Source organism: Camellia sinensis, chromosome 9, assembly GCF_055761805.1.
Source record: "Camellia sinensis isolate YWXY chromosome 9, ASM5576180v1, whole genome shotgun sequence".
NCBI classification, from domain to species: domain Eukaryota; kingdom Viridiplantae; phylum Streptophyta; class Magnoliopsida; order Ericales; family Theaceae; genus Camellia; species Camellia sinensis.
Genome location: NC_138969.1, coordinates 28,637,455 through 28,709,543, shown reverse-complemented (window position 1 = coordinate 28,709,543; position 72,089 = coordinate 28,637,455). Strand labels below are relative to the sequence as shown.

At 41.1% G+C, this 72,089-nt stretch overlaps 1 protein-coding gene and 1 pseudogene across 5 annotated transcripts; both read left to right on the top strand.

The window, feature by feature from the left end:
• The first annotated feature begins 47,939 nt into the window (after nucleotides 1-47,939).
• On the top strand, nucleotides 47,940-51,428 carry LOC114270056 (dammarenediol II synthase-like; annotated as a pseudogene). The gene is made up of 13 exons (XR_014339492.1): nucleotides 47,940-48,101; nucleotides 48,200-48,388; nucleotides 48,489-48,608; nucleotides 48,837-48,955; nucleotides 49,073-49,194; nucleotides 49,342-49,438; nucleotides 49,560-49,621; nucleotides 49,900-49,970; nucleotides 50,042-50,185; nucleotides 50,323-50,500; nucleotides 50,893-50,973; nucleotides 51,088-51,171; nucleotides 51,307-51,428. The product of XR_014339492.1 is annotated as a dammarenediol II synthase-like (transcript).
• A 7,224-nt stretch (nucleotides 51,429-58,652) lies between these two features.
• Nucleotides 58,653-62,118, top strand: LOC145798518 (short-chain dehydrogenase TIC 32, chloroplastic-like). Of its 4 annotated transcripts, XM_082886398.1 has the most exons (6): nucleotides 58,672-59,068; nucleotides 59,215-59,368; nucleotides 59,555-59,633; nucleotides 60,771-60,855; nucleotides 61,273-61,319; nucleotides 61,709-62,118. In XM_082886398.1, the coding sequence occupies exons 2-6, from the start codon at nucleotides 59,250-59,252 to the stop codon at nucleotides 61,871-61,873; spliced, it is 495 nt and encodes a 164-aa protein (XP_082742524.1). In that variant the 5' UTR covers nucleotides 58,672-59,068; nucleotides 59,215-59,249; the 3' UTR covers nucleotides 61,874-62,118. The 4 variants fall into 4 exon arrangements, with proteins under 4 accessions (XP_082742523.1, XP_082742525.1, XP_082742522.1 ...); XM_082886397.1 differs by having other exon boundaries at nucleotides 58,653-59,368; nucleotides 61,658-61,781; XM_082886399.1 differs by having other exon boundaries at nucleotides 58,655-59,368; nucleotides 61,700-61,816.
• Nucleotides 62,119-72,089: the final 9,971 nt, after the last annotated feature.

Below are 72,089 nucleotides of genomic sequence, written 5' to 3'. Positions count from 1 at the left end.
GAAAGAGAAGCATAGGGACGTATCCCAGTGTTCCAGAGTTGTTTAAGCACCAGAACGTATTCCAAATGCTCTTAACCAAAGAGGGAGAAACATAGGGACATATCCTGGTGTTTCGAAAAGAGAGAGAGAAACATAGGGACGTATCCCGGTGTTTCGAATTGAGTGAGAAACATAGGGACGTATCTCGAAGGTTAGGGACGTATCCCAAAGATTAGGGACGTATCCCAGAGATTAGGGACATATCCCAAGGATTAGGGACGTATCCCAAAGGTTAGGGACGTATCCCAAAGGATTAGGGACGTATCCCAAGGGTTAGGGACGTATCCCAAAGGATTAGGGACGTATCCCAGTGTTTCCGAATAAAAGAGCGTGCAAAACAATGCAATGCAGGTGCACAAGACAATGTGATAAAATGCACTTTCTATGCAAGTATGGGGGCATTTTCTATGCAACATTGAAAGCATATTCTATGCAAAAACATAACGATGCGCGGCACGCATGCAACCAAAGTGTATATGAAAGTTCACATTCTATGCAATGGAAGGGCATCAAACACGTACTCTGGTGCCTCCGATTTACCTTTCGGAGGACTTGGCAACACAACCCTGCTCGAGAAAGGGACACCCTGTTTACATTGGCGAGAGATAACATCTGCTGCTGCTTTAATTGCCATTCTGACTTGAAGCAGGCTTAAGCTTGGAGTAGAGGCACACTCATTCTTCGGAGCACTGACAAGGCCTGAAGAGGTACATCCAGAGTACAATCACGGAATTTGCTGGAGGTGAAACACACTCAGATGCTTAGGTTTTCCCTCTTTTATTTTGCATTGTAGTCTGGAACCCATATAGCTTCAAATAGGTGTAGACACCCCATTTTTGACCGTCCTCAAGACTTGGACGTCACCGTTTGAACACCCGGTGATCATCCATGTTTGTGTTCGTTTGGAGTTCCCGGAGGACTCGGCTCGCGCGCCCTGCCTCAGAATCTCCGAACTTGACTGTTTAGTGTCTGGTTTTGCACCAAACACTTTTGTTTTGCCTTAGAGGGGCAGGGAATGCCTTGTGAGACATCCCCATACACCACCGGCAGTGGCTGGAGGCCACCGGCTGGTCATTTTCTGCCATCGGCACTTTTGTTTGCCGGTCGGCACACTTTATTGCCGGTCTGCATAATATGTTGCCGGTCGGCACTGTTTTTTGCCGAAATAGAATTTTTGGGCAGCCGACCACTGTTCCTCCACTTTATGGAGATATTTTGTGCCAGCTGTGATAGCTGGCACCAACTCTTCCCCCCTCCATACACGTGTATGAAGGGATTTCCCTCTAGCCAAGCTTGTTGAATAAGCTTTGCAAGAGGGAGTCCTATAAGAGAGGGGCTTTCCTCTTGGTTCTAGTTTAGAAAAACAGAAGCAAAAACCAGCCCTTAGCAATATAGATACATATTATCTCTATACCTCCCCCCCTCTCCTCCTTTGTGTGTGTTTTTTAGCTCAAAAGGTGTGTTTTACCTTACTTTTGCACCATTACACACACCATTACACCTTACTCCGAGATTGAGGGACTTGGAGGAGTTGTTTCTTGAGTTTTTGACTGGTTTTGATCCAAAGAAGGAGGTTAGACCATTTGTTCTTCAAGGGTTTTTCAAGGGTGAGCATCTTCCTTTTTATTCCCCAAACTTGCATTGGTTTTCTACCTATTTTGCTTATTGTTTTAGCTCTTGTGTATAACATGAAAAAGGCTTAAATTTTCCTGCTCTAACACTTTCATTAAGGTCATTTTGTGGTTTGAGTGCAAACTCACCCTCATAGGCCTTGTTTGGTCTATTTTGGTGCCTTTTTGATAAGGTTTTGTTCACTTCAGCACTTTGATCTTTTCATCATTAAAAACCAGTTCATTTTTGGTGTTTAAAAAAGTTAGTTTGAAGTCTTACATAGGGGAGGGACACCCCTCTCCCTTCATGGTTTGTTTACTTGCTTTTTGGGCTCAAAAGGGTAGCATGTGTGCTTGATGTCTCTTGGCTTCATTTCAGCATTTTTTAGGCATCTTAGGTCATATATAACCTCTGTTTTTTGGTCGGATTTGGGCCTCTTTGTATGCTTGTAATACTTGCTTTGTATTGCTCCATCTTGCTTAGAAATACATCTCATGGTTAGGCCATGATCCTTGTGTAAGTTGGCTTAGTTCCATGAAGTTTCTAGTGTTGTTTTTCCATGCTTAAGGTTTGTTGGTTATCCATTTAGTTATGCTTGACATGTGTGTTAAGGTTGCTTTGTATTTTGGCTTAAAAGCTTTGAGCATGATGGCCTCTAGCATGTATGTTTGTTATTACCCTCATGATTTAATATCATCTAAGGACTATTTTTTTGTCCAAGAATCATGCTTGTATGTGTGCATGCATAGCCTCTTTCATGCCTTGAGGGTGTGTCCTCTTATGCCTAAGAATGAGCCTTAGTGCATATGCTTCATGGGAGATATTTTAGCTGCCATATTAGGAGTTTTTGGGGTCCTATTTTGCATGCACAAATTCTGTTTTTGCTTTGCTTCAATCATGCCATGAGTGGCCATGTTAATGAGGGTGAAATGTCTCCTTTTGTGCCTTAACTTTGGGACCATAAGTTTGCTTGTTAACATGAGTTGATTGTCTATCATTTTGAGCACTTTTGGCCACTGTTTTGAGAAGGGTGAGGGCCTGCCCCTTTGCCACTTTAAGCCCTCTTGCATGCTTGCTCCATGTTTGTTGCATATTTGTTCCATTAAGCTTTGTAGCACATCAATCCCATGGTCAATTTGGTCCATGTTTGCATCACGTTTGTACCTTGTATGCTTAGTATTATACATTTGTCATGTTGGTTGTATAATGCTTGTTGTGCTTTACATCTTGGTGGCATGATACATTCGAGCCTTATTGAGCATTACATGCATTGCATTCACTTAGTTTGGGGTGTCAAACTAAGTGTGGGAATCAAGGACCATTCATACTTCGAGTGATGCAATGTGCCTCGATTCTCGGTCATCGGGACCTTTGACTCCAACATGATAAGGCCCCGGTTTTCATGTTGTTTGTTGCATACATCTTCATATCAAATGGCAAATTTGATCCTTTGACCCGCCATGTACCATTGATGGTTTAAGGATCGAAAGTCACGCTTCTTTGAGTTCAAAATATGATAAGAAGTATGACCATGCTCACATGTGTCTAAAAACTCCATGCCATGCACTGTCTGTTCTCTGTTTGCTGTCAAATTGTCTTCTGCAGGAAGTTTCTGCCGACCGGCAGAATTTAGTGCCGACCGGCACTATCTGGAGTGCCGATGAATCCAATAAAGTGCTGATGGTAATTGTGAAGTGCCGGTGGCAATTCTGTCTGGCCGGTGGTGCTCTGCAGGATGCAAGGAGTTTGCTCCAGTACTTTGGCAATTTTCAGAAAGGCAAGGCAGTACAAACAGAGGCGACAGGAGTATAGTACGGGTTTTCCGGGCAGGACGGGTTCGAGCATGCATCATCTGCGCGCCCCGAGGCAAAGGCTGTGGCCACCCTCTTCATTCTTTTGCTTCCTTTCTTTTCATTAATTAGGAAATTTTGTAATAATTTTATTTGTTCATTATTTTGGGACTGTAATATTAATTCGAACCCTCTGAGTGAGGGTAAACATGTAATAAGTGTGGGTGAGTGTGTGTATGTCTTCCAATCCCCATTTCTTTCTTCCCTTTTATTTACCAGCTTATGATGGTAGATTAGGGCATTTTTTAAATTAGCATACCCTATGATGTGTATGCGTGCATTCATGCATCTGTTGACATGCACCAGGCTCGGTACATCATACTAACCGCATTCGTATTTTCAAATTCCAAAATTGAATACATGAATCAGTTGGTTGCATATCGTATGCCATATTTAGGTTAACCGAGCCTAACTAAAATTGCATCTTGTATGTGTTGCATTAGGCAAAATAACATGAACTAGGACACGCACATTTGCTAACTAGTTTATTGTTTTGGCACGGAGTACAATGTAAGTGGTTATGCTTTAGCATCCAACATGCGTGTGAATGTTGCCATAATAGTATGCTTGCCATGCGGCTAAGTGTTTACATGAGATAAATTGCTTGAATGCCTGTGGGTGGAGGTCAAATTGCTTAAATTGGGATAGTGCGTTAAAGCTATATTTGTTTTAAGCCCACCGGATAGTGGCAAAACCGTCTTTTCCAAAAGCCCACTTGACGGTGGCAAAATCTGCATTTTAGCCTACTTGCGAGTAGCAAACCATTTTCAAAACAAACATGAAATGCTTTTTTATTCCAATTTGAGCGATTTGGTCTATACTTGTTTGCTGCGCGCATAACATAGTAATTCTAGGCTAACAATTGGTTTAAGAACACATAAAGTTTTCAAAAACGGATATCACGGTTAGTAGAGGCCGGTCTTCGAACCGGGCGAAAGGGGGTGCTCATAGCTGACCTTCCCCGATCGTACCCAAGCTCCCGAGCCGAGACAACTCCGGTGATGACGGACATGTGGCCTTCGGCACCGAGTCAGGGTTTCCTAAATTCTCCCATTTTAAAATATTTAGGTGGCGACTCTGTATCTGGCAAAGCAGTCCATGTTTGGCACTACTTTTTCAAAAATCTATTTCTCAAAACGATTTTCCAGATTTGGACTCTTTGGTTCAGATTTAGAACCGTGACGCAAATCGAGTCCGAACTGTAGCATGAGGCCCACGCGGGCGCCGTCTACAATAGGTCCTGGTTTTACTGTTCTCACATGACCTGGGTTGAACCCTGCGGTTTTTATGAAAGAACAAATCTTGTTTTGCACAAATGTGGAGAATGGCACAGCACTCTAAGCACAGAACGATTTGATTTTTGAAGTTTAAGAAATGAGTTCTTAACTGGGTATTGAGTGTACGACTGAACACAGCGCACTAGGACTCAACAACGGAAAACAAAAGGTAAACAACCTAAACACATCGAGATACGCTCGGAATGACTCAAAGCAAGAATCGAGACAAACAAAACAAAAGACACGACACACAGACGTGCACAGGGAGCCTGTTTCACCGGGTATTTTTTCCCACCCTTTCTCATTTGTGATCCTCACATCACTCGGCCCTCAAGCTCTATTTTTCTGAAAAAGCCCTTTTCTCACTTTTTCTCTCATTGCACATCTCTCTATTCTTCAATCTCTCATTTTTTTCAATCCCTTCCCTGGGCGATTGATGGATAAACAGGAAGTCGTGGGCCCTTGCCCCTGGTATTCTACCAGCTTTTGATTCTTGTTCACAACAATGAATTTCTTCCACAGAGGGGCTGCGCTACAATTGGGTGTGTAGCAAATTTGCAGCTGACATCGGTTGACGATGCTCTGCTGGGGATTTTGGACGTGATTAGATCTGCCCAGAGGAGCGAATGGGATATCTTGTCCCATTCCGGTTCGTGCTTTGCACTTGGCTTAATGCCTCGTTGCTTGGAGGATGTGAGAGCTTTCTGCCCTTTTACAGTCAGCTTCAGTGGTGCCCTTTTCTGGCGAATACGATGCCCTTTCGGCAAGTAGAGTGCCTTTTCTGGCAAATGTATTATCAACGGGGAAATGACAGGAAGCCTGGCTCAACTGTGCCCCTAGTTCATCATTTTGACCATTTTTTGTTTTTGCTTTCTACTAAAACAATCTTGACCAATATGAGAGTTAGATTAACATACTTGTTCGATTTTTGATTTGAAAATCATGCAAGTTAGGCTATGAGCACTAAAAATTTTCCCTTTTTGGGTCCAAGAAATGGTCCAGTTTTGGAAAAGATGGAATAATTTTCGAGGGATCAGTCAACCTCAGTAAAAATTCACCAAAATTGTTTTTGCAAACGGCCACTGTTCAACGAGGACAGAACCTACTCTTGAGATGCACGACCTCGGATCGGAGGCAATGGAAAATTGCCCCTTGTCTGAAGGACACTGCATGGCAACGGAAAGTTGCCCCTTGTTTGAACGGCACGGCAGCGCATTGAATGGCAATGGAAACTTGCCCCTTGTTTGAATGGCACCGCAGCGCACTGCAATCAATCCTCAGAGTGACGATCACAACCGGCCTCTCGGATACAGAGAAGGCAAAGACAATCAAAACCATTACATGGACACAATCGATTTTAGAGGTGTTTGTGGCTGGACTTCAGAATGAAGTTGCCTACGTATCCTAAGGATGGGAATCAAGCCTTACATAGTTCCGGTTAAGGTACACTCGGGTATTTTAACCTTCACTTTTCAGGCTCTAACTTTTGCCAAGGCGCCCGATACAGGTTTTCGACCTTGGGAGCTTCTTTTTATGATTTCTTTTGTTCATTTCTTTTTCTTTTCTTTTCTTTTCCGCATTTTTTGTATTTTTGTATTTTTTTGCTTTTTTGTATTTTTCTCTTGCTCTAACTTTTTCCTGGGTCGCCCTTCCGGGTTTTCGGCCCAGCGAGCCTCTCAAAGGGTAAAAGTGTAGCAAGTCCATGCCAAATGGTTTTCGAAGTTGAAGCCTCTCTATGTCTAGGAGAACGGCTGTTGCACTGATTTGCGGAAGAATCCATCGTGGTTGCTCCACGAGCTTCTTCTAGTGAGGTCTAATCTTTTGATTCAGCTTTGCTGCCTCTTGTTCGAGGGCTGCTTCAAAACTGGCCACACGGGCCTTCTCTGACGGTCGACCGTTGAATGTTCCGAACGGGTTCAAGGTTTGAAAATGGACGGGTTGAATCTTGAGGCTGAGAGCGATCCTAGGCTGCACAATCTCAAGAGCGATTCCACACAAGTCTTCGTAGGACCGCGCAAAACATTTGTTTTTTAAAGTTTTTTAGAAAACGACAAATCACTCGCGCCGAAGACAATGTAAAACCAATCTGGATCAAGCCAGGGTCCTTCTCAGTACTCACATTAACAAGCATGATCTCAATCATTAAGGGCTTAGCATGCCTCTCTTTCTCTCAATTGATCAAGTTTTGCAAAACCTGAGGAATTCCTTCCTCTTCGTTTTTATCACAATGTTTCGAAAAAAAGTTTTGAAAAACTTAGGTCATTACAATGACTTCAAAGGCACAGAAAAGGTAAGCGAAGAGCACTGTCATTTCATTCAAACTTCTGGCAACACTGGCACACGGCAGAAGCAAACACAAGAGTGTGAAAATCACTGTTGTTCCATTCAGATCTATTGGCGTAACTGGCTCCTCGGCCGAAACAGACTCCAAAGAAAGAAAAAAAAGACAAATACAAAACAAGCAAGTGATGTCCGAGGTAACACCCCTGAAATCACCCGACTCTAACAAAACAGGACTGACTCGACACAACAAGACAGACCCGACTGACTCAGTATGAAAAGACTGACTCAATACAAAATGACAAGACTGACCCAATACCCAAGTCAGAAACCACAAAAGCTAGCATTCGCAAAATGCTCAAAACAGTGCATGCCATACGCCACATCCGGAGTAAACTGAGTGCCGCCCGCAGGTGGTTCATCCCTCGATCACATCACATTATCCCCCACAAGTTCACCGATCAAGTGCCAATAGACTTTGCAGGACCTGGTACGGGGATGACTTTGTTGTCAATTAAATTTTGTATCTCGTGGCGGAGACGAACGCAACTGTCGGTGTCGTGACCGGTCTGTTGATGAAAAGCACAGTACTTAGTCAGGTCATGCTTTGGAGGGAGAGGATCGGGTAGAGGCCGTTGTTCCAACGGTTTCAGATGTCCTTTCTTGAGTAGGACCCCCAGGGCTTTAGACAAAGGCATAAAAAGTGGGGTGAAAACCCTCTTGCCTCGGGGTAGATAGTCTGAAGTTCGGGGGTTTGAAGTGGATGCACCAACAAAGGGGGTGACTGCTCTTGGTGTGGTGGTGGCGACCATGCCCACTTCGGAAGATCTTGCAGCTGCGTCACCGCTGGTGGTCGCATTCGAACTGCGGGTAAACGCCCTCCTGGGCTGCTCCTTCTCCTGATCAATGAGGCCCTGCTTCATAGCATCCTCGATCTGTACTCCCATCTCATGCAAATCTGAAAAGGTAGGAAAGGGGAGTACGATCATTTTCTGCATTAGTTTGGGTTAGAGGTTGCGCACAACCATCCTTATCTGGTCTTTGTCGGAAGGCCTTATAGCCATCATCGAGGCCTTTGCTCTCCACCTCGCCACAAACTCTGAAAAACCCTTATTTGGCTCTTGGCGGGTGACTTCAAGATCACGAGTTGTGACCTCAATCTGTGTGTTGTAGGAGTATTGATCACTGAAGGCCTCAGCCATCTCTTCCCAATTCTGTTTCACAGAGTTCTCCAATTTCACATACCAGGTTGCGGCTATCCCAGACAGGGTCCGGCCAAACAATGATAGCTTAGAATGTCTGAAAACAGCCGCAAGTGCACCATGGGATCCCCGGACCCATCGAAACGGTCAATATGTGGCATCTTGAATCTGTCTGGCAGCGTCGCAGCTGTATCGGTATACCCATCCTCGATGTCCAGAACGAATTTCATGCCTTGAGCCTTCTTGAACAACCTTTCAAGCTTGCTTATCTTTAGCACCGTTGGATCCGTCTCTAACTCAAAAGGGGAGTCCGGTAGGTTGATGGGTGTCTTGGATAGCTGGGGTAGAACCGGGGGCGGAGTTGGCCCGACTGGAATGTCCGTATCATCCTGGACGTGGGTTGCCTCCCCGAGTATGGGAACTCTTGGTGGGGGAGGAGCCTGGTGCGAAGTAGATACTCCAGTTTGCTGCTACAATCTGGCAATTGTCTCTGTCTGTTAGGCTATGACCACAGCCTGTTGCTTGGCGAATTCTGCTTGACGGACAGTGTCTTGCTGCATGGCTTTCATACTATCCTGGAGTTGGCGCACCATCTCTTCCAGACTCGACATACTGTTCTAATCTAACTGAGCAACCGGTATATCTGTGTCGGCAATAGGCTCGGAAATCTCAGCCCGACTGCTCAAAGATCACTGATCTGGTAGCTGTTGTACTGGTGGTCTGTGCCTGACTAGCCTTCTCTGGCCCTGATTACCCTTGAACTGAGTCTATTACCTGACAAAGTCTATCAGTACAAGTCCAATGAACCTCGGGGGATATTGGAGCCTTCTGAAGCTATAGTTCCAGGACTACCTTGCAAAAGAGAAAACAGACAGCATGTCAGCCCAATTTCATCAGAATAGGCATAGGCATAACTGAATAACTGTATTCTACTACTGATCACTGTTCCCGGAAATCACTGTCCCCAAAAACTGAGCTTGATACCCGCAGATAACTGATTCTCATAACTAACGCTGATACTGGCGCCCTCAGGTCTGATACTCAAGCTTGCAAACTGATATGTACTTTCTTGTAGAGGAACACTCTAAAAGCACATAGCAAGTAAAGAGAGCCAAAACACCCCTATGTTGGGGTAGGGTTTCCCTGTCCTATTTTGTCAGGAGCTAGAGTTTCACTATGCACGCGGCGGTTTCAAACAACCTATAATCGGGTAAGCAACTTGTCCTAGCTTGGAATGGTCACTATGGATTCCGAATATGCACTAGGTCGAATGGTCAAAAAGGGTGCCCCGAAAAAATCGGGGTTTGTGTTCCCATACTGTCAGAGCCCATAACCGGTCAGCCTTATGGCCATGCCTTGACAAGACAAGCCTCCGGCAAATCGTTCAGGAATGGTAGATGGCAAACACGGTGTCCTAGGCGCACCAATGCACATGCAATGCAAAGAAAAACATAAGTGAAATCAAAACAGGATATCACGAGTTCGAGTCAAGCTCTCTAACTTCCCCAGCAGAGTCGCCAGAAACTGTAGACGTCCGCGAGGGACCTCGCTACAGTTCGGACTCCATTCGTGTCACGGTTCTTAATCTGAACCAAAGAGTCCAAATCCGACAAATCGTTTTGAGAAACAGATTTTTGAAAAGAAGTGCCAAACATGGACTGCTTTGCCAGATACAGAGTCGCCACCTAAATATTTTTGATGGGGGAATTTAGGAAACCCTGACTCGGTGCCGAAGGCCACATGTCCGTCATCACCGGAGTTGTCTCGACTCGGGAGCTTGGGTACGATCGGGGAAGGTCAGCTATGAGCACCCCCTTTCGCCCGGTCCGAAGACCAGCCTCTACTAACCGTGATATCCGTTTTTGAAAACGTTATGTGTTCTTATTCCATTTATTAGCCTAGAATTACTATGTTGTGCGCACAGCAAACAAATATAGACTAGATTGCCTAATTTGGAAATGAGCATTGCATATCCGTTTGTTTCGAAAAATGTTTTGGAATTTGCTACTCGCAAGTAGGATAAAAATACGGATTTCAACGAGCTATTCCAACTCAAGCATCCCAACCTTCACCCACAGGCATTCAAACAGTTTATCACATAAGCATCTAGCCACATGGTAAACATGTTGTCATGATACATTTACACACATGCGATATGCTAAAACATGAAAATACTTACATAGTACTCCAAAGCTAAAACAGGGAACTCGTTAGTAATCAATGCATGATCCAAGTCCATGTTCAAATGCCTAATGCAACGCATATAGAATGCCATTAGAATAGGCTCGGCTAACCTAAACATGGCATGTGAAATGCAATCAATTGGTGCACGTATTCAATTTTGGAATTTGAAATACAAATGCAGATAGCATGATGTACCGAGCCCGGAGCATGCAATACTGATGAATGATGCACGCATGCATAGCATAAGGTATGCTAAATTAAACATGACCTATTACTAACCATCATAAGCAGGTAAATAAAAGGGAGAAGGAAGTGGGGGTTGGAAGACATGCACACACTCACCCACACTTATTACAAATTTACCCTCGCTCGGAGGGACCAAAAGAATATACAAATTAATTATTACAGACCACTTAATTAATTAACAAATTAACTAAACTATGGAAAGCAGTAAAGGCCTCGGAAAGGGGATCCAATGCGCGCGTGCTCGGGTTTGCTTGGAAATCCAATGCCATGCACAAGTTTGCCTCTGTTTTCCCTGCTCTGCTCCTCTGAAAATTGTACAAGTCCCAGGATATGCTCTCTGCACACTGTGGAACACCACCGGCTGAGGGGAATGGCCACCGGCTAAGGGAAATGATCACCGGCCACAAAACTGATTCATCGGCCAACACTATTTGCCGGTCGGCACTAAACACTGCCGGTCGGCCGAAAGTTCCTGCAGAAACCTGTTTGACAGCAGCAGAGGGCAGACAAGGCATGGCAATGCATTTTCAAAGCAATGTGTGCACCACCACATCCCTTATCATATTTATGACTCAAAGGGGTGTGGTGCTCGATTCTTGGACCACCAATCGCGCATTTCAATGCGTGATGGCCCAAAGAACCAAAGTGTGCAATTTCAATGTGGAATGAAATGCACATAAACAAACAATGAACTCAGCCTCTATCATACTCAATTCAAGAGGCAAGGTATGCATGCCAATGTAATGCAACCTAGGCATGTGAGCTAAGTGTGCAACATGATCATGCAAACAACAAAACCATGTGCAATGGGCCATGAACTAAACAAGTAATCATGCAAGGCATATAACATCAATGTTAATGACACACATGCAACAACATGAAAGGCATAACACATGTAAATATGCAAAGCAACTCAACACAAGAAGCATGCCAAATGCACTGGCACTTAAACATATAACATGTTAATAGATTAAGTACCTAAACATACAAACATGTATAGCATGCAACAACATGCCAAAGGGATAGTCTTGAACTAATTTGGACAGCTCTCTACTAGGTCCAAAACAGTGGCCACAATGATGCAAGTGAGCCAACAAAATACATGGAATACATGCACAATGCATTAATCAAGCTTAAGGCACAAAAATGCAACTCTACCAAAGCATGGAAAAGAGGGAATATGGCATACAATGGTGCATGTTCCAGATCTGAAATGGCATTCCAAATGACTCCAAAATGACTCAAAAGCATGCAAACACTCATGTAATGCATTGTTAAGGACTCAAGCACTAAAGCTAGTGAAATGCAATACACTATAAACATGCAAAGCAATGCTCGAATGATGAGACCAGCCCTGAACAGCCCCTATGCAGCCCAAAATAATGCTAAAACATGTATGAAATGTAGCCAAAATAATCTAGCATGCTTGGCCAAAAACAACATACAACATAGGCTAGCAAACATGGTTTACATGGCAAGTGTGTGAAGCATATGGAATCTCACCAAACCATCAAAAATTAGTGAATAAAACATATGAAAATAGACCCAAATAACCACTGATATGCAATCATGGAATGCAAAAATGATGAGTTACTTTAGAGGGTCATGCAAGGAGTTATTAAGCACATGCAAGATAGACATTTAGCAAGACCAAATCAACTCTGAAAATGAGTTCTAAGGGTCCTAAAACCCACTGAAAAATGCCTGAGCCGAGCCAAAGAAGTGTGCAAACATAGGCCCCTTTGTAAGGCCAAAAAATGCAAGTAATGAAGACAATAAGGAGAGGGGATGGCCCTCTCCTTCTTAGGACCTCAAACCACCATCCTCACCACTGAAATCCCTCAAGATTTCAGTGGTGAGGAGGCCCAAACAAGGTGGTCCCGAAACTCACCAAAAATAGCACAAAATGGGGCCAAACAAGGCCTAAGAGGGGGTAAACGACCCCAAACACAAAAGTGTCCTTAATGAAGTATCTTAAACACAAGAAAATAGAACTTTATTATGTTATACCCAAAGCTCAAAACAGAAAGAAAGACAGGCTAAAAACTTGTGCAAAAACGGGGATAAAAGAGGGTAAAGTGTGCTCACCCTTGTAGCTCAGCAAAACAGCCCCTTTTTTGGACCAAAACCAGCTCCTTTAGCCTCTGAAAATGGCCTCCAAGATCCTTAGAGTGGTGGTGGAGGCGTTAGGATAGGAGGTGGTGTGTAATGGAGCAAGAACAATGGAGTTTGGAGCTTGGGATGTAGAGATATGGAGGGAAGTGTATGGTTTTTGTCTTAGACAAATTCCTCCAACCTCTTGAATGGAAAGATAGGCTCTCTATTTATAGAGAAGATGGAGGCTTGAAGCTTCTAAGAGAAGCTAAGCAAAAAAAGGGTCAAGGGGGTCAAGCTTCTCTTAGAAGCTTTGACCAAAAGGGCCAAGCTTCTCTTAGAAGCTTGGAGCAAAAGGGCCAAGCTTCTTGGAGAAGCTAGGCAAAAAGGGTCAAGAGGTTCAAGCTTCTTGGAGAAGCTAGGCAAAAGGGTCAAAAGGTTCAAGCTTCTTGGAGAAGCTAAACAAAAAGGTTCAAGAGGGTCAAGCTTCTTGGAGAAGCTTTAAAAGGGTCAAAAGGTTCAAGCTTCTTGGAGAAGCTAAAAAGGGTCAAGCTTCTTGGAGAAGCTAAAAAAGGGTCAAGCTTCATGGAGAAGCTAAAAAAGGTCAAGCTTCTTGGAGAAGCTAAAAAAGGTTCAAGCTTCTTGGAGAAGCTAAAAAAGGTCAAGCTTCTTGGAGAAGCTAAAAAAAGGGTCAAAAGGGGCAAGCTCCCTCAAAAAAAGGTCTTAGCCGGGAAGAGTGGCCGATTGATCAAAAACAGTGGCCGGCCGACCAAACATCATGCCGACCGACCATCAACAGTGCCGACCGGCCATCACCAATGGCCGGTGGCAATGAAACAAGGCCGGTGGCCTCAAGCCACGGCCGGTGAGGTGTGGAGATGGCCTACAAGCTACTTCCCACCCTTAGAAGCAAAACAACAAGTGTTTGGTGCAAAACCAGACTCAAAACAGACAAGTCGAGAGGTCTTGAGGCAAGGCGCGTAGCAGAAACCTCCGAGAACTCAAGACGAACACGAACAGGGATGATCATCGAGTGTTCAAACGATGACGTCCAAGTCTTAAGGACGGTCAAAAATGGGGTGTCTACAGCAGTTTATCATTCGCGCTATTTTGCGCATCGCACTGTCTTGTGCATTTCAAATCAATCGCACTGTCCTGTGCATTTCAAATCACTCGCGCTTTCTTGCGCATCGCATTGTTTTGTGCACCTTACTTGCATCTTGCATGTATCCTATCGCGCTATCTTGCGCACCTCATTTGTACTTGTTAGTACATTGCATTGTTTTGAATATAAACCGGCTTCGCGTAGCGTTTAAGTCCAATTGTCAAAGTCTTCTTTCATTTACATTTTACATTCCGTGTGGCATGCGTGTCACACTTGCATCATTTTGCATCTTGTGAGGCATGCGTGTCTCATTTGTATCATTTTACATCCTATGAGGCATGCGTGTCTCATTTGTATCATTTTACATTCCGTGTGGCATGCGTGTCTCACTTGCATCATTTTGCATCTTATGAGGCATGCGTGTCTCATTTGTATCATTTTACATTCCGTGTGGCATGCGTGTCACACTTGTATCATTTTGCATCTTATGAGGCATGCGTGTCTCATTTGTATCATTTTGCATTCTATGAGGCATATGTGTCTCATTCGTATCATCTTGCATCGTGCCTCATTTGCATTAGCATGCGTGCCTCATTTGCATTGTCTTACATTCCTTGCGACCCGCGTTGTCTCGCTTTCATTTGCATTGTCATGCATGTTGCTAACGATATTGTACCTGTTAAGTTTGTTTTCTTTTCAGGCACGATATTGTATGTACGGTTCATTTGAGGCTGGAGCGACCAGACGAACCGCACAGGTATTCTCCACGGTCAAGGAGACCTTAAATCCTTGGGAGGTGCGAAACCTCCGGTGCATTGATGTGTGCAGTTCGGTTGCATCGCCATGCATGTCTTAAGCCGCACATTGTTGCGCATTTCAAATTCACTTACATTGTTATGCATTTCTTGTGCAATCTACACGGTCTAGGAGACCTTAAATCCTTGGAAGGTGCAAAACCTTCGGTGCATTGATGTGTGCAGTTCACTTACACTGTTATGCATTCCTCGTGCAATCTACACGGTCTAGGAGACCCTAAATCCTCTGAAGGTGTAAGTCCTTCAGTGTTTGTCGTGCCCGAACAACTTTCTATGAGTTGCATTATATATGTATTTTAAAGCCGCGTGTTGTCGCGCATTCCATGCAACATACATTTTGTACATCATTTGCATTTCAAAAAACAAAACAAAAAAAAAACAAAACATGCATCATTAGAACGTAGTGCATATTGCATTGTGATTTGCATGCATTCATTGCATCACCTCCGCCTATGGCTTGCGCCTTTCCATGTTGAGCTTGGTTTGGTATGTGCCCATACTTCTCGTGTCAAAGCATAGTTCAGTGGACCGTTCTATGTTAGCCGCGGCTTGTTTGTTTCCTAGGCAAGATTTGGTTTGGCCCGCGTGCCATATCCATTGCATTGTAGTTTGCATGTATTCATTACATCACCTTCCATCTATGGCTTGCGCCTTTCCATGTTGAGCTTGGTCTGGTATGTGCCCTTACTTTTCACGTTAAAGCACAGTTCTGCATGTGTACGCGCCTATTCCATGCTGGTATGTTGGTTTGAGGGTTGTGGCACCTTTTCTGTGTTAGACATGGCTCGTACGCGTACATGCCTTTCCTAGGCAAGATTTGGTTTGGCCCGCAGGCCATATCCATTGTAAATATCCATTTCCATTGCATTATAGATCGCATGCATTCATCGCATCACCTTCCATCTATGGCTTGCGCCTTTCCATGTTGAGCTTGGTCTGGTATATGCCCATACTTCTCGTGTCGAAACATAGTTCAGTGGACCGTTCTATGTTAGACGTGGCTTGTATGCGTACATGCCTTTCATAGGCAAGATTTGGTTTGGCTCGCGTGCCATATCCATTGCCACCTCCCCAGCATATATATATATATTGCATTGTAGTGTAGTTTTTGCATCCAGCATTAGGATCATTGTCCTTTCTCCAGCGGGTCGTGTCCCCACTTATGTCAATTCCCCCCAATACTTGTTCTTGCGTCTGTCTACGTTGCTCATAGTTCAGTTGACCATTCTATGGTAGACAGACTTGTTACCTCCATCAATCTATTTGACATAGGTGTGGTCTCGAACCAGTCGTGATTGGATCATGATTCAATTGCATTGCATCTTCATTTGCATTGTTTATACATTGTTTTGTATATATTGCATGATCATAAGTTGTGTCTGGCTCTGTGCATTGTCTTGCATTTTGCCCCTGCCTTCGGGCGCATACCTTGTTTGTCTGAGTCTTCGGCCTTGTTAAAAATGGGTCGTCTTTGGGCTTTGACATTCACTCCCGTCATTGTTATGACTTTCGAGTTCTGTCAAAGAGGGGCAACTGTAGACACCCCATTTTTGACCGTCCTCAAGACTTGGACGTCACCATTAGAACACTTGGTGATCACCCTTGTTTGTGTTCGTTTGGAGTTCCCGGAGGTCTCGGCTACGCGCCCTGCCTCAGGATCTCCGAACTTGACCGTTTTGTGTCTGGTTTTGCCCCAAACACTTGTGTTTTGCCCCAAACACTTGTGTTTTGCCTTGGAGGGGCAGGGAATGCCTTGTGAGGCATCCCTACACACCATCGGCAGTGGCTAGAGGTCACCGGATGGTTTTTGCTGCCATCGGCACTTTTTGTTGCCGGTCGGCACTCTTTGTTGCCGGTCGGCACTCAATTTTGTCAAAATGACATTTTTGGCTGGCCGACTACTGTGCATCTGCTTTTGCAGATATTTTATCACAGCTGTCTTGCTTTTTGCTCTCCTCCATACAAGTGTATGGAGGGATCTCTCTCTTTAGAAGCTTGTCTTGTAAGCTTTACAAGACAAAAGGCTCTATAAGAGAGAGCCTTCTCTCTTGGCCTTAGGCTTAGACACTTGAGATATTTTAGAGAGTTTAGACAACCATTGTTAGGGTTTTGAGTTCTAGGGTTAGAAACCATACACTTTCTATCTCTATATCCCCCTCTTGTGTGTGTTAAATTGTGTTTGTGTCTTACTATTGCACACAAACACATAGGGTGTGTTTGGTAACGTTTGTGTTTTTAGTTTATATTTACAAAAATTTTATAAACTGGTTTTTGTTTATTTTTAGAAAAATATAAACTATAAACGCGTTTGGTAATTGACAAAATGTTTAAAAAATTTTAAAAATATAAAAAAAAGTGAGAAATAACAAGTGGTGGCAAGTGGCGGTGGAAGATGATGGTGGAAAGTGGTGACGGTGGGTGGTGGCGGGTGGGTGGGTGGGTGACGATGGCGGGTGGTGGGTGGTAGAGAGTGGGTGGTGGTGGTAGATGGTGGATGGTGGTGACAGGTGGGCGGCGGATGGCGAGTGGGTGGTGGTGGCGGGTGGGTGGGTGGGTGATGGTGACGGGTGGTGGTGGCGGTGGTGGCGGCAGGTGGTGGTGGCAGGTGGGTGGTGGATGGCGGGTGATGGGTGGTGGCGAGTGGTGGTGGCAGGTGGGTGGCAGATGGCGGGTGGCGGCGAGTGGTGGTGGTGGTGGTGGTGGTGGGTGGATGGGTGACGGTGGCGGGTGGATGGCAGGTGGGTGGTGGCGGTGGCGGTGGCGGTGGCGGTGGCGAGGGGTGGGTGGTGGTGGCGAGTGGGTGGTGATGGCAGGTGGTGGCGAAAGATGGTGGTGGAAAATGGTGGCGGGTGGTGACTAGTGTTGGGTGATAAAAAAAAAAAACTAAAAACTCAAAATGGAAACACATTTTTTTTGTTTTCATTTTTTGGCCAAATTTATAAACTGAGACCACTGATTTATAAATCAAAAATTTACCAAACAAGTTTTTATTTGAGTTTTTAAAATTTTTGTAAATATAAATAGAAAACTGAAAACGTAAGTGTTACCAAACGGCACCATAGTGTTTCACCTTCACTTAGCTACTGAGGTTCTAAGAGGTTGGTTTTGAAGTTTTTGAGCTGTTTTCAACCTAGAAGGAGCTGTTGGAGCACCATTGTTGAAGGGGTCTTCAAGGGTAACAATTTTGACTCTTTATTCTCCAATCTTGCATTGTATTTCTACCTGTCTTAAAATCATTTTTTGAGCTTGGTGTATAATACAAAAAAGTTCTGTTTTTTAGCCCTCTTGATTGTTCATTAAGAGTGTTTTGTGGTTTGGAGGTGTTTGACCCCTCTTAGGCCTTGAAAGGCCGCGTTTTGTGCTATTTTGTGCAAGCTTCGAGACTTTGGTGTTTGGGCCTCTTCACCACTGAAATCTTGAGGGATTTCAGTGGCGGAGATGGTGCCTTGAAGTCTCCAAAAGGGGAGGGCCACCCCCTCTCCTTATTGTCCTTGAAAGGGACCCTTTTGGCCTCTTGAGGGAGCACCATGTTAGAATGTGTATTGATCATGTCTTGGTTGTTTTCCATGCTTATTATGCCATGATATAACCTTGTTGTGTGTTGGTTTTGGTACACCATGCATGCTTAGCATACCTACCATGTAATGCCATGTTATTGCCTTAATATGCTTTAGGTTGTTAGCCTTTGTTCTAGCATGTTTTAGGCTTAGCCTTGTGAAGGTTTTGTGCTCATTTTGCCATGTTTAAGGTCTGTCCTAGGTTTTTTGGGTCGGATTTGGCATGCTTAGTATAGCTCCTTTGCATTCCGGCTTGTCGGCCCTAAGTGTATGAACGTATAGCATGGCATTCTTGCATTGATTTAGTGGTTTGGAACTATCCACCATGTCATTTCAGTCCCCTTTGCATGCCTATATGTTTGCGTTGGATGTCTCCTTAATGCTTTGAAAGCTTGTGTAGCATGTTCCATGTTTTGGCCATTGTACATGCCTTTGAATTTGAGCCACTTAGATGCCATCTAGGGGGTCTCCTTTGCATGGTCTAGGTCTGCCTTGAACCTATTTTAAGTCCTCTTAGCCTTATGAGGCTTGGTTGGCTTGGTCATGGTTCAAGCCCCTTTGACTTGCTTCAAGCACTTGGGCTATTTGTTGCATGTTTAGCTTGACTTGTTGCTTGGTTTGGCACCATGTTTTAACATGATTTTCAGAGCATATGTTTCATGCTAATTGTCCATGATGTCCATTTCCAAGTGTGCTTGAGAGTTGTCCAATTTGTGCCTAAGTGTTGGCCTTTAATCATGTGTATGTGTGCATGCGTATTTGGTCCCTTATTATAGCACTATGGCCACTGTTTTAGGTCTATTTAGGGTTGCCTAAATCATGTATAAGTCCACCTTTTCATCGGTTTGCATTGCCTCATGTTTGCTTGTATGCTTGCATAAGTGTCTTCGCCATGCCATGTTGCATCCTTAGCTTGCATGTCTAGGTTGCATTGCATCTTGCATGCATGCCTTATTCCTTGACTCGGTAATAGGAATTGGGCCTTGGTTTGTTTGTTTGGTTTGCATTTCATTTGACATGAAAGTTGCACACTTGATTCTTTGGGGCATCATGCATGGAAATGCGTGATTGATGGTCCGAGAATCGAGACACATGTCCTTTTGAGTTACAAACATGATAGGGGACATGAGTGGTGCATACATTGCTTGAATTGTATTACCATGCAAGTTCTGTCCTCTGCTGCTGTGAGTTGCAGGTTCTACATGCATTCTTTGCCGACCGGCAGTATGTATTGCCGATCGGCAGTGAATCACCAGCCGATAGATCAATTTTGTGCCAATGACCACAATTCACTGCCGGTGGTAATTATACTCAGCCGGTGGTGGTTCCCAGTATCTAGAGAAGCATCCTCGAGACTTTGGCAGTTTTCAGAGAGGCAGAGTGGGGAAAACAGAGGCAGACTATGCATGGCCGTGCACTTCCGAGCGGGATCCGAGCATGCGCTACATCTGGCTCTCCTCCCGAGGCGTTTTACTGCTTTTCCTAGCTTAATTAGTTTGTTAGCTGATTAGGAAATTTGTAATATTTAATTAGCTTGCGTATTTAATTAATTTGTATTATTTATTTGGTCCCTCCGCGCGAGGGCAAATCTGTAATAAGTGAGTGTGAGTGGTGTGTATGTCTTCCAATCCCCACTTCTTTCTTCCCTTTTATTTACCTGCTTATGATGGTAGACTAGCGCATATTTAAAAATTAGCATACCTTATGCAATGCATGCGTGCATTCATACATTTGCTTTGCATGCACCGGGCTCGGCGCATCATTCTAACTACATCTGTATTTCAAATTCCGAATTGAATACATGTTAGTTGTGCATTTTCACATGTCATTCATAGACTAGCCGAGCCTACTCTAGTGACATTTTGTATGCGATGCATTAGGCACTTAAACATGGACTTGGATCATGCATTGATTGCTAACATGTTCCTGTTTTTTTGGCACGGAGTACGATGTAAGTATTTATGCTTTAGCATCTCGCATGCGTGTGAATGTTGCCATGACAGTATGTTTGCCATGAGGCTAAATGCTTACGTGATATTACTGTTTGAATGCCTGCGGGTGAAGGTTGGATTGTTTGAGTTGGAAAAACTCGTTGAAATCCGTGTTTTAGCCTACTTGCGAGTAGCAAATTCCAAAGCGCTTTTCAAAACAAACGGATATGCAATGCTTGTTTCCAAATTGGGCAATCTAGTCTATACTTGTTTGCTGTGCGCATAACATAGTAATTCTAGGCTAATAAATAGATTAAGAACACATAAAGTTTTCAAAAATGGATATCACGGTTAGTAGAGGCCGATCTTCGGATCAGGCGAGAGGGGGTGCTCATAGCTGACCTTCCCCGATCGTATCCAAGCTCCCGAGCCGAGACAACTCCGGTGATGACGGACATGTGGCCTTCGGCACCGAGTCAGGGTTTCCTAAATTCCCCCATTAAAAATATTTAGGTGGCGACTCTGTATCTGGAAAAGCAGTCCATGTTTGGCACTTCTTTCCTAAAATTTGTTTTCTCAAAACGATTTGCCAGATTTGGACTCTTTGGTTCAAGATTAAGAACCGTGACACAAATCGAGTCCGAACTGTAGCGAGGTCCCTCGCGGACGCGTCTACAGTTTCTGGCGACTCTGCTGGGGATTTTAGAGAGCTTGACTCGAACTTGTGATATCCTGTTTTGATCTCATTTATGTGTCTCTTTGCATTGCATGTGCATTGGTGCGCCTAGGAACACAGTGTTTGCCATCTGCCATTCCTGAACGGTTTGCCAGAGGCATGTCTTGTCAAGGCATGACCGCAAGGCTGACCGGTTATGGGCTCTGACAGTATGGGAACACAAATCCGGGTTTTACCGGGGCACCCCCTTTGACCATTCGGCCTAGTGCATATTCAGCTCCATAGTGACCATTCCAAGTTAAGACAGGTTGCTTACCCGATGTTAGGTTGTTTGAAAACTGCTGCGTGCATATTGAAACCCTAGCTCCTGACAAAATAGGACAGGGAAACCCTACCCCAACATAGGGGTGTTTTGGCTCTCTTTACTTACTATGTGCTTTTAGAATGTATTTCTACAGGGAAAGTATATATCAGTTTGCAAGTTTGAGTATCAGGCCCAAGGACACCAGTATCAGTGTCAGTTATGAAAATCAGTTATCTGCGGGTATCAGGTTCAGTTTTTGGGAACAGTAATTTCTGGGAACAGTGATCAGCAGTAGAGTACAGTTGTTCAGCTACACCAGTGTTTGATCTGTTTGGGCTGAAATGCTGTTTGTTTCTCCTTTCAGTTCAGAGTGTCCAGAGAATTGATACAGAATAGCTAGTGTTCCCCCTCGCCGAGGCAGGGCTTATGATGACGCAGAATTCGGAAGAGATCGTGATTATGACGGCTGCATTGGAGCAGGGGATCACTTTGCAAAGTGAGGCCAACACTGATGTGTCACATCCACCCAGGTCGCCTGTTGCGCACCCAGTTTGGGCCCCCCAGCTATACCAGGCTCGCGAGCCTACTACATTCGAACTGATGGGGATGATAGGTGATCTCCAGAGGTCTGTGGCGGATCTCGCCTATGGAATGTCAGCTTCACCTCCAGCCGCACCGTATGCCGGGAGTTTTGTACCCCAGGAGCCCCCGTTGTTGGGCGAATTGTGATCGAACTTAGCCAACCGGAGATGGCCTCCAACTATGGCAATGACATATCAACATCAACTCAAACCCTCGATCAGGCTGAGGCTAGAGGAAAAGACAAAATGAAGGCAGATGCCGATCCTATTGAACAACTGCTGTGGGGAGTCGAGGCTTTGAAAGTCAGGGGGATGAACAAGCAACAGATATCCACAGTGGTGGCAAAAACTGTGGAGGATGCTTTCCCCACTCCACCTGAGGGTAGTTCAAGCCAGTCAGAAAATCGGGATAGGCCCCGTCATGCCAGAACAGTTCCTCCTGTTCCCGCCCCTGCACCTGGGAAAGATCAGAAAGCTAAGGTGGCGCCTGCCGACCCTTTCGCTTGTGCGGCTAGTAAGAGCGCTCAGACTCCAAAGTACCTGCCCCGGGGGCACAGGACTTTTCATGCTCTCTACATGCCTTTGTCCAAGGTACTTTAGATCCTTGCCGAGAGGGGGCACCTTAAACCCTTGGAGCCTCGGCCTCTCCCTAAGAATCTCCCCGCTACGCATGATGTTGCTTAGTACTGCGCGTACCACCAGCAGACGGGCCATGCTACCGACAATTGCTTCCGCCTCCGTCATGAGGTGCAAGATTTGATTGACAACGAGGTTATCCTCCCGCCCACTTTAGCCAAGTCCATTACCACCCAGTTATTGGATTTTGAGGACACAGATACTGCAAGTATGTAATCAGAAGTTGAACCACCTGCGGGCGGCATCTGGATGTATTTTGAATGTGGCGTCTGGCACGCATTTTTGAGTGGCTGTGAACGCTTGCTTTGTAAATCCTGGCTTGGGTATCGAGTCAGTCTTTTGTTTTGAGTCTGTCTCTTTGTCTTAAGTCTGTCTTTTTGCTTAAAGGTCTGTCTTGTTGTAGCGAGTCAGTCCCCTTTGTATAGAATACCAGGTGATTCTGGGTTGTTGCCTCGAACACCGTTTTGTCTTGTAATTACCTGTTTTTGTTTTTGAGTCTGTTTCTGCCGAGGGGCCAGTTACACCAACAAATCTGAATGAAACTGCTGTTGCTATCTCACTTTCATGCTTGCTTTCGGTATAAGTGCCAGAGGATTTGAATGGGCTGACAGTACATCTCGCCTGCTCTCCTACGCGCCAAGCTCATTGCATAACCTAAGTTTTTCAAAAACCTCTTTCGAGCACTGCGGTGATAAAAACGAAGAGGAAGGAATTCCTCGGGTTTTGCAAAATTTTGATCATTTTGAGAAAAAGAGAGGCGTGCTAAGCCTTTAATGAATGAAATCATTCTTGTCGGCGTGAGTACTGAGAAGGACCCTGGCTTGATCAAGAGTGGTTCCACACTATCTTCGGCGCGAGCGATTTGTCGCTTTCTTAAAAACTTTCAAAAACAAATGTTTTACGCGGCCCTGTGAAGACCTGTGTGGAATCGCTCTTGAGATTGTGCAGCCTAGGATCGCTCTCAGCCTCAAGATTCAACCTGTCCGTTTTGAACCTCGAACTCGTTCAGAAAGTTCAAATGGTCAAACGTCATGCAAGGTCTGTATGGCCAGATCAGAAGCAGCCCTCGAAAAAGAGGCGCCGAAGCCGAATCAAAAGATCAGATCTCACCAAAAGAAGCTCGTGGAGCAACCATGATGGATTCTTCGGCGAATCATTGCAACAGCCGTTCTCCTAGACACAGAGAGGCTTCAACTTCAAAAACCATTTGGCATGGACTTGTCACACTTTTACCCTTTGAGAGGCTCGCTGGGCCGAAAACCCGGAAGGGCGACCCAGACAAAAGTTAGAGCAAGAGAAAAGAAAAAATACAAAAAAAGAATACAAAAAGAAAGAAAAAAAGAAGAGAAAACAAAAAAAACAAAAAAACAAAAAATGCGAAAAGAATGAAAAAAGAATGAAAAAGAAAGAAAATGAACAAAAAAAGAAAATAAAAAGAAGCTTGCAAGGTCGAAAACCCGCATCGGGCACCTTGGCAAAAATTAGAGCCTGAAAAGTGAAGGTTAAAATACCCGAGTGTACCTTAACCGGAACTACGTAAGGCTTGATTCCCATGTTTGGGATACGTAGGCAACTTCATCATGAAGTCCAGCCCCCCAACGCTTTCATAGCGTCTCAGTCCATGCAATGGTTTCGACTTCATTCCAAAGTCCAGTCGCCAACACCTTCCAAGGTGACTGTGTCCATATATTTGTTGTGACCGTCTTCGTCATCTCTGTGTCCAAGAGTTCGACCACCGCCAATGAAGACTATTTGCGGACTGCTGCGGCACCATCAAACAAGGGGCAACTTTCCGTTGCCACAAGTCGCCGTGAGCCGCCATTCAAATCAGGGGCAACTTTCCGTTGCCATCCACCCCCTTTAAGCCACGGGCAATTTTCCGTTGCCTCCGATCCGAGGTTGCACATCTCAAAGAGTAAGTTCCATGCTCGTTAAGCATTGACTGTTTGCAAAATAGTTTTTGAAAATTTTTACTGAGGTTGACTATTTTCTCGAAAACTATTCCATTTTCCAAAACTGGACCATTTTCTTGGACCCAAAAGGGAAAATTTTCAGTGCTTACAGCTTGACTTGCATGGCTTTCAAATCAAAAATCGAACAAGTACGTTAATCCGACTCTCATTTTGATCAAAACTGTTTTAGTAGAAAGCAAAAAAACAAAGAATGGTTAAAGTGATGAATTAGGGGCACAGTTGAGCCAGGCGCTCTGTCTCCCCCCCGTCGTCAACATACTTGCCAGAAGGGCACTCTACCCACTAGAAGAAATAGCCGTGAGCTAACGGTGTTGAGCATGAACCCACACCTTCCTATTCATTCATTAATTACCCTGGGGAGGGATGGAAAATGAGAGAATGAAGAATAGAGAGATGTACGAGGAGAGAAAAGCGAGAATAGGGTTTTGAGAGAAAAACCGAGCTTGAGGGTTGAGTGATGTGAGAATCACAAATCAGGAAGGGTGGGAAACGATACCCAGAGAAACTGGTTCCTCGTGATTCAAGGTCCCCCACTTTCGTTAACGTGTCTATGTGGCGTATCTTTTGTTTTGTTTACCTCAACCTTTGCTTTAGGTTTTTTTCCGAGCGTATCTCGTTGTGTTTAGGTCGTGTACCTTTTTGTTTGAGTCCTCCCCGCTGTGTTCAGTTGTAGGCTCGATACCCCGGTTTGAAAAACCCTTATTCAATTTCAAAAATCGTTTATACTCAGAATGCTGTGCCATTCTCTATATTTGAGCGTGCTTCAACTCCAACCGGTTCCGTCTTTGAGCTCCGTCTTGTCAGATTGGACCGTTCGCTCAGAATTTGCTGTGTGCAGAATGAACCGAATGCTGTGTTATGGGCTGTATGCAGATTAATCCCCAACAGAGTAAAAGGCTATGTATGTCCAGAATCAGGCAGCGGGTTACTTGGGTTTATTTTGCTGTTGGCAGTTTAGTTATCCGGTTATTACAGTGCAAGTGTTCAATTTTCAGACAACAAATCATATTCCATTTACATTGAAGTGTAGCATGATGGGATGTGATGCAATACATGAGACATGTAAATGTAACACTTTTTTTAAGTAAAAATTTTTTTTTGTTTATTTCATAATCTTTTTCAAGTACAAAGTTTTGAGGAAAACAAAAATCTGCCTGAGGCAGTACAAAGTATCCTGACCATCAACAAAAAGAAAAAATACAAGAAAGAAGAAAAACAACAAAATCTGTATCCGTGTCCAGCGACCTCGAGGGCTATCAGTCTGTCCTAGTCCTCTTCCTGGACGAAGGTCCAGGAGCATCATCAGCATCGTCGTCAGAGCCCGAGCTAGTGCCGCCTCCGGTCTCCTCCTCCGATGACTCCGCCTCCAACTCTGCCTCTGCCTCCGACTCATCATCCTCATCGTCGTCATCATCAGGGACGGGAGCCCGCGAACTACTCCCGACATGAGTGTGCCCCGCTTTGGTGCGAGGGAATACTCGGCCCTCCTCATCTCTCCCTCGGGCGGGGACGGAAGGTCCAGCTGGAGTGCCTCCTACCCCGGGAATCTGGAAGGGAGGCTGAAAAAGTACACAAAAGACAAATGCATCAGTATACTGTGGACAGTTTATCAGTGCAGAATGCAGTGTATGAGTACAGTGTGTGAATGTCGTGAGCAGTTTATTCGTGCAGGATGCAGTGTATGAGTACAGTGTGTGAATGCCGTGAGCAGTTTATTCGTGCAGGATGCAGTGTATGAGTACAGTGTGTGAATGCCGTGAGCAGTTTATCAGTGCAGAATGCGGTGTATGAGTACAATGTATGAATGCTGTGAGCAATTTATCAGTACAGAGTATAGTGCAGAATGCAGTGTATGCAGTGTATCGGACGCTGTGAGATCAGTGTATCAGGTGTTGTGTCGTGCATCAGATTACGTGAATCAGCTTGTGAGTGATTTGAGGCCGTGATCAAAAAATCATACCGGAATGCTGTAGAGGGCCAGGAGATCAAAGGTCCGCTGTAGCATCCCCATCATGGAGGCATTCATCTCCAATGACTGCCGGGTATACTCAGAGGAAGCCTGCAAGAATATCAGATACATCAATATTCCGTGGAATATCAAATAAACTGAAATGAAATGACTGTACAAAAATGCAGTAATACATAACGGAGGCAAGTCGGGGACACCGACAAACTCGTGATCGGCCGGCGGAGGGGCGAAGGGGATCTGATAGGTTGCCCCGCCCTGCCCTCGGAAAGTCAGTGAAGTGGGCAGAACAGGCCAACCGGTCCCCTGTCCCCCCGGAACTCCGCCCCTGCCACGGACTCGGGCCCTCCTCGAAGCTCCAGCTCTAGCTCTCGCTCCTGTCCTCGCTGCTGGCGCCATGGGTCTAACTCCCTCAGCTCGACGGCCGCCGCTCAGAGGCCGCATAAGATACGTCTGCACGTACTCTCGGTAGTCGCCGATGCCTCTGAAGTGGGTCGCCTCCCAGCCGATAGTGTAGTCGGCCATCTGCTCAGTGGTGAGCCTCTCGGTCTTCCTCATATCCTCGGGAGGGTGAACCGGGACTATCTGCTCCGGTAACTCTAGGGTCTGGCGTAAGAAACGCTCACCCAGGTACCAAGCCCGACAGACTGGGCCCTCCAACAAGATCCGGAAACGCGAGGTCTCATCGGCACCGGCAAACCGATCCCGCGTCACGGCTGGCAAAGGAGCCCAAGGCTGCCAGGTGATCTGAAAATGCAATACAGTCTGTTATCTACTTTTATTGAAATATGCAGTGGAAAGGCGAAGCTTAAATGAACTGCAAGTAAAACATACCTCCGCGGCCGTAATGGTGTCGAAGAAGCGGCGGAAGAAGCTGAAAGTCTCTCGCGGCCTCCGGGTGCATCTCCCGTCAAAGTGGCGCGAAAAAGGGATGACCAGAGGAGTCTCCGTGACTGGCACGGGTGCAAGCCTAGGAAAGTAGGCATAAACCCACAACCGCAAGGTAAATACCAGTGCATTTATCAGATAAAGCAAAATACAGAATAAAGCAGAAATAGCAGAGCCATGTGTTGTGCAGTGTATTGTGCAGAAGGTGCAATGTGAGCAGTGTACAGTCAGTGTAAAGCAGAGTGTATGAGTGTGCCGTGTGTACAGTATACAACAAGTATAAAGCAGGCTACAGTGTGTGCAGTGTACAGAGTACAGAAAATATAGGACATAAATGAAAAGCGAAGAAGAAATGTACCTCCCAAGCCCGCCAGTAGCCTCCGAGCAACTGTCCGCTGCCGCGGGAAGCTGAGCTCATATACCCATAGAGAGTGGCCAGAGCGGCGCCACCCCAGTCGTAATGCAAGATCCGCCTGACGTCCACCAGTGCGCTGAGCAGACAGAGAGGCACGGTGTTCGCCCGGTCGGCGAAAATAGTCGTCCCAAACAAAAACATGAGGAAGCCGCGAGCGTACCTCTCCACGGCCTCCGGAGTCATCGGGGCTGCATCAACAAGGGTGGGCTGGACCCGAAACTGCACCTCGAACCAGGAATATCGGACGTAGCCTGGACGAGCGAGAGGTGGCACCTCGCCGAGCAAGTGAATCTGAGCAGCAGTCCACTCGTCCATGTCAGTATCAAAGGGGATCGGATCACCCCTTACCCTGATGCCTGCGAGCATCGAGAAATCGTAAGGGGTCATCATCATGTCCCCTGCCGCGGAGAAATGGAATGAATCAGTGGTGTCCCACCACCTCTCCACCAGAGCGGCGAGGAGAGGTCTGCATGTAGTGAGCCTGGAGAGTCCTCTGCAGAATGCGCCGAAGCCCGCCTGGTCCACTATGCGACTGACCGCATCGGGAAGCTCGGCGTACCAGTCCCGGGCGCCGGTATTCCCATACCCACGAATGGTATGGGAATCTCCCTGTAAACAGAAAACAACAATTACAAGGCAATATTCAAAATGCAGTTCTAAGAAGCACATAGATGTAGCATACGTGCAAGTTTTACAGATTTAAATAAATACCGGGTGCCGGTGTGCTTACGGTGAACTACAACGTGTGATGCGTCAGCATGTTCGGGTGGTTCAGAGCAGATGTAGCATGTGTGCAAGTTTTACAGATTTAAACAAATACCGGGTGCCAGTGTGCTTACAGTGAACTACAACGTGTGATGCGTCAGCGTGTTCGGGTGGTTCAGAGCAGATGTAGCATGCGTGCAAGTTTGACAGATTTAAACAAATACCGGGTGCCGGTGTGCTTACAGTGAACTACAACGTGTGATGCGTCAGCGTGTTTGGTTGGTTCAGGGCAAATATAGCATGTGTGCGTGACTCAAATAAATACTGGGTACCAGTGTGTATGCAGTGAAATACAGTGTGCGTCGTGTGTTCGGGTGATTCAGGGCTAGTGCAGTGTGTGTGCATGTGTCAGTCTCAAGTAGATATCAGTTGTACGAATGTTTACAATCAACTACAGCATACAGGGTATCTGAGCTAAAGCAATTAAAGAGCACAACTAGCTACGACAGTTTTGTGTCCTACATTACAGGAAGTAAAGCAGAGAAAAGAGAGTTACCTCGGAAGCGTCGAAGGACAGGTGGGAGGTAGGCTCACGCAGTAATAGCTCGGGTGTCACGTGCCTCTCGAAGCTTCGAAACTGGCGCAGTTCGTCAGGGGGCAGAACATGAATCGCCGGCCGGTAGGTCTCCGAGTCGAAAGGGTGCTCGCTCAAGGGTAGGAGCTTGACCCCGGGATCCATCTCGTGATCCAGGGGAGTCCCACCGCGTGGAATGTCATCCGCAATGTCAAGAGTGATGAGAAAATAGCCGGAGGAAGGAAAACCGGGCTAGAATATGGAAAGTCAACCAAAAAGTCAACTCCCGGGAAGGTCGAAAATGACCGAAAAGGCCGGGATATGAAAAGGGCATGGAAATCAAGACGAAAACAAGGGGAACAAACCCCAAAAAGGTGGGAACGGCAAAAGAGGCACCGAAACAAAGATTTGTTTGGTTAAAAATGTCTGAAACGTGAAGAAAATCGCGAATCCGACGACGAAATGGGCGTAGAACGCGAAGAAACGGAGGAAAGAGGAGAAGAAAACACCCTAGAGAGAGAAAGTGTGGATTTTCGGCGGAGAAGGAAGTGAAAAATAGGGTTTAGAAACTCTATTGTAAAACACCCGTGGTGAAATGTCGAATCTGCCCCAACTCAGGAACTTTTTTCCGGTCGGCAACATTTTGTGCCGGCCGGCAGAATATTGTGCCGATGGAATTATTTTTCAGCCGATGGACAGCCGGTGGCTTCCCCTCCCGGCCGGTGGTGTTCCTACAGCCTTGTTTAGGCCATATGAGTAGTTTTTGGTCTTCATAGCTCAAGAAAGTGCAAGAAAGTGTATCTCCGACGCTCAACCGGCCTCCGTTTTGACCTCGGACCGCGTCTTCTGTGCGTAGCACTCCAACTCATACAATGTTGTATCCTTTGGTATCCTTTTTGCCTTTTTACAAGATCCAAAAGTTACCCCGTGTGCGTTGCACGCATTCATCGCACTATTTTGTGCATTGCATTACATTTGTGCTAATTTGCGCACCTCAATCGCACTGTTTTGTGCAGTTTACATTCGCGCTATTTTGCACACCTCAATCGCACTGTTTTGTGCAGTTTGCATTCGCGCTATTTTGCGCACCTCAATCGCACTATTTTGTGCATTACATTTCATTCGCGCTATTTTGCGCATCGCATTGTTTTGTGCAGTTTGCATTCGCGCTATTTTGCGCACCTCAATCGCACTGTTTTGTGCATTACATTTCATTCGCGCTATTTTGCGCATCACACTATTTTGTGCAGTTTGCATTCGCGCTATTTTGCGCACCTCAATCGCACTGTTTTGTGCATTACATTTCATTCGCACTATTGTGCGCATCGCACTGTTTTGTGCAGTTTATCATTCGCGCTATTTTGCGCATCGCACTGTCTTGTGCATTTCAAATCAATCGCACTGTCTTGTGCATTTCAAATCACTCGCGCTTTCTTGCGCATCGCACTGTTTTGTGCACCTTACTTGCATCTTGCATGTATCCAATCGCGCTATCTTGCGCACCTCACTTGTACTTGTTAGTACATTGCATTGTTTTGAATATAAACCGGCTTCGCGTAGCCTTTAAGTCCAATTGTCAAAGTCTTCTTTCATTTACATTTTACATTCCGTGTGGCATGCGTGTCACACTTGCATCATTTTGCATCTTGTGAGGCATGCGTGTCTCATTTGTATCATTTTACATCCTATGAGGCATGCGTGTCTCATTTGTATCATTTTACATTCCGTGTGGCATGCGTGTCTCACTTGCATCATTTTGCATCTTATGAGGCATGCGTGTCTCATTTGTATCATTTTACAGTCCGTGTGGCATGCGTGTCACACTTGCATCATTTTGCATCTTATGAGACATGTGTGTCTCATTTGTATCATTTTGCATTCTATGAGGCATGTGTGTCTCATTTGTATCATCTTGCATCGTGCCTCATTTGCATTAGCATGCGTGCCTCATTTGCATTGTCTTACATTCCTTGCGACCCGCGTTGTCTCGCTTTCATTTGCATTGTCATGCATGTTGCTAACGACATTGTACCTGTTAAGTTTGTTTTCTTTTCAGGCACGATATTGTATGTACGGTTCATTTGAGGCTGGAGCGACCAGACGAACCGCACAGGTATTCGCCACGGTCTAGGAGACCTTAAATCCTTGGGAGGTGCGAAACCTTCGGTGCATTGATGTGTGCAGTTCGGTTGCATCGCCATGCATGTCTTAAGCCGCACGTTGTTGCGCATTTCAAATTCACTTACATTGTTATGCATTTCTTGTGCAATCTACACGGTCTAGGAGACCTTAAATCCTTGGAAGGTGCAAAACCTTCGGTGCATTGATGTGTGCAGTTCACTTACACTGTTATGCATTCCTCGTGCAATCTACACGGTCTAGGAGACCCTAAATCCTCTGAAGGTGCAAGTCCTTCGGTGTTTGTCGTGCCCGAACAACTTTCTATGAGTTGCATTATATATGTATTTTAAAGCCGCGTGTTGTCGCGCATTCCATGCAACATACATTTTGTACATCATTTGCATTTCAAAAAACAAAACAAAAAAAAAACAAAACATGCATCATTAGAACGTAGTGCATATTGCATTGTGATTTGCATGCATTCATTGCATCACCTCCGCCTATGGCTTGCGCCTTTCCATGTTGAGCTTGGTTTGGTATGTGCCCATACTTCTCGTGTCAAAGCATAGTTCAGTGGACCGTTCTATATTAGCCGCGGCTTGTTTGTGTACATGCCTTTCCTAGGCAAGATTTGGTTTGGCCCACGTGCCATATCCATTGCATTGTAGTTTGCATGTATTCATTACATCACCTTCCATCTATGGCTTGTGCCTTTCCATGTTGAGCTTGGTCTGGTATGTGCCCTTACTTTTCACGTTAAAGCACAGTTCTGCATGTGTACGCGCCTATTCCACGCTGGTATGTTGGTTTGAGGGTTGCAGCACCTTTTCTGTGTTAGACATGGCTCGTACGCGTACATGCCTTTCCTAGGCAAGATTTGGTTTGGCCCGCAGGCCATATCCATTGTAAATATCCATTTCCATTGCATTATAGATCGCATGCATTCATCGCATCACCTTCCATCTATGGCTTGCGCCTTTCCATGTTGAGCTTGGTCTGGTATGTGCCCATACTTCCCGTGTCGAAACATAGTTCAGTGGACCGTTCTATGTTAGACGTGGCTTGTATGCGTACATGCCTTTCTTGGGCAAGATTTGGTTTGGCTCGCGTGCCATATCCATTGCCACCTCCCCAGCATATATATATATATATATATATTGCATTGTAGTGTAGTTTTTGCATCCAGCATTAGGATCATTGTCCTTTCTCCAGCGGGTCGTGTCCCCACTTATGTCAATTCCCCCCAATTCTTGTTCTTGTGTCTGTCTACGTTGCTCATAGTTCAGTTGACCGTTCTATGGTAGACAGACTTGTTACCTCCATCAATTTATTTGACATAGGTGTGGTCTCGAACCACTCGTGATTGGATCATGATTCAATTGCATTGCATCTTCATTTGCATTGTTTATACATTGTTTTGTATATATTGCATGATCATAAGTTGTGTCTAGCTCTGTGCATTGTCTTGCATTTTGCCCCTGCCTTCGGGCGCATACCTTGTTTGTCTTGCATGTTTGTCTGAGTCTTCGGCCTTGCCAAAAATGGGTCGTCTCTGGGCTTTGACATTCACTCCCGTCATTGTTATGACTTTCGAGTTCTGTCAAAGAGGGGCAACTATAGACACCCCATTTTTGACCGTCCTCAAGACTTGGACGTCACCATTAGAACACTTGGTGATCACCCTTGTTTGTGTTCGTTTGGAGTTCCCGGAGGTCTCGGCTACGCGCCCTGCCTCAGGATCTCCGAACTTGACCGTTTTGTGTTTGGTTTTGCACCAAACACTTGTGTTTTGCCTTGGAGGGGCAGGGAATGCCTTGTGAGGCATCCCCACACACCACCGGCAGTGGCTAGATGTGATACCCCTGTTCCGTAATATGCTAAATTGGTCCTTAATTTGAATATGATTATGTGTTTAGCATGACTTTATGTGCCATTATGTGATTTTGCAATCCTATCTGTTCACTGTAGGAATATCTGTTTGAGTAAACTACTTTGGGAATTAAATTGAGGGCCCTATCGGCCACAAAACCCGAAATTGATTGCGCCATTGTGATTAGCGTAATTCTTAGAGCATACGGTGAAATTTAATTGAAAATTGATTTTGGTCAATTTAAACTGATTAAATTGATAAATTAAGTACCCCATTATTTTATATTAAAATATTTGTTAGTGGGGCTTGTTGTATATTTGCATTGCACTCTCCTTTAGCTCCCTTAAAACTCAAAATCTGAGTTAGACAATTGAGAGTGAGGGAGAGGCCGGCTATAGAGAGAGAAAGGAAGAGAAATTGTGCAATTTGACTTAAAGCTTGGAAATTTTGGGGATTTAGCTCAAGAATTGACTAGAGCTTAGAAGATCAAGCACCTAGGTGAGTAATTCTTGGGATTATAGTTTGTAATTTTTGTGTGCTCAAACTAATTTGGTGATCAAGAGTAAGATTGAAATGAAATTGGGTTGTATTTGTTGAATTGAAGCTTAATATGTGCATGCATGTAGGAAATCACCTTGATATTGCATAATTGAGCACAAATGTGTATAATCCATGTGATAGAGGTTAAAGGAAACTCATGTCTTGATCACCCTTTGTGTTATGTAAGTAGAGAATGTGGCGAATTCATCACATGCATGTACAATTTGAGAAGATATGAACTTGAATGCATGAGTTTGTTATGTTGATGTTGAGTTTGACATATTTTGAGACATGCATGTGGATAAATCAAGAAATTGAGCTTCATAATGTTATAATCTTGCATTGGTACCATGTTGGTATGATTATATTTGAGATTTGAGCCATTGCATGCAAGTAATGTAGCTGGAAAATCGAATTGGAGCTCAAGAACACAGTTCTGGGTTTTCTAGAATTTTGAGGTCCGCTCGAGCGAGGAACCTGACGCTCGAGCGGGAAATGCGTGCTCCCAGTACTTTTTGCAAACTTGATGTCCGCTCGAGCGGGGTAATTCACGCTCGAGCGGGGGAGCTATTTTTGACAGGCCTTCAGCTCGAGCGCCCTATTTAACGCTCGAGCGTATTTTTGATGCAACCAGCACTTTTACAGGCCTTAAAGGTCAGCTCGAGCGGGGTATTCCACGCTCGAGCGGGGACCCTGTTTTCTGAAACTTTGAAAATGCATTCTGTGTTATATTTTTCCGTTCTCTTTCACTTGTAAGCATTCTTAGGCATGCATTGAGCATTGTAAATGAGTTAATAAGATAATAATAAAGCCTAAAGAGGAATATGTGAATTAGAGAACGGATTGAACTGTTAGTGACCCTTTTGTGTTCATGAAATATGTAGGGTCAAGCTCCAGGGCAAATCCATCAGCCGATCACTGTGAGTAATATCGATATTTGAATGATTGTGAATGTCCAATTATTATTCCCTTATAAGCCTTATAAGTTGCTAATTGGGATTGTGAACAAAAGTCTGACAGGAATAAACATAAATGGACCAAAGGTCGTTTCGATAAACATAAATGAACCAAAGGTCGTCTTGATAAACATAAATGGACCGAAGGTCGTTTTGATAAACATAAATGGACCGAAGGTCGTTTTGATAACAAAGGAACGGACCAAAGGCCGTTTTGACATAAATGAATGGGCCAAAGGCCGTTTTGACATGAATGAATGGGCCAATGGCCGTTTTGATATGAATGAATGGGCCAAAGGCCGTTTTGACATGAATGAATGGGCCAAAGGCCGTTTTGACATGAATGAATGGGCCAAAGGCCATTTTGACATGAATGAATGGGCCAAAGGCCGTTTTGACATGAATGAATGGGCCAAAGGCCGTTTTGATACGAATGTATGGGCCGAAGGCCGTTTTGACGTAAACGAATGGACCGAAGGTCGTTTCGATACGAATAAGTGGACCGAAGGTCGTTTTGATAGAAATAAATGGACCTAAGGTCGTTTTGACATGAATGAGTGGGCCGAAGGCCGTTTTGACACGAATGTATGGGCCGAAGGCCGTTTTGACATAAATAGATGGGCCGAAGGCCGTTTTGACATGAATGGAAATCTAAATGGGCCAAAGGCCAGAATGTTTTGAACTACAGTCACTTGATTTGAATTTCGTATAGCTATATATCTGTTAAATAGAAATATGAATTGGGCCCAAGGCCGTTTGGAACATGTCGTTCTACATTGTTATGTAACTTCTGTATTTGATTTGATATTATTCACTGGGCTTTCGCTCACGCTCATTCATGTGTTTGTAGGTGAGCCAAGAGAAGTCCAGACCCAGCCTCAGTGAAGTCTATATGGAACAACTAAGGTTTTGAGAGAGTCAACCCTTGTGTCTCACGCACGAGACCCGTCTTCGCCCTTGTGTTATGTATTTATATTTTGTCAGGTTGGCGAAGTTTTGTATATGTCTGCTTATAGTTTTTATGGGTTAACTTAGTTTTGGATGATCCTGTCTGTAATGGATTTTGTGAAACTGTACTTTCGACGTGGGTTATTAACGTGACTGAATATGGTCTGTTGATGTGCATATAAGCACGGCTCTATGGACAAAGTTTTTAAATTTTGCTTCCCTTTTGGCCCCCTTTACTCTGATGTCTTAAGTCTGTTTTGGTTTAGGCCGTAGGTAATCTTAGGATTACTGGCCGGTTACGTCCTTAACCCATGGGGGCGGGTTCGGGTCGTGACACTAGAGGTCACCGGCTGGTTTTTGCTGCCATCGGCACTTTTTGTTGCCGGTCGGCACTCTTTGTTGCCGGTCGGCACTCAATTTTGTCAAAATGACATATTTGGCCGGCCGACTACCGTGCATCTGCTTTTGCAGATATTTTATCACAGCTGTCTTGCTTTTTGCTCCCCTCCATACACGTGTATGGAGGGATCTCTCTCTTTAGAAGCTTGTCTTGTAAGCTTTACAAGACAAAAGGCTCTATAAGAGAGTGCCTTCTCTCTTGGCCTTAGGGTTAGACACTTGAGATATTTTAGAGAGTTTAGACAGCCATTTTTAGGGTTTTGAGTTCTAGGGTTAGAAACCATACACTTTCTATCTCTATATCCCCCTCTTGTGTGTGTTAAATTGTGTTTGTGTCTTACTATTGCACACAAACACATAGTGTTTCACCTTCACTTAGCTACTGAGGTTCTAAGAGGTTGGTTTTGAAGTTTTGGAGCTGTTTTCAACCTAGGAGCTGTTGGAGCACCATTGTTGAAGGGGTCTTCAAGGGAAACAATTTTGCCTCTTTATTCCCCAATCTTGCATTGTATTTCTACCTGTCTTAAAAACGTTTTTGAGCTTGGTGTATAATACAAAAAAGTTCTGTTTTTCAGCCCTCTTGATTGTTCATTAAGAGTGTTTTGTGGTTTGGAGGTGTTTGACCCCTCTTAGGCCTTGAAAGGCCCCATTTTGTGCTATTTTGTGCAAGCTTCGAGACTTTGGTGTTTGGGCCTCTTCACCACTGAAATCTTGAGGGATTTCAGTGGCGGAGATGGTGCCTTGAAGTCTCCAAAAGGGGAGGGCCACCCCCTCTCCTTATTGTCCTTGAAAGGGACCCTTTTGGCCTTTTGAGGGAGCACCATGTTAGAATGTGTATTGATCATGTCTTGGTTGTTTTCCATGCTTATTATGCCATGATATAACCTTGTTGTGTGTTGGTTTTGGTACACCATGCATGCTTAGCATACCTACCATGTAATGCCATGTTATTGTCTTAATATGCTTTAGGTTGTTAGCCTTTGTTCTAGCATGTTTTAGGCTTAGCCTTGTGAAGGTTTTGTGCTCATTTTGCCATGTTTAAGGTCTGTCCTAGGTTGTTTGGGTCGGATTTGGCATGCTTAGTATAGCTCCTTTGCATTCCGGCTTGTTGGCCCTAAGTGTATGAACGTATATCATAGCATTCTTGCATTGATTTAGTGTCATTTCAGTCCCCTTTGCATGCCTACATGTTTGCCTTGGATGTCTCCTTAATGCTTTGAAAGCTTGTGTAGCATGTTCCATGTTTTGGCCATTGTACATGCCTTTGAATTTGAGCCACTTAGATACCATCTAGGGGGTCCCCTTTGCATGGTCTAGGTCTGCCTTGAACCTATTTTAAGTCCTCTTAGCCTTGTAAGGCTTGGTTGGCTTGGTCATGGTTCAAGCCCCTTTGACTTGCTTCAAGCACTTGGGCTATTTGTTGCATATTTAGCTTGACTTGTTGCTTGGTTTGGCACCATGTTTTAACATGATTTTCAGAGCTTATGTTGCATGCTAATTGTCCATGATGTCCATTTCCAAGTGTGCTTGAGAGTTGTCCAATTTGTGCCTAAGTGTTGGCCTTTAATCATGTGTATGTGTGCATGCGTATTTGGTCCCTTATTATAGCACTATGGCCACTGTTTTAGGTCTATTTAGGGTTGCCTAAATCATGTATAAGTCCACCTTTTCATCGGTTTGCATTGCCTCATGTTTGCTTGTATGCTTGCATAAGTGTCTTCGCCATACCATGTTGCATCCTTAGCTTGCATGTCTAGGTTGCATTGCATCTTGCATGCATGCCTTATTCCTTGACTCGGTAATAGGAATTGGGCCTTGGTTTGTTTGTTTGGTTTGCATTTCATTTGACATGAAAGTTTCACACTTGATTCTTTGGGCCATCATGCATGGAAATGCGTGATTGGTGGTCCGAGAATCGAGACACATGTCCTTTTGAGTTACAAACATGATAGGGGACATGATTGGTGCATACATTGCTTGAATTGTATTGCCATGCAAGTTCTGTCCTCTGCTGCTGTGAGTTGCAGGTTCTACAGGCATTCTTTGCCGACCGGCAGTATATATTGCCGACCGGCAGTGAATCACCAGCCGATGGATCAATTTTGTGCCGATGACCACAATTCACTGCTGGTGGTAATTATACTCAGCCGGTGGTGGTTCCCAGTATCCAGAGAAGCATCCTTGAGACTTTGGCAGTCTTCAAAGAGGCAGAGCAGGGAAAACAGAGGTAGACTATGTATGGCCGTGCACTTCTGAGCGGGATCCGAGCACGCGCTGTATCTGGCTCTCCTTCCGAGACGGTTTACTGCTTTTCCTAGCTTAATTAGTTTGTTAGCTGATTAGGAAATTTGTAATATTTAATTAGCTTGCGTAGTTAATTAATTTGTATTATTTATTTGGTCCCTCCGCACGAGGGCAAATCTGTAATAAATGTGTGTGAGTGGTGTGTATGTCTTCCAATCCCCACTTCTTTCTTCCCTTTTATTTACCTGCTTATGATGGTAGACTAGGGCATATTTAAAAATTAGCATACCTTATGCAATGCATGCGTGCATTCATACATTTGCTTTGCATGCACCGGGCTCGGCGCATCATTCTAACTACATCTATATTTCAAATTCCGAATTGAATACATGTTAGTTGTGCATTTTCACATGTCATTCATAGACTAGCCGAGCCTACTCTAGTGACATTTTGTATGCGATGCATTAGGCACTTAAACATGGACTTGGATCATGCATTGATTGCTAACATGTTCCTGTTTTTTTGGCACGGAGTACGATGTAAGTATTTATGCTTTAGCATCTCGCATGCGTGTGAATGTTGCCATGACAGTATGCTTGCCATGAGGCTAAATGCTTACGTGATATTACTGTTTGAATGCCTGCGGATGAAGGTTGGATTGTTTGAGTTGGAAAAACTCGTTGAAATCCGTGTTTTAGCCTACTTGCGAGTAGCAAATTCCAAAGCGCTTTTCAAAACAAACGGATATGCAATGCTTGTTTCCAAATTAGGCAATCTAGTCTATACTTGTTTGCTGTGCGCATAACATAGTAATTCTAGGCTAATAAATGGATTAAGAACACATAAAGTTTTCAAAAATGGATATCACGGTTAGTAGAGGCCAATCTTCGGATCGGGTGAGAGGGGGTGCTCATAGCTGACCTTCCCCGATCATACCCAAGCTCCCGAGCCGAGACAACTCCGGTGATGACGGACATGTGGCCTTCGGCACCGAGTCAGGGTTTCCTAAATTCCCCCATTAAAAAATATTTAGGTGGCGACTCTGTATCTGGCAAAGCAGTCCATGTTTGGCACTTCTTTCCTAAAATCTGTTTTCTCAAAACGATTTGCCAGATTTGGACTCTTTGGTTCAAGATTAAGAACCGTGACACAAATCGAGTCCGAACTGTAGCGAGGTCCCTCGCGGACGCGTCTACACTTGTGCGTGCTGTCTCATTTCTTGCTTGCCCCAAGGTCCGGAGGGTCTAGCATCCGTTTGATTGAGGTTGCCCAAGGCTTAAAAGAGGGCAAGAGTTGCATTGCCATGTCACTAGCTGAGACACTGATGGGCTTGGATGATTTCCATCGCCGAGAGACGACTAGATTCGTGGGGAGTCCACTATTGCTATAGGTAATGTTTCCCTCCCTATCTCACATATATTTCTCACATCACTCGGCCCTCAGGCTCATTTTTTCTCTCAAAACCCTTTTCTCACTTTTTTTTTTCTCCACGTACACCTCTCTATTCTTTAATCTCTCATTTTTCATCCCTTCCCATATATGGTTGATGGATAAATTGAAGGTTGTGGACTCATGCTCAGCATATTCAGCTCGCGGTTATTTCTTCCGGCGACATTTATTTGATGCCCCTGATGAGGGATGGTGGTACGAATGGATGTGCAGTCTATCCGCTGCCAGTATTGCTTGGCGCTGCCCCTGGCTTAGTCTGCCGGCGATGAGTTATAGTATGTCTCGTCAGCCCGGGATTCAGTTGATCGGCCTGACACATTGTGTCTTTTACTTCTCATTCCGATTCCGGCATCAATTCGGATATGATCAGACTTGTCCGAAAGAGGGGATAGAGTACCCTGCTGTATTTCCGGTCCGAGGTGCACAGATAGCTTGGTATGCCACAGTATGGAGGACGAGAGAGCTTCTGGTCCCCGCTCCCACTTTCAGTTGCACCCTCTCTAATGAGTGCATAGCTTGGATTGATGAAGAGGCGCAGATTGGGCCTACTTTGGCATCAGAGGCTTCCACGAGCTCTGGGAGGGGACGCAGGAACACCTGACTATGCCCTAAGTTTATTTTCTTTAATCAGTACTTTCAAGTTTTCTTTATGAATGTAATAAAAAGCAACTTCAATTTGTATTCAAGAGCAGGAGAGCTCTGTACTGAAATCAATGTAATTGAAGGTTGTGGGTACTGAAAATTTTCCGTTTGGTCCAAAATTGGTCTAAGTCGTAAAAAGATTAATTTGAGTAAAATCAACTTTTATTAAAACTTTTCAAAACCATTTTTGATATGGATGACAACTGGACACGCCCGAGATCTATCACTGAGATGTACAACCCCAGATCCCAACAACTGGAAAGTTACCCCTAGTTTGAATAATACTACACTGGAGCTCACAACCGAGCTTTTGAATGCAGAATAGGCAAAGATGACCAACATGATCACATGGACAAAGTTGATTTGGAAGTGTTTATGGTTGGACTTCAGAATGAAGTTGCCTACGTATCCCAAAGATGGGAATCAAGCCTTACGTAGTTTGGCTCAGGTTCACTCGTGTATTAACACTCTCCTTTTGAGCTCTAACTTTTGCCAAGGCCGTCCTTTCTGGGTTTTCAACCTTGCGAGCTCAGTTTTTATTATTTCAAATTTTTCATGCTCTAACTTTTGCCTAGGTCGCCCGTTCGGGTTTTCAGCCTAGCGAGCCACTCAGGGAAAGTATTTCTTCAACTTGTCCATATTGATTGGCTGGGAAAACATAGGCCATCTAGGTCCATCAGAACGACAGCTCCACCCGACCAGATAGACTTGATGATGTAAGGGCCAGTCCAATTGGGTCTAAACTTGCCCCTAGGGTCGTGGATGGGAGCTCAGTTGTCTTTGAGCACTAAATCCCCCTCTTTCAAATTCTTGGACTTAACCTTCTTGTTAAAAGCCCTGGCAATTCTTCGTTGATAACTTTGGACGTGATACAGTGCTTTCAGCCTTCTTTCATCAAAGAGCATGAGTTCTTCAAACCTGCTTTGCTGCCAATTTGCCTCAGCAATTTGACACTCAGCCAATACCCGTAATGACGGAACCTCAACTTCAATAGACAGAACAGCCTCTATCACATAAACCAAGGAATACGGAGTTGCCCCAGTACAAGTTCGAATTGAAGTCCAGTAATCCCAAAGAGCAAATGGCAGCTTATCTGGCCAGTCCCTGTAGGTTTCCACCATCTTCTGCAGAATGTGCTTGATGTTCTTGTTGGCGGCCTCAACTGCTCCGTTGGTTTGCAACCGATATGTAGATGACTTATGAAAAGTCACATTGTATTTCTCTAACAAGTCGATCGCCTCCTTCTTGAAGTGGGAACCATTATCCGAAATAATCTCATTCGGATCCCCATAGCGGACTGTAAACATATGTAAAGTACTGAATACACGCAATTCACGCTCGAGCGTCATTTTGCCCACTCGAGCGGACTACATGAACTCAGCGTGCTCGCTCGAGCGTGAAGTCCTACACTCAAGCGTGGGTCCAAATTCTAGAAATTCCAGATTGAACCTCCAAGCTCAAATTCAACATTTCAAGCCTCAAATCCGACCCTTGTAGACACCCCATTTTTGACCGACCTTAAGACTTAGACGTCACCAGTTGAGCGCTTGGTGATATTGCATAATGTGCTCGTTCAGAAGTTTCAGAGTCACGGCCGTGAGCCTTGCCTCCGGGCTTCCGAACCTTCTTTTGTGCCTTGCCTCGGTTTGCGAACCAGACTCAATTTTCTCTGTTTCTTTTCCTGAGGGAAGTGAGAGGTCCTGTAGACCATCTCTCAGTGGCCGTGGGCTACATTTTGTGGCCGCAGGCCATTTCGCCCATTTCGGAGTCCGGTTTCCGGTTTTTCGGGACCGTTGGCCGTGTGCCTCGGTTTGGGACCGCCTAACCATCTCCGTTTGCTCTAAATTTTGGTATACATCTTATTTTCTCCCTTTTGAGGGACACTGAGGTCAGAGAAACCCACTTCGTGGCCGAACGCCACTTTCGGTGCTTGGCAGCCCATTTTCGGGAGCCCGAACTACGTGTTTTGGCCCCCGAGGGTTCGTTTTGCATCGGTTTTCGTTCATTTTTGGCAGGTGCCTCTGTTTCATCACCGGGAAGGTCACTGGAGGATGGGAGGACAGCAATTATCTTGGCAACCAGTTATATTCCATTTTCGCCCTCCGACACCCGTTTTTCGCACTTCCGAGCCAATGTTGAACACCTTGGGGCCACTTTCTTCAACCCCAAACCACATATTTGTGTTGTACACACATGGGAGGACCCTAAAAGTTCATGGCCGGCCACTAATGTTGCTTGACCCTTTTGAACCCCTCCTTCCGAGCCAATGTTGAACAACTTGGGCCCTTTTTCTTGAACTTTGAACCACATATTTGTGTTGTACACACATGGGAGGACCCTAAAAGTTTATGGCCGGCCACTAATTCCATTTGACCCTTTTGAACCCCTCTTGAAATTGGCTTGTTCTCTCTCCTGTTTTAGAATTTCCAAATTCGAACCACAGGGTTGTGATGAGGAGACCTGGGAGGCCACCTTTTTATGGTGGCCGGCCACTAATTATTTTTGACCTTTTTGACCCCTAGCCGGCCGGCTAGGGGGGGTTGCCGGCCGGCCACCTGCAACAAAAATAGGTGGCCGGCCATGTTCCTCTCTTCTTCCACTTTACAGCTGTACAGCTGTTTCCCCCAGAAAATATCTCAATCCGGGGGATATTTTGTGGGGGAACAAAAGGCTTGATTTTGGGCTACACTTGGCTAGGGTCTTCTCTCCCTCTCTCTTGGAGATTGCTGGCCTCCCAACTCAAGAAAAGGGGTTACAAGAGTTGCTTGGAGGAGATACATACATAGCACCCCATTTCCTTCAAGTTTGGGCTCCATTTCTTCATCATCTTCAAGCTCTACCATCACCACTCCATTCCAGCAGCAAGGGGAGGGATTCTAGCAGCTTAAAGTCACCAAATCTGGTCCAAGAAGAAACAAAAGTGTTGGTCTTCAAAGGTAAGTCCAATTGCCCTCTTTTCTAGCTCATTTTTGCACCATCTCTAAGCCATATATGCTTATTGATTTGAGCTCCGACCAAAACTGAAAAGGTCATTTTTTTGAGCTCATTTTCTTGTTTCATTAAGGGCTCAACCTTGTTTGAGGCCCCCATATTGCACTTGCTTCAATATCCCCTTGTATGTCAATTTTCTTGCATGCTTTGGCAACCCATTATGCTTCCATTTTTAGGCGTTTTACAGTTCTGTAAATAGGCTTATTTTGAGCCCCTCTTCAACATTGAAGAAGGGCTCATCACTGTTTGGGACCTCCATATGTCACCTCATGTTATATCTCTCTTTTGGTCCCCATTTTTGCATGCTTTGGCAGCCTATCATGCTTCTGTTTTTGGTCTTTTTACAGGCCTAGAAAAGGTCTTATTTTGGCGCATTCTACATGTCTTATTAAGGGTCTTTGGCCGTTTGTTGAATATTTTGCATACTTCATGTTATAGCCTATTTTGAGCCTCATTTTGCATTGCATTTCTAGCATGTTTGTATACTGTTTTTGGATTTTTACAGTTCTGTAAATATGGTTATTTTTGGTCCCTCTTCAATGTTGTAGAAGGGAATTTTTCAGTTTGGGCTTTGCATATACCACTTGCCTCTTTAGCCACATTTTGGTCCGTTTTCTTGCATAAGAGCTTAGCCATATCTATCTTTGTTTTTAGAGTTTTTACAGTTCTGTAAAGTGGCTTATTTTTTGCCCCTATTCAATGTTGTTGAAGGGCCCTAACCTGTTTGGAGTTAGCAGCTGTGAGTTGCTTCATAACCTCATGTTTAGGGCCATTTTTGCATGCCATTGTTGGCCTATCTTTGCTTGCTGTTTGGCCATGATTTGTACTGGTAAAATGCTAATTTTGGGACTGCCTTTCTTCTGTCTTTTCATTGCATATCCATATTGTGCATGTTTGGTATAGCTATAGGCCATTTCGGGTGCCTAATTTTGCATTTCGGGAGAGATTCCATGCATCGGGTGTGTTTTCGCCTCATTTCGGGGCTGTTTTCCCCACACTTCAGTGTTTAAATTCCATTGGCATGTTTTCATATCATTTCCATGCCATTTTAGCCATATTGCATTGCGTATGCCATTGCCTCGGTTTGCGTGCCCGTGTGCACGCATTTCGAGGCACTTCATTTTCATCCATCGGCCTCTTATGTGAGTGTGGCTGAGGCTCTTTCATGTTAGTATAAGTCCATGTTGCATTCTATATGCCATTTTAGCCATATTACATTGCGTATGCCATTGCCTCGGTTTGCGTGCCCGTGTGCACGCATTTCGAGGCACTTCATTTTCATCCATCGGCCTCTTATGTGAGTGTGGCTGAGGCTCTCTCATGTTAGTATAAGTCCATGTTGCATTCTATATGCCATTTCCATGTTATTGCATTGCATATGTCATTGCCTCGGTTTGCGTGCCTGTGTGCACGCATTTCGAGGCACTTCATTTTCATCCATCGGCCTCTTATGTGAGTGTGGCTGAGGCTCTCTCATGTTAGTATAAGTCCATGTTGCATTCTATATGCCATTTCCATGTCGTTTGCATTGCATATGTCATTTTCTCGGTTTGCGTGCCCGTGTGCACGCATTTCGAGGCATCTCATTTTTACAGCATTGTGCATACTAGGCTGTATCTTAGTTGCATTCATGCATATCATGCATATTGCATCGTGTCCGGGATAGGAGTTAGCCCCGGGCACGGGAAACGAGGTGCGTTTCGTACTCCGAGTGACGAGACGTGTCTCAATTCCCTAGTCACCGACACTCCGGATTACCCATGATGGAGTTAGGTTCTTGTTGTGTTTATACGTGCATTCATTCTATATTGAGTTGCACATTTCGACTCCTCGGCCATCATGCATCGATATGCGTGATTGGTGGCACGAGGATCAAGGCATGCATACATTTGTGAAAATACATTGCTATGCCCCTTTCTTGCTCTATGTTGCAGCAAATGAAGAATTAGCAAACTTTCGGAGTTTGGCGCGCTTTCCAAGAAAAATCACAAAATAGAGGCTAATCGGGGCATCCCAGTGGATTTCCGCGCAAGGCAGCCCAGACATGCATCATTCATCAGAAGCAAGGCAGTCCCTGGCTTGCACGCCAGTTTTACAGCTTTCTTAGTTAATTTGCTAAATTAATTAGGAATTTGCACATTATTCGGACTGTATTATTTGGACTGTAATATTCTTTCATTTGGGACTGTATATTTATTTGGACCCTCTGTGCGAGGGCACGACTGTAATAAGTGTGCGTGTGTGTGTTGTATGTCTTCCAACCCCACGTCTTTCTCCCTTTTATTTATCCGCTTATGATGGTTAGATTAGGGCATATTTCAATTAGCATACAGTATGATAGCATGTTTGCATTCATTCATCTGTTTTGCATGCACCGGGCTCGACGCATCATACTAACTGCATTGTATTTTCAATTCCAAATTGAATACATGTTAGCTGTAGCATTCCATATGCCATGTTTAGAATAGCCGAGCCTACTATAGTTTGCATTTTTGCATGTGTTGCATTAGGCATTTTTGTATACTTAGGATCATGTATGGATTTCTAATGTAGTTTCCATTTTGGCTCGGAGCACTCGGTAAGTTTTATGCTTTAGTATCCTTGCATGCGTGTGAGTGAGTGCCATGAATAGCATGCTTGCCATGAGGCTAAATGCTTATGTGATATAACTGCCTGAATGCCTGTGGGTGAAGGTTGGGTTACTTGGATTGGAATAAATCATCAAACTGTTTGTTTTAAGCCCATTAGATAGTGGCAAAACCATCTTTTTCTAAGCCCGCCTGCGGGTGGCAAAATCTGCATTTTAAGCCTACTTGCGAGTAGCAAACCATCTTTCAAATAAACAAGCATGAAATGTTTTGTTCCAATTCGGGCGACCCAGTCTATACTTATATGCTGTGCGCATCACATAGTAACCTAGGCTAATAACCGGTTTAAGAACACACAATGTTTTCAAAAATAGATATCATGGTTAGTAGAGGCCGATCTTTGATCGGGCGAGAGGGGGTGCTCATAGCTGACCTTCCCCAATCGTACCCAAGTTCCCGAGCTGAGGCAACTTTGGTGATGACGGACACGTGGCCTTTGGCACCGAGTCAGGGTTTCCTAAATTTCCCGAAAATAAAATATTTAGGTGGCGACTCTGTATCTGGCAAAGCAGTCCATGTTTGGCACTTCTTTCAAAATCTGTTTTTCTCAAAACGATTTGCCGGATTTGGACTCTTTGGTTCAGACTTAGAACCGTGACACAAATCGAGTCCGAGCTGTAGCGAGGTCCCCCGCGGACTTGTTACAACCCTCTTGAGCTAATTTTCTGGAAAACACTTGTAAACACATAATATGACATGTTCCAAAAGTCGATTTGAGAAATCAAAGCCCAAAGGTAGTTCAATTAAAACACAATTTCAAAGGATTTTTCATGAACATGAAGAACATATGACATGCATGAATTCTAGTGAATTCCAATGCCTCAATATATGGTCCAAAGCAAGTTTAACTCAAAATCATGATGAACTTATGGACTAGAACAAGAAGGTAAACTTGCATGCAAGATTTCATGAAAATTAACTTCAAAATGCAAGATTATGCACATGCATGCATGATCTAGCTCTCAATTCAACAACTTAAGCCATAACTTGGCTCTAAACTCCAACTAACCTCTAAACCATGCAAGAACCAACCCAAAATATGAACAAGAAGGTAAATTCTCTACCTTAAGTCTCCAATTACAAGTGTAGAAGCTCAATTTTGCAAGACTCCTTCAATTCTTCTAATTCTCCAAGTAATTCTCAATGAAACAAGTTCTTCCTACCTCTCTCTTTCTCTTACACGGTTAAGCTCAAGAAAATGGCTGAGGAAAGGCTAATGCTAACATAAGTGAATCAACAAAAGGGTCCTAGATTAATCCACTAAGTCACAAAAGAGTAAATAACCAACTAATGTGTTTTAACATTATTTAATCTAATTTAATCATACCAAATCAAATTTTAACTAAATTTACCATAAAATCACATTAATTCTAATTAACACAAAACACCAATTGATTTCGGATTCGGCCGCCGATAAGGCCTTCAATTTGCAATTGAAACATAAACATATGAACATCTCATTTAACAATCACACAGATAGACATGCATTTAAACTAACACACTCAATCAATTAGCTCAGAATTTCAATCAATTCAATTACTTGTCATGATCAGTCTCAGTTTAGCAATGATCAGTGGGGTTATCAGTAAATGGTAGTGAGGGTCGTCACAATGGAGCAATGACAAAAGCCCGGAAATGGATAATTGATAATGGTGGTGCAACTGGGATACCCTCTTGGGGAAAGACTTATCTCTTGGTAAAATTCACAATAAAATTCAAAATCTATGGCGAATTTTAATTTGCACATGGTAAAAGTTGATTTTTTTTCTTTTTTCTCGGTTGGTGTTGGGAGTGTATGAATGGATAGGCTACAGCCCACTGCCCCAGGAATTCTGGCTCTTCCCTTCATTTTTGCCTTATCATCCAAGTGATTGAAGGGCAATTTATAACTATGTTTTTCGTTTTGTATTGGTTGTTTAACAAAAAAAAAAATTATAGGATTTTATCCTTTACCCTAAAGAAAATATGTTAAAAATTCTAAATTCTTCTACTTCAAGCTCTCATTTTAATAAACCTAATAAAAGGATCAAGCCTAAAATTTATGCACAATCAGTTAGTTTGTTTGAGTCCATCTTGTTTTAATGGTAGTCTTGTACACTGGGTCCCCTCATTTTTTTATATAGTTAACTGAGTGAATTTCCAATTATGCATCCAATGAATAAAGTGTTATCTCCTTGATTCTTCTAAAGTCTATATTTTATCCTTATCTAAAATATAGCAAAATGTGGTGCTATTGTCGCATGACTTACATGCCCATGTCATACTTGTATTGGAGGAAATATCATGGGCCGATCACCGATCTTGTCAAATCATTGAGACAAGAAATTCACCCTAAGCCATACGAGGAGATAGATTGGAGTAAAGCACGCCATGATTGTTGCAAGGTTAGTGAAATCTACTATTATCACAATTCTAATATGAAACTGAATTGTTGAACAAGTTCAATCTTAACAAACTATACATATGCTAAATTCTAATGCAGGAGGATATGTATTATGAGCATACCTTCATACAAGATCTTCTTTGGGATACTCTTCATTATCTGAGTGAGCCGATCATGAACTGTTGGCCCTTCAACAAGATAAGAGATAGAGCCCTCAGAGAAACAGTCAAGTACTTGTGTTATGAAGCAGAGAATAGTAGATACATTACCATAGGATGTGTTGAAAAGGTGCGTAACATAAACAAAATCAAATGGATTTACGGGTTTAAGTTGCTCAAACTCTTCAAATTTGTAGCATAAACTAAGTCTAATATTGTTCTTATTGCAGAGTTTGCAAATGATGTGTCGGTGGGCAGAGAACCCAGATGGTGATGAGTTCAAGCATCATCTTACACAAGTTCCTGATTACTTGTGGCTTGCTGAAGATGGAATGAAAATGCAGATTAGTGTGATAAAAATCTACAAGTTTGGTTTATAGCAAATAGTTCCCTTCTAAACTGGGTTCTAGAAAGGATATGCTATACGCAGCCTTATCCCCGTTTTTTGAGAGGCTGTTTCTACAACTCGAACATGCCCTACTAGAAATGCTAATGACTAGCCTTACAGTTGGGTTAAACCACCTTTTTTTATAATTTTATAACAAGATATTTTTGCTAACTAATTCGTTGAATTGTAGAGTTTTGGCAGCCAGATATGGGACATTGCTCTTACCACTCAGGCAATTCTAGCAAGCAATATGCTTGATGAATATGGGGATTCCCTTAAAAAGCACACTTCTATATAAAAGAATCACAGGTTGCTTCCTATCCATGTACACACGATTATTTATTTCTTTTATTTTATTTTTTTGTGTGTACAAATGTATGAAATGACTTCATCTCACTAACTAACATTGTATCTTCAAATTTGAAGATCAAAGAAAATCCACCTGGGGATTTCGAGAGCATGTATCGGTATTTTAGTAAAGGGCATGGACTTTCTCTGATCAACATCAAGGATGGGTGGTGTCAGATTGCACAGCTGAATCACTGAAGGTAATCTAGGTTTACATTGCAATATAACAATTCAATTGTAAATAGCAGTTTGGTTTGGGGTTGTCAGATCCTGCTTTAGCAGAAATCTTATGCACTAGTTTGTCCTTTTTGAAATTGTCATAACCAAATTTCCTCATTTCTATGCAGTGTCTACTAATGCTTTCGCAAATGCATCCCGAACTTGCTGGGCAAAAGGCTGACACTGAGAGGTTATATGATGCAGTGAATGTCCTTCTATATATACTTATAGGTACAACACACATTATATTTGGTTTTTGACAGTGAAGATGATTCGGTGGACTTACAAAGTCTCAAGCAGAGTGACTCCTAACAACTATATTTTTTTGCACCTTTTTTCTTCGTGTAGAGTCCTGAAAGTGGTGGTTTTGCTATTTGGGAGCCACCAGTTTCACTACCAACTTTACATGTAAACACTCATCATATATTGTAATAGCTTGTATCATTTTTTGCTTGGTAAAAAGCATAAGGGGGGCAACTTACATGTAGTAATCGTCTCAAACATGACCATATGAGCCCCTGTCTACCACCCTTCAGTGGTTTGTATCACTCACACATAATCACGCACAAAGTATATGAAACAAATCCTCTTTGTAGTTTACAGGGAATCCTACTAGTTAACATTATGAAACATTGTCATGATTATCCTTTCTTCTTCTTTTTTTTAATGTCTATTTCTTCATTCAGATGTTGAATCCTTCAGAACTTTTTTCTAACATTGTGGTCAAGACAGAATAAGAACTTGTCCTTTTTATTTTGTTTCATTATCATTTGAAAGATTTTCACACCATGTATAGATAATATTAACCTTGGTCAATTGGTTATCTAGGCATGTTGAATGTACTGCATCCATAATCCAAGCTTTACTGTTATTCAAACGTTTACATCTGGGGCATCGGGAGAAAGAAATCGAAATTTCAGTGGCAAAAGCAATAGGTTTCCTTGAGGGGAGACAATGGCCCGATGGTTCTTGGTGAGTTCATTTCACTTCTAAATTCATTTGAGCAAGAAATTCATTCTCCAGTTATTGGGGGGGGGGGGGGGGGGGGGGAAGAAAACTAAATGAAGTGCTATGGTAATCAGAGTTGATGTGTATGATGACATTGGCAGGTATGGCTATTGGGGAATTTGCTTCATCTATGGCACATTTTTTGTGCTAGGAGGGTTAATTTCAGCCGGAAAGACTTATAACAACAGCCAAGCAATTCGCAGAGGCGTTGAATTTTTGCTTTCAGTACAAAATGAAGAGGGAGGTTGGGGAGAGAGCCTTGAATCATGCCCTTCAATGGTAACTTCCATAACTAAGTTCTGTGTTCGATTATATTCTTGGCTCTAATGCTTAATTAAACTTCTTGACAAGTTCCAAATTCCAAACTGTGATTGAGACCCCCTCAATCACCAACCCCCACCACCCCCCACACACACGTAGAGGGTGGTGATTGGAGGAAAAAGAAAAAAAGAAAAAGAAAAAGAAAAAGAAAAATTGGCCAATCAGGAAAGAGAGGGGGTCAAAGGGGGTGGGGGGAAAGGGGGTCTTAATCATTTTTCTATATATATATATAAGAAAAAAAATTCATAACCAACATTTGTGCAAGAAATGATAACACAACTATTCAAAATTCTCCACTGTTTTCAACTTTTTATGTTTTACTCATTGTGATTATCTTATGCATGAAACAGAAATATCAACCACTGGAAGGAAACAGAACAAATATAGTACAAACATCATGGGCTATGCTGGGTCTTATATGTGGTGGACAAGTTAGTATCAATTTCAAGCGTTAAATTATGAATCATATAACTAAAGTTAATAGACCTATATAGAGTTGTCTTAAATTAATGCATCTTTGTTTTTATTTTCTTCTTATTAACTAGGCTAAGAGAGATCCAGCGCCTTTACATAGGGCAGCAAAGCTACTGATCAATGCACAAATGGATGACGGTGATTTTCCACAACAGGTAATTTACAACTTAGAATTGTGTCAATTGAGTATACAAAGTTGTTAGTTCCTTTAGATTTCAGGGTGTTATTTTTACAGAAAGTTCTGTTCTTCAAAGATTACAACTTCCTAACCATGAAAATTACCCTCACAGGTAATCACTGCAGTCTATATGAAGAATTGTATGCTACATTATGCACAATATAGGAATATTTCCCAATGTGGGCACTTGGGGAATACCGCAAGCGTGTTTGGCCATCTTCCTAGAAAGTATAAACTCAAGTGTCAATTGAAATATCTATGTCAATATGCCGGCTGAACAATCTAACAAAATGGGGACGTTGCCTCCAAAACAATCATTCTTGTTCAAATCCCAATTTCCAAAGCCCTAACAAGATGGGTCTCATGTTGGTGTTCAGCTAAGGACTTACAAGACCTTGAAACGCCACTGATCTCTGTGGCCACAATTGAAAATTGTACGTCAATAACAATTCCAAAAATCATTAGTGATAGAAAATCCCCTGCATTTTTTATTAAATTTTTGTAGCAAAATCTCTTGTATCAAGTCTTTCGAAAATATGTTATAGTTCTGTTTCTAATGAAAGGAAGATCTCTGCTTTACATAATTGTTACTTGAAAATGCAACATTACTCTCTGTCTCTCTCTCTATCTCTAAATAGGACTTACTCAAAAACAGTGTACCCTCTTGGCCAGCCAATGTGCACACTTGTTTTCGTGTGGGTATCGGCTTCTAAAGCTCCATACCGGAGCCAAAGTTAAGTTACAGATGTGAAAAATAAAATAAAATAAAATAGTAATCCAAGGAGGATCAATAGCTCTGTTCTCCATGAGATGTTTAAGAGTGCTTGACTCAAAAGTTGCAGTAGATAAGATTCAGAGTGGCACTATATTACAGAACAACTCTGTCAGCCAATGCCTCAGGGATAAGAAGAACTTAATACCAACTGGGTTAATAACATGCTTCCAGTTCACTATCAACAATACAAACCATAGAACGGTTGATACACCAACATTTTATCAAGTGAACAATACGATAACAGCGTTTAGTCTCTATGCATTCATTTGATGCCCATGCCCCTGCTTCTACTGTGATCCTAAGTTTGGTGTTCAAAGATATTTAACTGGCATAGCTTCCCTATTTCTTTGTTTTGTCCAATAGCATACAGTGAAGCTGCTTTTGTAACTGGCTTTAATTTGGTAATTTGAAGCTAAGCTTCTATCCAAATTCTCTTTCGCAGCTAAAAGTTCAGATTTTCTCATCTCTGCTGCAGCTATCTCCGCACTACTCAAATATCCATTGTTCCCTTGAAGTTCCACAAAGCTCGATTTGAGCTGAAAGAAGAATCAAACTAATAGTGAGGTTGTGATAGAAAAGACATTTAAGTAACAAGGAAGCCGTGGTTCTTGATCCAATTTCAACCTGTGATCTTAAAAGCTTATGCAAATGCAATTTTCGGTGTCATGGCTGGCTACAAGACTACAACTGACTCAAAAATTGTGGTTCTCACTTAATGTAAAAACTACAATAATCAGGTATCCAAGATGTTGCAATTTTATTTGTCCCCCATTCTTAATACCCAGAAGATAAAATTGGAATTCTACTAAACTCAACGCAGGTATTACTTGGTGAGGTAGGAGGATAGTAAACCAATACTGAATTGAACAGGTTTTTTTTCTTTTTTCTTTTAATTTACATTTTACTACGAGACCTCAATCTACATCTTCTTCCTTTCGATTAATTTGTTGAACTCTCGCAATAACCAAAATAAATATTGTAAGTTTCCTCATCTTTATTGAATGTGCATGCAGGACAAAATAGACCCAGATATGCATAAAGTACTGAGTAAAACCCAACACAACTGTAAAGTTGTGCATCTAAATGACAAGTCAGTTCAAGTTTGCAGGTATGTATTGTACCTACCGAATAGATTTTGGAACTTTGACTCATCAAGGCAAAACACAGTCATAATGCAAAGAAACATGGCATTCTACAGCTCTGGCACCAATTAAAATATTATTTGCACTATTCCTTATCGACATTCAAGAAATTAAAATAAGATAACTATTCTGTTGTTGAAGTGTTCAATTACAGCATAAAATTGTCCACAATTACTTAGGTCTAAGATTGTTCAAATCCAAGACTTTTTAACTTAATTTGGTATGTATTAAGTGATGATACACACGCAAATACAGGCACAAGAGGATACATGCACACTCAGCCATAGACACATAAATTGATTGATATCATCAGCATATGACTTGTTTGACAATGAACAATAGCAACCGCATTAAAATCCAAAAAATAATTCATCCAAAAAACTTTCAGAACAAGAAGATAGTGAACGATTCTTACCTCATTGACCCTGTTTCTCAACTCCTGCACTTCCATTCGACAGTCAACAGCAAAGTTCTCCACATAAGCCCAAAACTCCTCCATTTCACGCCTTTTCAAACCATAAAACCTCTCCTTCTCCTTCTCCAATTCCACCAACACCTCCACCTCTACAATCGCTTCACTTTTACTTTGCTTGTGCATGAAAATCAACAGCAGAGAGTAGCATTGGCAGGTCTATTTCAGTCTACAATGTGTTATACATTACATACATTATGCATGTTGAGGACATGCATAATAAAGTTACTCCTCTCTACCTTAAGCCTAGTTTGGTGTTAGCAAATCAACATCGTATCAGAGGAGGCTAAAAAATCCTGTGCTCGAACCTCTCCGCCAATTCAAAGATGACAATCACGAAATGTATTCATTTGTTGAAGATTTTCATTGTAATTAAAAATCGAGTCAATCAAATTTGGATTTGAGAGATTAAATCGTAAATTGTTGAGTAATAAAATAACAATTAATGTTTATATATATGAAATGTACCTAATATGTTGAAGATTGTGATCGTACTTGGAATCGAGTGTATCAATTTCGGACTTGAGAGACGAGAACGTAAATCACTGAGACGCGATCTTCTGATCGAGTTTCAAGCACTTTTGCTCCATAAATCTGATATTGGAGAGCTTCGCGGTTAAGAGTTGAGACTTGGTGATTTGCAGTTCTCTCTCGGCCTGCAAGCAATAATAATCGCATTGACTTAGGGCATTTTAGACATAGCAGAGAGAGAGAGACAGAGACAGAGAGACAGAGAGACAGAGACAGAGACAGAGGATTTTAGAGAGAGAAAGAGAAGAAACATGGAGGGGAGAGAGTCGTTGGTTTCTGGTCTGCTCCATTGTTGATGCAGAGAGAGTGGGAAGATTTGAAATTTCGAGGGAGTTCATGTATTTATATACGTGGCCGATGTGAGAGGATATTTATGAGCCCACGAATTCATTTGGGCCAGGCTGAAATTAGGTCCAGTTTACACAGTTGGGCATGCTGGACCAAGCCCAATTTTACCTCTTTTTTAATTTTATTTTATTTTATTTTATTTTTCTACTTCTTCTTTTGGAGTTAAATTACACTCAAGACCCTTCCAGTTTAGAAAAAATACAATAAATTCTACAGTTTTGACATAAAACCACTATACTATGTGTAGGTCCGGTAATCCAAGTGAGATTGTCATGGCACAAAACCAAATATGGCCCAATATTCTCTTGTTCCCTTGATATATTAATTCATACACATTTAGCCTCGTTTATCAATAATTTATTAGTTATATATCACACGGGTCTCACATTCATGTGAAACATTTAGTAGAACTTCTAATAAATTTTTTAAAATATCTAGCATTACTCACTACAAGAAAATGGGGCTTAAAAGACGGAACTATTTGCGACGGTACATTTGCGACGGTAAAAAATACTGTCTCAAAAAATAGAGTATTTGCGACGGTAAAAAATGCCGTCTCAAAAAACAGAGTATTTGCGACGGTAGAAAAATACCGTCGCAAAAAAAGAGAGTATTTGCGACGGTATTTTCTGCCGTCGCAAGTACTCTTCTTTTTTGAGACGGTATTTTTCTACCGTCGCAAATACTCTGTTTTTTGAGACGGTATTTTTTACCGTCGCAAAAAGTCACTTTTGTGGTTTTTTTTTTTAAGTGAATATTTTAAAATTTTTAAATATTTTTTTTAGATGCACTTTACTTAAATGTATCTAAAAAAAAAATTATGAAAAAATATTTTTAAAAATTAATAAATACATACAAATATAAAAAAAATGTATTGAATTATTGTATTTCTTTTGTATTTTTGGTATTTAGTGAATTTTTAAAAGATTTTTTTACTTTTTAGGTGTATTTATGTTAGGTGTGTCTAAAAATTAAAAAAATTAAATATTAAAAAAATTCAGTAAAAATAATATAACACGGAAAACAAGAAAGTATAATTTTCTCAAAAGAGTTTTCGAAAAACTCTAACCTAACATAGTGATTGTGGTTTTGAGACAGTTTCATATATATACAGTCACAAAATAGTTTGAATAAATTCAATGGTATTTTTCTGTCACAAAAAAAATAAAAAAAAAACAATGTCGTCTTACTCTTTTAATATAACATCTCTTTTCATTCATTTTTTCATCTTCCTGTCTCTCTGTATTTATCTCTCTCTGTTCTCTTTATCTCTTTCACTCATCACTCTTCTTTCTCTGTCTGTCTGTGTATCTCTCTCATTTTCTCTCTGTGTCTCTCGCATATCTTTCTTCTCTCTATCTCTTATGTCTTCTCTCTTTATCTCTCTCGCTCATCTTTCTTCTCTCTATCTCTCTCATTTTTTTTCTCTCTCTCTCTCTTGTTTATATCTCTCTCTATCTCTCTCGCCCATCTCTCTTTTTCTGTGTCCCTCTCTCGCTCATCTCTTTTCGCTCTATTTCTTTCTTTTTGTCTATCTTTCGCTCATCTCTTGTTTCTCTCTCTTTTTCTATCTCTCATTCTCTCTCTCTCTCTGTCTCTTTTTCTGTTTATCTCTCTCTCTCTGTCTCTCTCTCACTCTCACTCTCACTCTCTCTCACTCATCACTCATCTCTCTCTCTGTATGCTTGTCTATTTGTGTATTTCTCCCTCATTATATTCGTCTTGCCCACTCTCTCCGTCTCATATTCTCTATTTATTGAGCTTCTCCTCGATTTATCTATCTTTTCTCTCATTTCTTTTCTGTCTCTATCTCTTTCGTTCATCTCTCTATCTCTCTACCTCTCTCGTTCATCTCTTTTCTCTCTCTGTCTCTTTTTCTGTCTCTCACTCTCTATCTTTTTCTCTCTTTGTCTCTCTCTCTCTAACTCATCACTCTTCTCTGTTTGTCTGTCTGTCTGTCTCTGTCTCTCTCTTTCTCTCGTTGTCTCTCGTTCATATCTCTTCTCTCTATCTCTCTCATATGTCTTCTCTCTCTGCCTCTCTCACTCATCTCTCTTCTCTTTATCTCTCTCGCTCATCTCTCTCTGTCTATTTCTCATTTATCTCTTTTCGCTCTTTCTCTCTTTGTCTATATCTTTTCATCCATTTTTTCATCTTGCTTTCTCTCTTCTCTTTCTCTCTCACACTCATCACTATTCTCTCTCTGTCTGTTTGTCTATCTGTCTCTCTTCTCTCTATGTCTCTCTCTTTTTCTGTGTCTCTCTCTCGCTCATCTCTTTTCGCCTTATTTCTCTCTCTTTTTGTCTATCTTTCGCTCATCTCTTGTTTCTCTCTCATTTTCTATCTCTCCTTCTATCTCTCTCTCTCTCTCTCTCTTTCTCTCTCTGTCTCTTTTTCTGTCTATCTCTTTCTCTTTGTCTCTCTCTCACTCTCACTCTCTCTCACTCATCACTCATCTCTCTCTCTGTATGCTTGTCTATTTGTCTATTTCTCCCTCATTATGTTCGCCTTGCTCACTCTCTCCTTCTCATATTCTCTATTTATCTATCTCTTCTCTCATCTCTTTTCTCTATCTGTCTCTTTCGTTCATCTCTCTTCTCTCTATCTCTCTCGTTCACCTCTCTCCTCTCTATCTTTTTTTCTGTCTCTTACTCTCTATCTTTTTCTCTGTTTGCGTTGCTCACTCTCTCACTCCCGTCTTCTCTATTTACTGAGCTCCCTTTCGATTTATCGATCCACTATAAGAAAATGCACTTTTAGCGACCACTTTGTCTCTCTCTCACTCATCACTTTGTCTCTGTTTGTTTTTTTTTTCTCTCTCTCTCTTTATCTCTCTTCTCTATCTGTCTCTCACTTATCTCTCTCTCACCACCCATCTTCTCTACCATATTCACCACTACTGCAAATGCCATTCCACTACTACCACTGTTGTCACTCCATCTCTACAACTATCATTACTACCATCATCGCTACCACTCCACTACCACCACTACTACTACCATTACCTCTCATCTACCACCGCTATTCTATCTCCTCTACCACTACCACAACTTCACCACTTATCTCATTCACCATCACTACCACCACCACTATCACCTCTTATCCACCACTTTCACCACTACTGCCATTTCTATCCTCTACCACAAAAAATTAGTTCTTGATTTTTAGTATAAAAAAAAAAATGAGTCACAAAAAAATCATTGACCACAAAAAATTAACTTTATTTTAATGAAAAATATTATCCCTACTTCTACCAAATAAAAAAAAAAAAAATTTATTCATTAAAATAAATATGAAACAAATAAATTTTCAACCTTACTAAATGTAAAAAAAAAATAAAATTCATCAACTATAAAAAAAATTTATTTTAATAAAAAATAATTTTTTTAACAATTCTTCCGTTGCCAAAAAAAAAAAAAATCATTTTATTATTTAAATATTCATTTGTAATAAAAATAAAAAAAATTCCAAAAAACATTTCCAATCCCCCCCCTTTTTCCATTCCCACTCGGGTTCTCCTACCCCAAACCCAAAATCCCCAATGTCAAAAATCCCTAATCCCTTCCCCCTTTTCCATTCCCGCTGGTTTTTCCCCCCTCAACCAAAAATCCCCAAAAAAAACCCTAATATGCACACAGCTCTCTCATTCCTCTCATTTCATCTCATCTCATCAGTCTCTTTCTCACTCTCATTTTCATCTGCATAGATCGACTCCACACCGATCAAACTCGCAAGATCGACTCCTCACCGATCGACCTCACTCTCTCATTGCACCGATCGATCTCATAGGTAAGCTTCTCTCTCTCTCTCTCTCTCTCATCTCATCAGTCTCTCTCTCACTTCATCTCATCAGTCTCTCTCTCACTCTCTCATTTTCGTCTGCACAGATCGACCTCGCAAGATCAACTCCTCACCGATCAACCTCGCAAGATCGACTCCTCACCGATCGACTTCACGGATAAGCCTCTCTCTCTCTCTCTCTCTCACATCTCAACATAGTTTGTGTGAGATGAAAAAAAAAGAGTCGGAAAAAAAGATTGGAGTTCCAAACTAGATTCATTTTAGCAATTGTTATTGATTAGATATATTGATGCCCAAACATTAGTTTTTACTAGGTTATCAAGGTTAACTGATGTTTTATCTTTATGGAAACATAAGAGTCAAATTCCAAGAAAGTCGGGATTCTAAAACAGTGATGTTAATCTAACTTTGAACGTGACATGGAAGAAGATCCTCTATCTTCATTCTTTCCATATCTGCCATTGAATATGATTAGTGTTCGGAGAATATTTCCTTTGTTCTCTCAAGCCTTCAAATAATTACTGCAGCCTACATAATTACTGAAAATGTAACTTCCAATTGATTTGATTTATTTATTTATGTATTTTTCCCATTTGTTTGGTTTTGGTTTTGGTTTTGAGGTCTAATGTCAATTAAAATGGTTAGAATTCTATCAATTGACCTGCTGTAGAAACTGAAAATAGTCTACTTTCTTAATTTTGCTTCGTATTTGTTCTTTTCCTTTCGTTGAAGAGGATTTGTAGATTATAGTCGCAGTTTATTTCAAATGGGAAATGACCAACTAGTCTTATTTACATTTGTGATGGTAATTTTCTTAAAGCTCCTTCCCATGTATGCTCTGTTCTCTTGAAATATATTTACTTTCTCTGGGTCCCACTACTCTATCATTAAAATGCATAAAGCAACTGTGCAGAACTGCATGTATAAGAGATTTATGTTACCTTTGTACAGGTCATTTTCTTTTGACAAATCTTTTGTTGGAGACCATGAAAAATACAGCACGTGTAAGCCACAAAGAAGGAAGGATTGTTAATGTGTCATCAGAGGGTCATCGGTTTGCATACAGTGAAGGAGTTCGATTTGATAAAATCAATGATGAATCTAGGTAATAAATAACAACATCTTCTTCTTCTTCTTCTTCTTCTTCTTCTTTTTTTTTTTTTTTTTTTGTTTTGTATTTATCAAAATGAACTAGTACGTTTTGTTTCTTCACAAATTGAGGTGCTTATTAGATTACATAAAGTTCACCCAACGAACAATAATTTCCTTGTTTTACTTTTGTAATTTTCAGTTTCAACACCATATATGCTTATGGGCAATCAAAGCTTGCTAACATATTGCATGCTAATGAGCTGGCAAGGCGCTTAAAGGTAATCTACTAATCAAGAGGTTGATATTAAGATGGTTGTTTTTTATCGCAAGTTATACCTCTTTTAGGGTCTTGTTCTGCACCGGTAATTAAGCTTCGTTCTTTGCAGTCCTTGTGCCTAAAGGCCTTGCCTTAGTGCTCATTTTGTGCCAGTGCCTGCCAAAGCCTTACCATGTTATTTACCTTTCCAATCAAAACTTTAATACAACCAAATCCACTGGTTTTCACACAATTGTTTTCTTCACTGCTAAGGGACAGCAGTTTTAAAATGTCATGCTACTATGAAATTGTGAATCTAATAAGATATTTCTGTGCATAACTTATTTAAAACATTCGGTCTTTCAATGCTCATCCACGTTTAGGTCTGCATATCTTACATTGTCCACTTAAGCAATTTCTTAAGACTTTGGCCATGATGCACGCATTTCTAGATATTTCCAGTGAAGAGAAATGAGACCCTTTACTTAAAGGAACCTTTTTTTGAATTTTTTTTTTTTAACACTTCACCGATTTCTAGTTAATGAGAGATAATGACTTTGTTGGATCACTAGTTTGAATTGTACCATTTGGAGAGATTTAGTGGTTCAGAAGGACAATAGCCATAGGCTGCAAAACTATGTGAACCTAGTAACTATTAGAAGCAGAGATGATTACGTCACACAACATTGTTTTTTTATGAGAGTATAGAGTTTTTTTTTTGGTACAATGGAGCAGGGGTAGAGGGGAGACGAACCTGTGATAGTCTAGTGAGATACACAGACTCTGGTCAGTTACATCATCTTTAGTAAAGAATTACAACAATGCCAGTAACACAAAAACTGAACACAAAACTGGACACAAAAAGCACATAAATGGACAAGATTTGATGGTGGAGCCACTTTTCATAAATCTTATCCTTCCACTTGTTTTTTTGGTTCTGGTTCCAATTCTGTGTTCATAGACTTATTGGATATATTTTAACAATAGAGAGTTCATGTATTGTTGCAACTCAAAATTCATGATAGGTACAATCAGTTGGTCCTGACTCTGTGAGAATAGTCACTTGTACCTTTGCTTCATTATTTAATTATTTTTGTAATAATATGCTGGGCTGAACATTTAAATGGCATATTGGGTTGTCTTCTGTATAATTAACCAGGAAGAAGGGGTGAAGATAACTGCTAATTCACTTCATCCTGGAGCCATTGCCACCAACCTTCTGCGTCACCACGGCTTTCTTGATGGTAAACCTCCGAGCCTTGAAATTCATATAGCTATGTTCTTAAAGTATATTTGTGGATATTCCAATTTATTGGATTGGTAGTGGTTCGCTTGCATTTTAAAAAAAAAGACGAAGAAAAAGAAAAGAAGAAGCTGCAGTGATGCTTGTTTTGGATCAGTACAAAAATCTTGGTAGACAATTTTTATTTTTATTTTTAATTGAAGTATGTAGATTGTGTGCCATTTTATTTGATATTTTACCTGGGATATTTTGCAAAATATGTAACTGTACCGGAAGAGTTCTGTTCGTGAAGTATGGTTACAAATTTGATAGGTCTTTTAAAACAAAATAAGCCATGGATAGTTGAAACTTAATTGTCTTATAAGGTTCATCATGGTTTTTAGACTGATATTGCTGCTTTGGTTCTTGTCTGTTGCAGGCTTAGTTAATCTGGTTGGTAAATATGTGCTGAAAAACGCTGCGCAGGTTTGTTCTCTGTCTTTTTTATATTTAAGACGCACAACAGTATTTCTTTGAACATAATTTTGTTTTCTAGTTTTCTGTTGTGGAAAACAGAAAAACAAAAGCTGACACAAAAAAAGTTGTTGCCCAAATTGTTTTCAGGAAAGTTTTTTGAATACACCCATTTTGTAGGAAACACTTTTTAATTGTTTTCTGAACTTTCAAAAACTATATTCCCACAAAAATGAAAATGTAGGTGTTTCCTAACTTCTCTTTGTTTTTGTTTATGGAAAATTAGCACGTACAAACATCTTGATGGCTTCACTTGACGAGGAAACATGGTCAACCTTTTTTTTATATAGGGTATTTCTATGACACGGTATGGTAATTAATTTCAACGGTTGTGGTTGTAGGGGGCGGCAACTACATGCTATGTGGCATTGCATCCGCAAGTCAAGGGGGTAACGGGGGAGTATTTTTCGGATAGTAACATAGCCAAACCAACCGCTCAGGCCAAAGATGCCGATTTGGCGAAGAAATTGTGGGATTTCAGCTTGAGCTTGACTGATCCTAAGTGATGCTTTTGTTGAATTGATTTGTGTAGAATGAAAGCATTTTGTCCTAAGTTTTAAGTGTTATGAAACCCTATTGTGTGACAGACCTACTTTGAATAGCTGTAAATTTATGGAATTTAATGTTGTGAGCTTTTGACATAAGTTCAGTACATGCTGTAATCTTTTCTCATAATCAACTTGATAGACATGCTGGATGGAAGCTAAATAGTTTATATACGAAGTATAAGAGGATAGAGCTCACCTTTTTACGTCTTGTTTGTGAACGGTTTTCTATGTAAATAGTTTTGTTCTTTTAATCCAGCTTGGCAATTAGAAAAAATGTGCATGTTTTTACAATAATAATTATAAATTTGTAAAGTTAATCAACACAAATGGATGTGCAGTTTAATTATTCTTTGTAAAATATTGAATTTGATGGTTTGATCAATTTTTATTTTTATTTTTTGTTATGATGTTTTTGTGAATGGAATGTAAATAATCAGCTCTTTTCACTGTCGGAAAAAATAGAAATTTTTAATATTTTTATTAATTTTGTTATAGGTTTTACTTTTTGCGACGATATTATACTGTCGCAAAAATAGAAATTTTATTATTTAAAATAAAAATTTTATTATTTTTTAATATTTTTTGCGACGGCATTACACTGTCGCAAAAAATAGAAAATTTTATATTTTTTATACTTTTTGCGACGGTACCACACTGTCGCAAAAACAGTATTTTTTTTAAAGAAAAAGACTATTAGCGACGGTATTTTTTGCCGTCTCAAATAACATTTTTAGCGACGGTAAAATAGGGCCGTCGCAAAAAAGTCAAGAAATTTCAAACGTTATTAGCGACTGCACGGTGCCGTCGCAAAAAGGTAAAAAATGCCGTCGCAAAACATTAGCGACGGCACTTACCGTCGCAAAAACTCTTTTGCAACCCCTGCAGTTGCGACCCCCTCTTGCCGTCGCAAAAAGTCATTTTGCCGTCGCAAAAAGTATTAGCGACGGCATTAGGAGTATTAGCGACGGTATTTTACCGTCGCAAAAAGTCATATTTTTTGTAGTGACTCCTACTTTAATGTAGCTAACAAGGCATTTAGCAGATTAGAACATCTCAAATAAGCTTTGATTGAATAGTAGTTGGGATAAGAAACCTCTCATGTGAGAAAACAAAAAAAAAATTATACTTGTTTACTATCATTTTTTATTGGATTTTACTAACATATTTGAGTGAGTAAAAAATCAAACTATTTAATATAAAGATATGGTTTTTTTTTACATTTTAATGGACAATCTAAACATGATGACAAGTATACAACTTGAATCATTCAACTAGGCGATGTTGTCGGGCCATGGTAGGCTTACCACGAGATCAACCATGATGATTTATAAATTGTTCATTTTGTAGAATCATTCGAGAAGATCATCTTTATATAAAATTGAATTGACGTGATAATTAAAGTCATATGATCAAATTGTATTTATTTTAAAAAGAAATAGCAACAAATATGATGGTCATCCAATAAATATGATTTTTGTATAAATAATTATTTATAAAAATTTTACAAAATAAAATATCCAAATTATCAAAGGAAGCAGCTTGCCTCCAGTCCGAGATCGGACTGAACGGTGCTGTTCGGCCCATAGGGGCCCATCACGGGTCCCGTTTTGATAATTTGAACCGTTCAATGTATAGAATTCATCGAGCACTATGTATTTAAAAAAAATCACGTTGATCAAATATCGATAACTATCTCATCGGATTAGTTTTTTGTCCACTGTTAATTTGTTCACTGTCTATTTTTTTTAATACAAAACTGATTTGATTATCAATATCCGATCAACGTGATTTTTTACAAACATATAGTACTTAACAAGTTCTACACATCGAACAGTTTAGATTATCAAAACGGGAACCGTGATAGGCCCTCACAGGTCGAACATCATCGTCCAATCTGATCTAGAACTGGAGGCAAACTGCTTTCATTATGAAAATGGAAATGGCTTCCCTCTAGTCCTTTATCGGACTAGAAAATACTGTTGGGCCTGTGGAGGTCCACCATGATTCCCGTTTCAATACGTAGAATTCGTTGAGTATTATATACTTGTAAAAAATCACATTGATCAGATATTGATAACTATTTGATCAATTCATATTTTTATCAGCTGTTTATTTTTTATCGTTCATTTTTTTTCATACAAAACTGATTTGATCACATAACTATTGATATCCGATCAAAGTGATTGATTGAAAACATATAGTACTCAACGAGTTCTACACATTAAACGGTTCATATTATTGAAGAGAGACTCGTGGTAGGCCTCCATGAATCCAACAATACCCTCTAATCTGATGAAGAACTGGAGGGAAACCATTTCCTATGAAAGTAACTTTCAGGTTTAACCCAACAACACCTTCTACTATTTGTGACAAAGAGAGTTGTACCTGAGACAACCTGTCTGTATCTGAGGATACACCAACCACGAGATTTGCTCATGTGCAACAGAACAAAGAGAGTTGTACCTAAGAGAACCTGTTTGTATTTGAGGATACACCAACCACGAGATTTGCTCATGTGCAACAAAAAAAGCCCATATAATATTGTAATCAGTCGGTGTTATAATTGCGATTGGTGGATTTGAAAATCATATTTTAGTTATAGGAATGATTTATTTACATAATTTTTTTGTCAGAATTCTTTTTGGATGGATTTTTTACTGGGAAGAGTCTCGTTTCTTACAGTCAAAATCTCATTCGAAAGATTTAAAAAATATATATAATATTTTAATTAAAACATTTTAAAAATTATTAAAAATTATTAAATTATTTTTTATTTTTTACATGTCTTTTAATAAAATAAAATAAAATATTTGAAAATTTAATTCCCAAACAAATTCTAAGAATTAGTTTGGAAAGTAACTTTTTCTTAATAATGTTTTAGTTACAATTTGAGTTGAAAAAAATTAAAAAATAATTTTTTTTTAACTTTTCACATAAAGACTTACGAAATATTTTGATGATTTAAATTATTTGTGTTTTAAAGTATATGTTATAGAATATACTTGCAAAAAAAATTAAATTAATCTGACATTGATAACCTTTTTATGAAAATACATTTGTATAAAAATGTAACGCCCTCAAAATAAACTCATAAATCATACATTCATGATACAAAGAAGAGACATTATATTCCATACATTGGAGTATTAAGTACAAAAGGTTACATGTGGACAACAACCCTTATGGGCTTACAACTTTCCAAGTCAACACTTGGGTTCAACAAAATATGAGTTCTAACTCTTTATACAAAATAAGCCATTGGCTTGATTTACATGTAACACAAAAGATATCAACAAAAGGTCTTCCAGTCTCTAAGCCTCCTAAGCTATGTCCTTGGAGGTGGCATGTCGCCTGAACCTGAAAATGATGTCCCATATAGGGTGAGTCACAGCCCAGTAGAAATATACTAAACCAATTATGAGAAATAACTAAAACATTAGCATTCGATAAAAGGCTAACACTTATAACCCAACTTACAACACGATTCAGTTCCATGACAATATGTCCATGTTTCATTTCACTTTCCTTTACTTATCCAATTTCCAATTTGTACACATGGCTCATTATCTAGCCAAATAGTTAAATGAGACTACAACTCATATCAAAACACTTCCATTATTTATAATTGAAATGAGACTGCATCTCATATCAAAACACTTCCAATATTTCAATCATCTATGTTATACACACGTAATTAAGATTTCGAGACTTTCATCCTAGACACTCCGGCCAACTTGATTATCAATGGAGGCCATCCCCTATCTCCTCCCAAACAGGTTTGAGAGTCCATCCCCTATCTCCTCTCAAAACGTGGAGTACATCCCCTATCTCCTCCCAAACCATGGAGTACATCCCCTATCTCCTCCCAAACAAGATACATATACAATGTACTTAAACACTTATCATATACAATGATCAATCAATACACATATTCGATGTATTATTCCAATCGTCATATTCAATGACATAATCCAGATGATTAGTTTCAGTTTTCCCTAATCAACATGCAGTGTCTACAACAATCAAGACTATCCTCCACCGATAGCCTAAAGCAGTTATCTCTAAACAGATAATAAATTTACCAAATAGATAAAATATTGACATTTTCATAGGTGAGTGATTAAATTATCCAACTACACCATTTATTCTAACAATTCTCCAATTTCATGATTCTCAACTCAATTTCACATTTTTTCAAATTAATTATTCAACATAATTAGGGCATTTTCCTCCTTTCTCAAATATCAACCCTAAGGTTCAATTTCATCAATTTAACAACAATAATTCCATTTTCCAAGGTCTCATATACACATGGGTTTTAACATTTGAAAACCCCCTTTTTATAACTTCAAATAAAACCCTAACTTTCCCAAAATTACCAAATAACACCATTTATTCAAAATGACTAAAATTTATGTCACAACTCATAAGAAGGAGTAGGGTATCCCTACCTCAAATGGAGAGACTCAATGGAGAAGATGATGAAAACTCAAAGTGCTCCAAATCCACGATTTTTCAAATTAAAGTGAAGCCCATGCCACCCTCTATCTTTCTTACAAAGAGATTAGGGTAGAAACACTCTAGAAGTAGATAAAATCCTAGAGAGAGAGAGAGAGAGAGAGAGTAGAGAGAGGAGCAATCGGGGTTAGGGTTTGAGATGAAAAGTAGATCAAAAGTGATGAAGGAGACTGCTGCTGTGAATTGATATATTCGAATCTCGCTCGAGCGAAGGAGTGGTCGCTCGAGCTACCAGACACAAAGAAACCTCGCTCGAGCGCACAAAGCCTCGCTTGAGCCAAAAACACGAAACTTCAAGTTTGCAACCCAGAAGCACGCTCGAGCGACAGAATGCTCACTTGAGCGAAGAAACCTAAAATATAGAGCTTGCTCACTCGAGCGGAGAAAATATCGCTCGAGCCAAGAAATACAACCTTCAGGTCCAGAGCCAGACGCAAACGCAAGCTCAAGCGCAAGACTTCTCGCTTGAGCCACAAGACATACCAGACAACTCTCGCTCGAGCGAAGGAACCCTGTCTTGAGCGAAGGAACTAAAACACAGATCTCGCTCGAGCGACAAAAGCCTCGCTCAAGCGAAGACACCAAAATCTGGGCAGCAACCATTTGTTTCAAAACACACCCAACCTGTTTCAAACTTGCCCAACACATCCTAAAACTCAACTATAAGGAATTAAAGGGCGGAAATGAAACATATACAACAATACTCAACCACGGAACCCAAGTCTAGAATACTGTATATAAAGGGGAAAATCCAGGATCGCTATAAAAAAAATGAAAATTAAATGTTATTTTAAATATAAAACTACATACAAATATGTTTTGATAAAAGATCTATTAATATTCGATCAATTTAATTTTTTATAAATATATTCTATATAATGTATTTTAAAAAATATATAATTCAAATTATCAAAATAAGATTCCGAATGAGCCTCAATGTATTAGTAATCCAGATAAAAAATAGCAGTATCAGTTCCTTTTTTTGGAGATTTTATTAGAAAATCTTATTTTAATTATGTGTATTCTAATTAATTCATAAGATATTTTTAATAAATTTTATTATTTTAGACATTTGATGCACTTAAATCTTAATTCTAAATAACTCTAAATGCACCCCTAATAGTTTAGTTGAGCATTCTACTACTTTGGACACCCCATCTTAAAATATGATTTTTTTTTTTTTGTTGGACATCCCAAAAAATCCCAACTTTATCCCCTCATTCATTAGCTATCGGGACAACTTCCACCACTGGAGCCACCATCGTTAGAGCCACTTCTGCAGCCACTACTTTTTCCCCGTTACTGCTCCTACAACGACTCCCTTGTTCCCTTCCGCTTCACTTCTTTTTCTTCTCCAACAAACCTGCCCTACGGGCGACTTCGTCTTCCTCTATTTCTCATCTTTTCTTCTACTTCTCGTTCTTTTTTTTTCCTTCTTCTTCCTCTTTATCTTCCTCCCAAACCCTAGAGATCTAGGGTTTGAGAAAAGGAAGAATGGCAGGGTTCACGAGACAAGAGAGGGGCTGGGTTAGGGCATGGTTAGCAGGGAGATTCACAATAGAAAGCAACGATGAAGAAGGAAAAATCTAGGCAATGAAGGAAGATGTGGTGGCTACGATAGTAGGAGGATGGGAGGCAACTGCAATAGTGGGAGGAGGATATGGCGATGGGAACGAGGGAATGAGAATGTGACGGTAGCGACTGGGAAGGGTACCTGGAAGAGCTGGCCGAAGGTGGCGATGGTGACAACATGAGAAGGAGGCGACAGTAGCGACTTAGAAAGGTGCTTGAAAGGGTTGGCCGAAGTTGGGATAATCTAGCCCGGAGATGAGTTTTGTTGGTTGGTAGGTTTTTTTTTTTTTTTTTTTTTTTTTTACCCTTCTGGTAATTTTGTCTAAGGGTAAAATGGTATTAATTTTTTTTTTTTGGAAAAAATGGAATGCTCAACTTAATTTTTGGGATGCATTTAGAAGTTTTCCTTAATTATCATATTTAAGATATTTTATGGACAATTTTACTCTTACAAAATATTTTTTAACCCTTAACAAATTAATAATGTGAACATTCACTCTAAATAAATTTGACAGTGTGAATGTTCACATCAGGAAACATTCACACTGTTAATGTTAATATTAATGCACGTTTCACCTTATTATTATTAGAGGTATTTTGGCAATTATGTCATCATGAGACTTATTGAAACATAAAAAAATAATTCACACTAAATCGAACATAAGTAGATGAAAATGAATTTATAAATAAATGTCTATTTTTTTATACTAAAATATTTATTTTACCTTTAATTATACATGTGTCAATACATTAGTTATGTTTATTTTACACTTATTACAAAGGAGATCAATATGTTTATCTTAAACTTGTGATTTGGGATGAAATTTTTTGGTGACTTTTTTATTAACATTTTTTTGTCTATAGTAAAAGAAATTTAAATTTTGAAAATGTGTTTCACACTTTTAATTTACAACTAGATAGATTAAAAAAATATAAATATAAATTATAAAAGTCCCTCGAAGAAAATATAAATTAAAAACTATATTTTTATAAAAATTTAAAATGAAACAGATTGATTGTGACTTTTGGCAAACCTAATTGAAAATTGCAAGTCTAGTACTAGCCTTAGTTATGTAGGGTTATTGTAGAATTTCCCCTCTACGGTACATGTCATACAAAATGTATGTGTTAGGGGTGATTACGGATCTATCTAATCCGATTGAACCGATTTAACTCGATTGATTTTGAATGGATGTATATTTTTTGGCGGACGAATGCGAATGAAATATTTAGCTCGATTGATTTTGATGCGGTACAGATTACCTTTTGATGTGGTATAGATTACTTCTTTGGCATGGTATAAATTATCTTTTGGCATCGTACAAATTAGTTTTTGGTGGTATAGATTAACTTTTCGATATTAATTTTGTTTAATCCTCTGTTATGTATGGAATTATATTTTTGATGTTGGATTATACTTTGGTTTGTATAGAATTTGTATTTCATTTATAATTTGACGTTAAATATGAATTTTTTTGATAGTTGAAAGTGAAATGTGTGCATGTTGTGGAATGGTTGCTAATTTGATCAGTATAAGGATTATTTTATTTATATACAGGGTACGGGGTGCACTAACAATGGAATAAATACAGGTGGTTGATAAATTTATTAAAAAAAAATTATAAAGTTTTTGGCCACTAAATATTTTGAAAGCGAAAAATGCAAACAAAGGTTTTCCGTGACTAAATATTTAGTAGTAAAGATGATGGCACAAAAGACTTTTGGCGAAAATTTCTTGGGTACTATGTGTTTGCACGTGCAATTATAACTAGTTTATTACCCTAATTAATTTCAATAGACTTGATAACTAATAGTAATTTCAAAATTGAGTGGGAAAAATATTTCATAATTCGGTAATTACTCGGTACAGGTATGACATGTTTGTTGACATACCCTGCTTTATAGTCTCGAGATAATTCGAAATGAGAATTTTTATATTTATGTGTAAAGTATATATTATTTAAAATCATTTTCATAATTTGGTAATGTTGGTGTAAGAGGCGGTACCTTTTGTCCAATCCATTTGGATCCAATTATAATTGAGTTTGTATGATAAAAATCATTTAAATTATGACGAATTTCTCACATAAAATTACATAATTATTTAATGCTAATTAAATTTATAAATATTTATACACAAGCATCAGCATACACTATAGCGATCCCGGTTTTCCCTTTCTTTGTTTATTGTATTCCGGACTTGGTTCCGTGGTTACGTTGTTGTCTTATTCTCATTTTCATCCTTTACTCTTTATATTTGAGTCTTGGGTTGTGTTGGGCAGGTTTGGAACAGGTTGGTTGTGTTTAGAAACCAAAAGTTGATGCCCAGATTTTGGCCTTCACGCTCGAGCGGGGCTCTTGACGCTCGAGCGGGCTCTTTGTTGTTGCTTATCCGCTCGAGCGGGCGTTTTGACGTTCGAGCGTGAATATTCATCTCTCAATATTTTCTCTACAGGTCATCGTACGCTCGATCGGGAGTTCTAACGCTCGAGCGGAGACCATGGTCTGCAAAACTTCTGGAAGTGTACAATTGACGCTCGAGCGGACGCTCAAGCGGACGCTCGAGCGTGAGTTTGTGTCTTACGCTCAAGCGGGGAGTTCCACGCTCGAGTGGGGCGACTTTTATATCAGTCCAAAAAGTGACATTTTGGATCACTTTTTGACTTTCTTTCTCTCTCCTACTTTTTCAAAACCTCTATTGGAGAGCATCTCACTCTAAAACTCCAACTTCTCTCTAGGGTTTGATCTAGTAAGAGTGATCTTCTATCCTTGGGCCTTTGTAAAAAGTGTGGAGCTTGTTGAGGGCTACATTTTCATCCGAAAATATTGGGGTTTGGAGCACTTTCAAATTTCTTCATCTTCTCCTTTGAGCTCTGAATTTGAGGTAGAGATAACTACTCATCCTTATGGTCTTTGACATAAACATGTGGTCATTTTGATTAAATGTTGACTTGGGAAATTTTGGATGTTAGGGTTTCAAAAGTTATAAAGGGGGTTTTGTGATTTTAACCCATAAACATGTATTTTGGGTCTTAAAGAGAGATTATTGATGTTGTTGTTGATATTTGAGCCTTTGGGTCAATGTTGAGAAAGAGAGAAGAAAACCCTAGTTTTGTTATGAATTAGTTTATATAATTAATTTGAGAATGTTATGGAAATAGGAAATTGAGTTGGAAATAATGAAATTGACTCATTATGAAGTAGAATGGTGGATTTTGGATTTAATAATCACTCACCTCGAGAATTGTTGATAATTTATCTGTTGATGCATTTATTATCTGTTTAGAAATAATTGCTTTGGCCTACCGGTAGAGGGTAGTCTTGATTGTTGTAGACAATGCATGATGATTAGGCGAATTAAAACTAATCAATTGAATATGTCATCGAATATGACGGTTGGAATAATACTTCAAACTTGTGTATTGATTGTGTGAGAGGAGATAGGGGATGTACTCTACGGTTTAGGAGGAGATAGGGGATAGACTCCTAAACCGGATATTATTTGAGAGCAGATAGGGGATGGACTCCATTGATACAGCAAATCTATGTATCATATATGAAGTATCGAAGTGCTTTATTTGAGATGGATACAGCAAATCTGTGTATCATTTGTGAAGTACGGAAGTGTTTAATATGAGTTGTTATCTCATTTAAAAACTGAAATGTGGGTAAAGGAAGTGTTTTAATATGAGATGAAATCTCATTGAGTTGTTTGGCCAGGTTCTTAGCCATGTTTATGAATTGAGAATTGGATAAGCAGAGGAAAGTGAAACGAAACATGGACATATTGGTCATGGAACTAAATGTGTTGTAAGTTGGTTTATATGAGTTAAACATTTATCAAATGCTAATGTTTTAGTTATTGCTCATATTATGTTTAGCATATCTCTACTGGGCGTTGGCTCACCTTATATGGGACATCATCTTCAGGTGCAGGTGTTATGCTATCTCTAAGGACATAGCGTGGGAGGCTTAAGGCTATTAGACCTTTTTTGCTGTTTTTGTTGTATTGCATGTATATCAAGCCAAGGGCTTATATTATGTAGAGTTAGTACTCTCTTTTTTGTAACCAAGTGTTGACTTG

Excerpts from the sequence above, each read along its gene's own strand:
- LOC145798518 (XM_082886396.1), top strand. The coding sequence starts at position 59,097 with ATGCTCTGTTCTCTTGAAATATATTTACTTTCTCTGGGTCCCACTACT. Across the intron at positions 59,634-60,770 it reads AGCTGGCAAGGCGCTTAAAG|GAAGAAGGGGTGAAGATAAC; the intron begins GTAATCTACTAA and ends ATAATTAACCAG. Across the intron at positions 61,320-61,708 it reads TGCTGAAAAACGCTGCGCAG|GGGGCGGCAACTACATGCTA; the intron begins GTTTGTTCTCTG and ends TTGTGGTTGTAG.